The sequence below is a fragment of the Hesperophylax consimilis genome, chromosome 15 (assembly GCF_061612785.1).
Source record: "Hesperophylax consimilis isolate HC1 chromosome 15, BYU_Hcon_1.0, whole genome shotgun sequence".
Lineage (NCBI taxonomy): Eukaryota > Metazoa > Arthropoda > Insecta > Trichoptera > Limnephilidae > Hesperophylax > Hesperophylax consimilis.
In genome coordinates, this window is record NC_142850.1 from 1 (window position 1) to 72,089 (window position 72,089).

Sequence of the window (72,089 nt, forward strand, 5' to 3'; positions counted from 1 at the left end):
CAATCAATAAGTCATCGCTCACATCTTCCAATTTGTATCCTCTAAATTTAACAAAACAATCGCGAAGATTCTGATCAAGTTGTGATTGGTCAACGTGATTTCCTCTTGCTGCCATTACAATGTGTCTTAAAGATTCTATTAATTCATCGTTGCAAATCTCCGAGTGATGAGAGAGTATAAATCTCACCATTTCATTGGTAATATCTAAATTTATGACCGCCGACTCATCAATAGGCACCCCTTGGTTTTGACTCCCACTCAAATTTCTCCGTAGGCTCCTGTGATCATCGCTGGCGTCATAGGATTCAGATTCCACGGCCAATAAATAATGTGAGATTAATTCCTGTATAGATTGCAGAGCTCTTTGCCTCAATGTGTCTGAACTAATCTGTTGTAGATCTCTAAATAACTGTATGAGAAAATGTGGACGAGATTCATTAGCGCTTATTAGAGCAGTTACTTCAGAGTAAACATTCTCGCGAAGCAGATCAAATAATTTGGTTGTGGATTTTTCTTGTGTGTTGGAGGAGCTAGTGCAAGCGAGATTCGGGTTAAAGACTTCATTGCTGGCGGTAGTTTCCACGTTTCTATTGTGAGCATAGTCTAAAGAATAGTTTCCAGCATTTGAAGAATTCTTGGCGGGAAGTTTGGAAGATGATTTCTTTTTGTGAGCGCCATTAGATCTTGGCAGATTCAGATTGTTAGAGTGAGCTTGTATGATTTCTGGGATAGGATTGGTGCTCAGCCTGTTGACGTTAACGTTGACTGAGCCATGAAATCGGTTGTTGCCTGGCAGTGGTTCCTCGGAATTGGATAATAAATTAGTTAATAACTGGTTAGGCTCTGCATCGAGGTTTTGGTTAACGTTCAGAACATCAGGTGGGGCGGTGAAGTATTCAGTTTCTTGCGCCAAGTTTCTCCGTCCCCTGCGTTGGGTGCTGCTATCAAAGCTGAAGTCAGACTGGGAGTTATGTGGGGCACCGGAGGGGTAAACATTGTTGACGTTTCTCTTGGGGGTGTTGGTAGCCTGGGCAGTGCCTGGGGTAGCGGAAGGGGCCCCCGAGTGGAGGGTGTTGTGGGACCTCTCCACCAGGGGGTGAGGACTGTGGGTGGGGAAGGCCGGATCCGCATTGCTCTTGCTGCTTCCCGACAGTAGATTCTGTCTGGAGTAGCTAAAAATCAAATGATCATTTTGTAACTTTATTTATTGCTAATTGGACAGCATGGTGAATGTTATAAAGATTATAATATTTTGCTAATAAAACAAGTTTTAAAACATCTTGCGTATTTATTGTTTTACAAAAATATTTTTTTACATTTAGTTATGAGCTGGTAAACAATAAACAAACTGTATAAATTATCGAGTATATTGATAAATTTTCACTAGATTTTCATTGAGAATAGTGTATGGAAATTAAATATCCAAGAATATGAATATTGTCACCTACTTATAAAGGTATGTATTAACTAATTGAGAATAATTTTAATGTCAAAAGGAAAAAATTGGAGGGAGACGGAAAAGCTATAGTTCCGGATGGGTTGGTTGGTTTATGTAGCCAGGGTAAAATTTTTAAAGAAGGTCTTGGAAAGAAAAATATTTTATTAGTCAATTTGGCGAAACTGTAAAGCGTGGTCTCCTGTGACCGTTTCCACAAACAATACATCAAACATTTTTGTTTTCGTCCACATTACGACTCCTCCCTTTGTTGAAACATTGGGGCACGGTGGGAGTGGCCATAGACATTTTCTCATTATTTTGTAGATGTCTGATGAGGAAGACGCATGTACTCTCGGTTTTTCGCTGTCAACTGTCAAAATGAGTTTCTGACGAGGAAGACGTTATCGTAGAAATTATTACACCACGTAGGGAATACAGATTTCGAGTTGGAACCGTACCTTCGACCTCGAAAATATAATTTATATCCAAAATTGAAAATAGAAGACAGATTCGATATAGGTAATTTCTTCCGCCTCTCGGAAACTGATTTCGAAGAGTTAGTTTTATTTATTCGGCCAGATATTTAAATGTTATTTCGCCGGAAATGAGACTTGCTGCTACATTACGATTTCTTGTAACTGGGGATTCATATACAAGTCTGATGTCCACTTGAGAATCTCCAAACAGCAGCCGTCAAAAATTGTTCCGGAGCTTTGTTGGGCCGTCTACAATAGACTTCAAAGACAAAGATAGAAACAATCATCCATACGACATTATATATTTACAATTTATTATACTCGCTCAGTGCACACAACCTCAAAAACTCATACGATTTATGCTTCGTGACAGACCACACCGCGCAGTGGTTTTCAAAAAAATGAAATAATCCCCCCCCTCTGCCTTCCCGTTTTTAACATGCGTGGGGAGTTTTTTACATCGGCCACGGAAAAGACGAACATTGCAAAATGTGGATGGGAACGTCCCCTTTTCGAATGTTTGAGGCAATGTTCGTTGTAATTAATGTAGTGGAAACGATAGCTGGAGAAGCGGCTTAACAAAACATAGTGCATGAGGTGAACTGCACCAAAACCAAATTCAATTCATAAATAAAAGGTGGATGAAGAAATGACTAGTCCACAGAACTAAGAAAGGTTAAACTTGACCCTAATCTAAACATTTATCAATTATACAATGCGGCCGATATTGAAACTAACTTTATTATGAGGTTAAATTTTTACTTAGGAAATCCTGCCAGAAGTTCACACAATTATAAAAAAATAAAAGTCTTAGGACGGGTTGTTTCGGAGAATTTGAACAATTCATCAAATTTCAACGTTCATTTTCAAGTTCTGTGAAAGATTTTTTCAAGTTCTGTTTTTATTTCAGTTTTGTCAAGCAACTAGCCTACAATGATATAAAAACAGAACTTGAATAGGACTTTCACAAAACCCGAAAATGAACGTTGAAATTTGATGAATTGTTCAAATTCTCCGAAACAACCCGTCCTTAAACACCAGGGGAAAACGTGCTTCGAGATATCAGACCCCTTAATTCCCTGCCGCATTTTACTCCTAGTAAATTCTTTAGTCTGTGGACTATTTCAAATTTTTGACAGTTCAAGCATTTCTCTGTAAATGTATGTTTGCGAGCATTTAGTGTTTTAAGAATGAATGAGTAAATAAAATATGGTAAAATGAAATGAACAGTTAATGAGCACTACTTACCTCCTGAAATTGTCCCAGTAATTGTTGGCGCGGTTGCCGGGTGGCACCTGATTGTTTAGTGCGGTACTCTGTCCAGAGAGAGTTTGCGTCCCCATCAGGTGAGGATTATTCATAGCCACATGCGGTGTTAGGTTAAGCAGGCAATTGGGATTCCGGTTGTTCTGGATGGGCTGCGGGATGGACTGGCTGCTCAGCACATTAGGGTTAAGTTGTGCGGGAGGCGCGCTATTGTTAAACAGCGGCTGGTTACTCAGAGGCACGTTGCTGTGAGGTACACTCATCATGTCACTGGACTGATCACTTTGGTAAAGGTTGGAAGGCAAGGTAAAATTCGCCGGGAGCTGATTATTGAAGTGTTCGGCGGGGAAAGGTGGGATGTTCGGAGTCACTTCAGGAGCTCGCAATTGGTTTAAGTTTGAAGGGTAGACATTGGCCAGGCCGGGAGGGGGCGCTGGGTTGTATTGAGGAATGACAGCCGCGTTTGCGTTGCTAGTATCAGTGTTGGAGAGATTAGCCTGCAATTGTATGTTCCAGTACTGTGATTGGGAACCGGACTGGGCCGAATTGGCCCGAGCTCCGAGTTGACTCGGAGTGTTCTCCGGGAAGTTTACATGGGGCGGGGTGGAATGCGCTCGGGGCATGTTCAGGTTCAAAGTTTGCAGCCTTTCCTCCAACTGAAATAAATTATTATAAAAAAAATTAGTCAAATACATACATAAATCACAAAATGATTGTATTGCTTTTTTGTTTTATTTGAACTGAAAATTTGTACCTGTATTATCGCGGACGTAATGTAACTTGCCATGTCACAAAGTTTGTAACAAAAAATATCAATAATTAAAAGCAGATTTTTAAGATCCAAGAACCAAAAATATTGCAAAAGTAATGAAATGTGAATGTGCTCCCTTAAGACTTTCTTAGCTACTGATTATATTTTAAAATGATATTCCCAACTACTCTTAACCGTCTGGGGGCAGCGAGTCTATGGCATAAGGGGGCCAATTGGGGTAAGTTCTGAGGCTGAAAGGGTGGGGAGGAGAAGTACCTGACAATTCAGATATGGTCACCAAAGCCAGGTGGTCTTACATCAGGGCGACACTGAGAGTATCTTCCACTCTGGAATGTGCCGCAAATATACTATCTATATATTATTTTTAAATGAATAAGTAGTGAAATAACACAAAATAAACCTGCCACCTCAGAATTGCTAGTCGAGAGCCTTACCCCTCGACCAAGGAGGCCCTTAGTATTTACCTACACGTCTCGTATTATCACTAAATAAATAAATGCAATTTGAACTAACATTGCTGACAGTGGACCTCAGCGAGGATATCTCTCTCTGCTGAGACAGGAGGTGCTGTATGCAGTGAGCGCTGCCCCACGCTGCGGCCGCCACTTGCTGTTGCTGCAGGGCCCACAGCTGCCCCCCCGCTCCCATCATCATGTCCTGGCTGAAGTTGGGCATCATCATCCCTCCCATCCCCATATTGGGAGGGGGCATGAACATGGGATTGTTGGCGTAGTTCTGGAACATGACTGGGTTTGCCGCTGCATAATTGGGGTAGTTTGGATGGGTAGAGTGCGTGGGCAGACTCATAGTGCTGTTGTTCTGTTAGTTGGGTAGGAGGATCGAGTTGGGGACTTGCGTAGTTTGCGAGGAACTGTTAAGTGTGGAAGGAGTCATTTGGCCAGTCCTCTTGTCTTGCAGGAGAGACTGGCAGAGGTTGTTGGTCATCTCCAATTGCTGTTGCAGCTGTAATAGAAAGAAATCAAATTGAATTACTAAAGTTTTATAAAGATTAATAATAATAAGGAAATAAATTGTTTGGGGTTTACTTTAACCTGGTTAGCTTTGTTGTGCCACCACATAGTGACTTGAGATTCTGAATGAGGGTTATGCCACTGTGGAGGCACCATGTCAGGGTTAGAATGATCTGCAATCAAATAAAAACAAGCTTTTATAAATTACATACATAAAAACATTCACAATTTGTATTTTTGAATAATAAGTAGGTATACCAGTCCCAGGCAGAGATCGTATGCAAGTCATCGACAATCGTCCTAAAAGCCGTTTATAAAAATCTTCCTATTCACACGTCTTGATAGAATATGTAGGTAGATATTATAAATTATATGTAAAATGTGTATATATCTTACATAGCATAATAATGATATATATTATGTAAAATTGATTAATTTGCCCTTTTAACTGATAAAAAATGATTTGTTGGTTGGGAAATGCATCGGACAGTTGGAGCGCAGTGGTGTACAGGGCTATTCACATTCATGCATCATCTCGTACATAATCTTCTTAGAGTGTTTAGGGGCTTTGGAATTCCTTACAATTTGGAGTGCAGTGGTGTACAGGGCTATTCACATTCATGCATCATCTCGTACATAATCTTCTTAGAGTGTTTATGGGTTTTGGACTTCCTTGCAATTTTACTTGTAAATATGTGTTATAAATATCTAATTATACGCACTGGGAAGATACTTCTGTACATGTAACGAAGGATGTTGCTGCTGAAGAGCGTAATGCAGGAAGAACGTTTGGATTGAAATGGTGTTTTCGAATATATTTTATTTAGCTATAGAATTTAGTCCTATTAAATCTAGTATTTTACTTTTACAGCAGTGTATAATTACCTATTCCTACCAATATTACCTAACTAACCATCACGCCGTTTACCCGCAGGGGTAGGCAGAGAGGACGGACTGCCAAACAACTCGGTCTTAGCACACACTTCTTGCCTCGTTCACATTGATACATCGTCTCATTCATACTCTTCTATTATTCTGACTCTTAACATGGCCCGACTCGAGTATCTGATTCACTTGATCGTGCCATGTCTTCCTAGGGCGTCCCCGACTTTAGTATCGGATACGGGTAGGACGTATGAATAGGTCCTTGAAATATAAGTTACGCCCTGCAACGAGCGGGACGTATATTTCAAAGAAACACACGGAAATTGAGTTTTTAATTTTTACATATTTTAATTTTTGAAATTCAATGTTTCTCTTTTATCTGTGTGCTTTTATTTATTGTTATGTAATTATAACCTTTTTTATATTTTTTGTAATCTTTATAATTGTTTGTAAATATTTAATTTTTTTAATTTGATGTTTTCACTTTTTTTGATGCAGAAATAAAAAAATAAAAAAAATAAATATTTAATAAAATAAAATACTTTTTTGTTTTAAAACCACGATATTTATTAATTTAAGAACCGACCGGTTTCGCTTTACTTAAGCATCATCAGGGTACAAATTAATACTAAACAAGAAGTACATAATGTGTGCATATATATAACAAACAAAATATAGAGGGAGACAACATGATACAAATATATTATAGAGACAACATGATACAAATATTAGCAACTCAAAGACGGTCATAAAATACATTAACATAAGTGCACAAGTAATGGAAAAAACCGCCAGATAATTATGTAGACTAATGGGTTATACCAATAAATTGGGAGAAACAAAGCATCAACTGGCATGGTGGTAAGGAGGTAAGGAGAACTGAGAATTTTTTTATGGGTTTATTGGAAACAGACCTAATATTGGACTATTTGATATTTCTAATTGATTATTAAGTATCTGACTTTTGGTTTTTACAGCTTTTTTAATTTCTAGTGCCTCTAGATTGTTTAGTCTGTTACCATGCCCGTTTTTATGTAAGATGTTAGCACCGGTGCTATGACAGAATGTATGATCTTTATCGATCAAATGATTTGCGAATTCAGAAAAACCGTTATTATTGAGGCAACGAAGATGCTCCTTTATCCTAATATTAACATTACGTGATGTCTTACCGATATAGAAAGCCGAACAATTGTTACAATTTAATTTATATATCCCCGAATGACTTAATTTATCGTCCTTATCTTTAGAATTAATTACAAATTTACCTATATTGTTATTCGTATAAAAGGCCGGTTTGACTTCAGAAGGAAGGTTTTTTACACTTAAGGTAGAAAAGTGATTAATGAATAAAATTCGCCGCCATTGATAATTAATATTATTATCATTGATTTGAGGACAAGGACTAGCGAAGAGGAAGCGATTAATGGCTATTTGTTTTAGTTTTTTATTTAAGATTAAATCTATAAAATTTGATTCATAGCCATTATTTACTGCTATGTTTTTAATTAGTTTTAGTTCACTATCAAAATTACTATCGGACATTGGAATTGTGACTAAACGATGGACCATTGAATGGAATGCGGAGTGCTTATGTGAAATAGGATGATTGGAGGTGCTGTGTATGACAACGTCAGTATAGGAGGGTTTACGAAAAATGTTAAAATTAATTCTGTTATTAACGATCGATAAGGTAAGGTCTAAAAAATTTAAGGTTGAATTGATGCCTATTTCTAATGTGAATTTAATCTTATTATGAAAAGAGTTTATGTATAAGATTGAGGAAGGAATTCAATTGACGCTTAGTCCCTGTCCATATACACAAAACATCATCAACGTATCTTTTCCAGTACAAGACATTTTTAATAAGATGTGAGGTACTAGATAAAATTTTTTTCTCTAAGTTATCCATGAATATATCAGCAATCAGAGGACTGGTAGGGCTCCCCATAGCTAGGCCGTCACGTTGCTGATATATAACATTATTAAATTGAAAATAATTTTGATTCAGGCATATATTAAACAAGGAAGTTAAATCTTTTATAAAATCTATAGAGAGATCGGAACTATTTAATAAATTAGAAATTAAACATTTACTCTCTTCTATGGGAACATTGGGGAACAAATTTACAACGTCAAAAGTTCCTCAATCTTCCATGTATAAAGCTAAATTGGCGTGGTTGAAAGAGGATCTAAAATGTGAATACAAACGACGTAATAATATCAAACTTAATTTAAAACTATTACATACTGAACTAGTGTATGAGTTGCACCCAGTAGAATGGGACCTATTTGACGACAAAGTGAGATACCTAGTTTCAGTTAAATCTTTTAATAAACTTAATACAGTAAATAAAAAACTCAAAAACTTGTGCCGTTTAAATAATCCAGATATTAATATTATTAACCCGGAGTCGGTCCATACATTTTTTGACCGGGTACAGAACCTGTCTTCTGTACATTTTCTTCCTGAGGAGATATCCCTATTGGCAAAGGGATTAAAATATAACCTTAAATACTCGAATAATAATTTTAATGCTGCCATAGAAGAGGTAGCAGTGGATATAGACACAGCTCTATGTGGTAAACCGAAAAAATTCTGTTACAAAAGTGCTGAAACTTTACAAAAAATAATACCTAAATTTAAACCTAACCCAAATCCCGAGTTGACTATAGTGAAGAATATTCGTGCCAAACTAACAGATGAAGATTTGATCCTCACGAAAGCGGACAAGGGGAATACAGTGATCATACTCCCTCGAAATGAATATAATTCTAAAGTGGCGGACTTCATTGACAGTGACAATTTCGCAATACTTGCGAAAGACCCAACCAATAAGTTCCAAGAAAATGTGAAACAAACACTTCAAGCATGTAAAACTAAAATATTCAAAGACGAATCATATCACAAAGTTAAATTTTTAACTAAAAATCCCAAAACTCCTAAATTATATGGGTTCCTTAAAATACACAAGAATAATTGCCCCTTCAGGCCAGTAGTTTCATGTTGTAATGCCCCAAATTTTAAAATATCATCCGTTATTACTAATGTGTTTCAAAATACCAATGTTTTTTCACCTAAACATACCCTTAAAAACTCTTTTTCATTAGTAGAAGAATTGAAAGATATGATTCTCCCTAGTAATTCTACACTAATTTCTTTTGACGTTGTAAATTTGTTCCCCAATGTTCCCATAGAAGAGAGTAAATGTTTAATTTCTAATTTATTAAATAGTTCCGATCTCTCTATAGATTTTATAAAAGATTTAACTTCCTTGTTTAATATATGCCTGAATCAAAATTATTTTCAATTTAATAATGTTATATATCAGCAACGTGAGGGCCTAGCTATGGGGAGCCCTACCAGTCCTCTGATTGCTGATATATTCATGGATAACTTAGAGAAAAATTTTTTATCTAGTACCTCACATCTTATTAAAAATGTCTTGTACTGGAAAAGATACGTTGATGATGTTTTGTGTATATGGACAGGGACTAAGCGTCAACTGAATTCCTTCCTCAATCTTATAAACTCTTTTCATAATAAGATTAAATTCACATTAGAAATAGGCATCAATTCAACCTTAAATTTTTTAGACCTTATCGATCGTTAATAACAGAATTAATTTTAACATTTTTCGTAAACCCTCCTATACTGACGTTGTCATACACAGCACCTCCAATCATCCTATTTCACATAAGCACTCCGCATTCCATTCAATGGTCCATCGTTTAGTCACAATTCCAATGTCCGATAGTAATTTTGATAGTGAACTAAAACTAATTAAAAACATAGCAGTAAATAATGGCTATGAATCAAATTTTATAGATTTAATCTTAAATAAAAAACTAAAACAAATAGCCATTAATCGCTTCCTCTTCGCTAGTCCTTGTCCTCAAATCAATGATAATAATATTAATTATCAATGGCGGCGAATTTTATTCATTAATCACTTTTCTACCTTAAGTGTAAAAAACCTTCCTTCTGAAGTCAAACCGGCCTTTTATACGAATAACAATATAGGTAAATTTCTAATTAATTCTAAAGATAAGGACGATAAATTAAGTCATTCGGGGATATATAAATTAAATTGTAACAATTGTTCGGCTTTCTATATCGGTAAGACATCACGTAATGTTAATATTAGGATAAAGGAGCATCTTCGTTGCCTCAATAATAACGGTTTTTCTGAATTCGCAAATCATTTGATCGATAAAGATCATACATTCTGTCATAGCACCGGTGCTAACATCTTACATAAAAACGGGCATGGTAACAGACTAAACAATCTAGAGGCACTAGAAATTAAAAAAGCTGTAAAAACCAAAAGTCAGATACTTAATAATCAATTAGAAATATCAAATAGTCCAATATTAGGTCTGTTTCCAATAAACCCATAAAAAAATTCTCAGTTCTCCTTACCTCCTTACCACCATGCCAGTTGATGCTTTGTTTCTCCCAATTTATTGGTATAACCCATTAGTCTACATAATTATCTGGCGGTTTTTTCCATTACTTGTGCACTTATGTTAATGTATTTTATGACCGTCTTTGAGTTGCTAATATTTGTATCATGTTGTCTCTATAATATATTTGTATCATGTTGTCTCCCTCTATATTTTGTTTGTTATATATATGCACACATTATGTACTTCTTGTTTAGTATTAATTTGTACCCTGATGATGCTTAAGTAAAGCGAAACCGGTCGGTTCTTAAATTAATAAATATCGTGGTTTTAAAACAAAAAAGTATTTTATTTTATTAAATATGTCAAACCACAAAGTGATTGCTTTCTACAATAATAAGAAATATTTAATTTCTTTCACAACATCGCAAGGCTTTCAGCTTCCTTTAAAATAGTATCGTTCTAATGATGGTAATGATCAACGGTTTTTGGGGAATTATTCCATGTAAATAGACAGATTGCCATATTTAATTTCTTTCACAACATCGCAAGGCTTTCAGCTTCCTTTAAATTAGTATCATTCCAACGATGGTAATGATCAACGGTGTTTGGGGAATCATTCCATGTTAATAGACAGATTGCCATATTTAATGCACAGCCGAAATGTAGGAATGCTTGTTTGACAATCATTTTTTTGGAGCCTGCTCTAAGGAACTATCAGCATTGATCACCTGTGCACAGGTGAACATGCGCGAAAGTCGAAAGACGCGAGCGGAATACCCGTTCACAGTTGATCTAAGTTCGTGAGAACGGGTCGTTTCTTCGACTTGTTTTTGTGTAAGTAGGCTCGTATGTGGAACGGGCTACAGAAAACTGTTACACCTACTTAATTTATTCCAGAACTCTTCAAATTCCGGTAAGTTTTTAGATTCTCACGGCCAAAAGCATTTTTGTTGTTTGTTTTTGGGGTGTTATGCCGTGTTGCGCTAACTCTTTCTTTAGCCGACGTTTCGGACAGCGTTGCAGTGTCCATCATCAGGGCAGATCCGGTAGATCTTTCTCGGGAGTCTTCAGATCATCTTCAGATCTACCGGATCTGCCCTGATGATGGACACTGCAACGCTGTCCAAAACGTCGGCTAAAGAAGGAGTTAGTGCAACACGGCATAACACCCCAAAAACAAACAACAAAAATCTTCAAAATCCGTATTAATAAATCCTTTCCTACAGCCCCTTCCTTAACCCGTCCCACAACGCTGCGCGACCCGCAGCGATATAGCTCCACCGTTTTTATACTGTATAGACAGAGGCACTCTTATGAGGTGTCACAGAAAAATAAAATTACTTGTTAAATTTTAAAATTCATAACAGTTTCATAAAAAAACAGTTTTTTGTGATTTCTCTAAAATTTGATAAATGGAGGTTACACATTATGTGAATTAAGAGGTCGATGTATGAGTTTTACAGTGTATTTTGATAATCCAAAATTTTTATTTTATTATATTTATGTCATATTTTACCAGTGTGTGTTTTAGGGCGTAACTGCGAGTTGCAGGTTTGGCGCGGACTTCATGTCTCATCAAGTATTTTATAATACTTCATAAAACGCCGAGCCCCTTCCGATTTCGAAATAATTTATGACGTACATTACTTTAGAATGCTCCATGATGACGTCGATACGAGCTCTGCCTGGTTTAGTAGTGAAACGTGAGTAGATACCGTGATTGTTCTTGAGATGCCTGGAGGGGTGGCGCGGGGGAAGAGTGGCCATGGGGGGAGGGATTGGGTCCCCCTCGCTAGTGCTGCCGCTGCTGGCGTTCGACACATTACTCACGTCACATGGATCCTGAAAACAATCATTATGTTCAATTTTAAAAAACATACTACTGAATAACTTCAATAAGGATAATCAGATTGATCTTATATTGAGTTTGAAAAGACAGAACGGAAAAACCCTATCTTTTACTTCAATGCGTTTATGGAAAACTTTTAAATAGAAATTCAAAACATGTTGTTCTCTCTTTCTAATGTTTAATTTAACCTTTCCCTTACTGTCCTAAAAAAATACACCCGTTACGGTGCTGTGTAGTCAATACACATCTTAAAATAAGCGATTTTAAATCGGAAAAATATGAATATTCATAGCCAATCGCTTATGTTTATTATATTTTATGTCAAAAGTGATAATAATTGTAATTTAATAGCTGAAAACATGAAAAAACCATCGGCAGATGCTAAAAAAACGTGCGAGGAGTGCTTATCTAACGACGGTCCGTGACCGAATGGCGGCTGATTCCGCTGATGGGCGCTGGACTATACGCACACAGCTTTGCGTGTTTACGCTGCCAGTCTTGCAGGGGTTTCAAACTTAAATTTTTTTTTAAATGAAATAAACCAATGTGTAAAAAGAAATATTATATTGAGAAACTAAACATTAAAAATTCCACATGCATTATATTTAAATATAACAGCAAAATTATGTAAGAACAAAACAATACAGCGAAATTAAAAATAATAAAAATTTAAAACCAAATATATAAAATTGTTAATCTAAATTGCATCGCAATTGTGACAGGAAATATATTTTTTTTCTTTTCTGTGGCTTTTGCATACAGATTTTTGACAAATATGACAAACTATGGTGCTTCTTTTTTTTGTGTTGTATGGGCAAAATCTGCAAGTTTTCGACGGTGCTCGGGACACTAGTACATTTCTTGAATCACTCGTAATATCATTCGTAACAGCAGTTGCGGGTGGTGTTTCTTGATAATATGACAAAACTGTCTCGAAAGCATCTTGTTGTTGTTTGTGAAATTTGACCGTGCTGTTTTTTCTTTTCATTACATTGGGCTTAGCCAACTCTAAACCTATCTGTCTTATGAATAATTTCCTTTTACTTCTATTATTTTTTTTCCACTCCGGATACTTTTGAATCCATAATAAATATGTGTTCAGTGCAGCAATGTCTAACATTTCCATGAACAAGCGAAACGGCCATCTTCTTGTCGACCTTACACACGAATACTCGGAGGTCATTTTGTCCCCTGTGTCAACAGCACCTTTGGTTTTATTGTAATGTAAAATAATATCTGTTTTTTTTGTATCGGTTTGGCTTATTTCATTTCCAAGGAATTGAGTTGATAAGAGCAAAACTGCTTTATTTTGCTGAGGCACATATGATACAAGTGTTTTATTTGATATAAACCAAACTGGCTACTATACAATGGCCTTTCTGTTGATGGCAAAAACTCTTTAGGGATTTCCCTCTTATTTTTGCGAAGAGTGCCAGTTATGGTCAGATTTTTAGACAAAAGATTGTCCGCCAGTGGTACTGACGTAAAAAAATTATCTATGGTTATGCCTCTATTGGTGCCATATTGAGGTTCCACCAATTCCATAACGACACGATTGCCTTGATTTATTTCTCTTTTATTATTTATCATACCGCTGTATATTTGCATGTTACATATATATGCGGTTTTAGCATCTGCAGCGATCCATATTTTGATGCCATACCTGGCTGGCTTTGACTTCATATATACCCGAAATGGACATTTACCTCTAAACGCCGCCAAACGCTCATCCACGGTTATATCAAGCGATGGAGAGTAATTTGATTTACACGCATCTACCAATTTACTGAAAATCGACTTAATTGGCTCTAGCTTGTCTGAAGAAGCTTCAAATCTCTCTCGTCTTGTATCTCTATTATCAAAACGGATCTGACTATAAATATTTATGAACCTGTCTCGAGACATAGCTGCCGTGAAAAAGGGCTGACAAAATGGACTTTCACTTGTCCACAACTCATTCAAACTTAGTTTTCGGGTGCGATTTCTGCCGGAAGCAAGCATTATACCGATGAAAGCATATAATTCATCTTCGGATAATTGCTCAATCATATTCCCGGGTAAACGCCTCAATTGACAATTCGTTTCTTGGCATATTTCTGTCACCATATCTGCGCTTATAAATAAAGCAAACATTTCTCTTATTGTGTTAGATAATAAACTACCATTTTTCAGGCCGGAAGTTTCATTGACAATATTGCATTGCCGACGTCTCGATGATGATGGTGGTAATACACTCCATTCGAATCCGTGTTTTGAAACTAGTATTTCTCCCTCGTCTTCATTTTCACTAGTCGATTCCGAGTCTGATTCTTCTAAATGTTCAACCAAATCTTCAGTATCTGATATGTCATTGTTCATTTCAAACTCAATATCACTATCATAATCAAGTTCTTGCGCTATCTCTTCTTCTGTTGAATTTCTGTCAGTCATTATTCTTCCTGAAAATTGAAGGGTTTTTGTAAATAATGTAAAATGCAGTATTGCTTAACTGAATATTAAAACGAATAAGAAAAAAATGTGAAATAAATATTCAAAAATAAATCTTAGATCAATGATTAAATGACGAAAGCGCACAAATAAATAGTTACGTAATACACACTTTTCAATACTATAATATAAGGTAATAGTATAACACAGTATTCGGAAATAAATGAAAAAGTACTTACAAAAAATTATTAATTTAATTATCGAACGGAAATAATGATTCACTTTAGTACCCCTGCACAAGTTGGTCACGAGACGAAGCTACACAATGCGGCCGTAGGTATCGATGGTCTAAATAGAAAAATAGAACTGGGGACAAGTGGATTTCTCATGTGCACGCATAGCGAAGTAAAGCGGGACATCAATAGCGTGTCATTTCCTCGCGCACTCTTCGCGTAGCAATGGCACACGGTTGAATGTATTGGTATATTTGCTCCCGATTTCTTACAAAAAACTCTGATTTTTAATTGAATTTGAAAACTATGTTAAATATTATTTTTTAATTCAGTGCATAAATGTATAACGGAGGAATACCTAAAATCTGAACCCAGAATTTATTATATTTATAGAGTTATTAAAGATATTAGAAGCAATGTGTAGTAAATACACACCACAGATGAGGAAAGGTTAACCACATGTAAATCATATATCTCATCGTAAAACAAAATGAGATAGCATGAATTTTATAGAAATATCTCTCAAAAAGACTAAAAAGAGAAAAACTTCCGAAAATTATTAATTAATTATGTAGGTATTCCATATTAATCTCAAGGAATGATCAAATACCACCAGAATGTTGGTGGTATCTGTATTGGCTCCATGGAGGAGCCTTGTCCACCGTGGAATTTGAAGTGTTCGCAATCCTCGGCAATGAAGAAAGAAGAATTGGTCTCAAGCGTCACCTTGTTCCTCCCTGTGCCCCCGTTGTTACTGACGGGCAGCGTCAGGAAGCAGTCGGGCATGGGTTGGGGCGGCGGCTCCCCCTGCCCCTTGACCCGCTGCTCCTGCATCTCCTGGGACAGGTCCATCAGCGTGCGGGCCAGGGCCGGCTCCCGATTGTGCTGCTTGCTGCTGCCGGGCTTGATGTGCTTCATGCTCTGGGAAGTGAAGGATCCGTCCAATGACTGTGTGGAATCGCCGAAATAGCTGGTGTCCTGGATATAAGAAAAAAATTATATCAACTTTTCAAATGTGTAGGTTTAAACCATTATTATATGTCTTTATGTGGGATCCTAATCAGTGGCGGCTGGTCGCATAGTGCGTTCGTGTGCAGCACTATCTAAATTGTAATGGCTAAAATTAATTTATAATATCTTACTGAAGACTATAAAATCTATAAAAATCATTTAAAAATATTACTTACCAATACAATGCAATGAATATTATCAAGGAGAGCGATTTTAATCTCTCCAAGTATAAAGTATGGCCGCTGCGCGGCGCCAATCCGCCGCGCCGTGTACACAGATTTGCAAACGGATGAAAATACGTTTTTGTATGTATTTTTTAAAACACTGCGAGCGCCTCAATCTACCCATTTGTACCAGGAGTTAGCTAATTCCCGTGTGTCACACGGCGCCGAGATAACCCGATCATTTCCGAAGATTACCGATTTATGAGCCTTGACCCGAGGTTACACGGAGACATCCGAAGTTCGTCGAACTTCGAACTCGATATTGGACAATAGATCACAGATGACACATGTCACATGTCACAGATCATAATTTACCGTCGTTATCGCGAGCCGTGACGTAATTATTGTCATTGTTTTGGTATTGATTTATCGAGTAATTTGATCAAGCTAAATACAGAACTTAATCCTTTTAATTTGTAACTTTATAAGAAATAAAAATGAGTGTAATCAGTGTCGAATATATAAGAAATAATAACAGTTTGTTTGAAAATAAATTATTAATTAAAAATTCTGGTCCACCTCGTCCAGTGCTCGTGATTAAGCAAGATTGTAAATCCAAATCAAGAGCTTTTACTCGAGTGTTTGACAAAAAACTTTATGATAAAGCTTTTTGGTTGTGTGGTTGTGACAAAGTTAATCGCTTTTTTTGTTTTCCGTGTCTTGTGTTTGGTGGAGATTCAACTTGGACGTTGAGTGGGATTAATGATTTAACGCATCTATCAGAGAAGTTGAAAAAGCACAATTCATCTACTTTACATTTACAAAATGTTATGAGTTTAGCCGTTTTAGGTACAGTTGACATTCGTCAACAGTTGGATTCTGGATACCGTGAGCAAACTTAACAACATAATGCAATGGTTGACAAAAATAGATATATATTGTCTAAATTAATAGATTGTGTCATATTTTGTGGAGCATTCGAATTGGCATTGCGTGGTCACGACGAAACCCTTGATTCGATAAATCCTGGTGTATTTCGCGGCTTAATAGATTTCGTAGCAGAATTAGATGCAGTATTAAAACAACATTTAGATAGTGCCACTGTTTTTAAAGGGACATCAAAGACTATTTCAAAATGACATATTGGATTCTATAATGGAAGTATACAGCACAGAAGTGAAACGACAAATTACGGAATGTGAATTTATTGCGATTCAAGCAGATGAAACTACAGATGTCTCTACGACGACGCAAATGGTTTTGATCATCGGATATGAATGGAAGGGCCATATTTATGAACGCTTTTGGAAATATTTAATTCCAACCTCGCACTGCGCTGACGGTTTGTATAAAGCCATCTCTGAAGAACTTCAAGGTTTGAACATCAGTTCAAATAAATTGATAGCTCAATGCTTTGATGGAGCCTCAGTTATGAGTGGAAGGGTTGGAGGGGTTCAAGCAAAAATTAAGGCTGATTTTCCATTTGCTAATTATGTTCATTGCTATGCTCATCAGCTGAATTTGATAGTCGAAAAAAGTGTTTCACAAAGCAATGTAATAAAAACGTTTTTCGCACATCTTCACGCATTTCCAATTTTTTTCGAGGTCTCCTAAACGAATGAACGTGTTAAACGATGTAATGAAAAAGAAAATCCCTTCTGCCCCACCAACAAGATGGAATTTCAACATAAAAACTGTGAGAACTGTTTCGGCGTACTCAGAATTGTTGATACAATGTATGGAAACTATTTTAGACCAAAATAATAATGATTCGAATACTATAAACCAGGCCAGTATGTTATTGCATTATCTTAAGGATGAACAGTTTATATATTGGTTAGGTTTCTTCAACAAGATTTTACCCCATTGTGACATTTTGTTTCAACAATTACAATCACGCTCTTTGGATACCATCATGATTAAGAAATATATATATATCAATTTGAAAAATGCATTCAGACAGTTCGTGATTCCATAGACCAAACAGGTGAGCCCAAAGCAAAAAGAAATAAAACGGTGAACTATGCAACTTGCATCGAAGTATGTGATATTCTCTTACAACAGATCAAAGACAGATTCGAGTTTACTAACCATTTATTAGCATCAAAATTATTTGATTGTGAACGCTTTACTCAATATAAAGAAAACTTTCCTCAAAGTGATTTCAATGAAACAGTGAACACGTACCTACATCTTTTTAGATAAATTTAAATTGAAAAATGAACTATGTGCTATATACGGGAGAGATGATTTCTCTAACGCCGATGGTGCAGTGGCAATCTTGCAACTTTTTTATAAAAATAATTTAGTCGAGTCGTTTTCGGAGTGTGTGAAGCTTTTAAAAATAATATGTACAATACCTATGACATCTGTGGAAAGCGAAAGGTGTTTTTCTACCCTAAAACGAATTAAATCATTCTTGCGAAACACGATGAGTCAAGACCGTTTGAATGCTTTATCTGTACTTAGTATTGAAAAAAAAAATTTGCAAACAATCCCAAATTTCACTTCGAAAGTGATAGAAGTTTTTGCTCTTCACAAACAACGTAGAATAGACCTTATCTACAAATAAGGTAGGTGGAATAATTATTTTTACCCATAATCTTTTTGTCATATTGTTTTTATTTTGGATTGTCAGTGAACCACCACCCTTTTAGGGCAGCGGCCGCCACTGATCCTAATGATAGTTTTTTGACGGAACCGTGATTGGTAAATCGATATTGTCCGCTTATAAGTGAAGAGGTAAACCAATTAGAAAAGAAAGTAAGCTCAATTTTATCTTACTTTATGTTAAATTGTCCATACATTTTTATAGTGGACGGGTGCACCACCCAAGTACAGCAAGTACACAAACAAGCCATACACTATAATATATTACAATTCTAATATCGTTTTATAATATTCTTACAGCAGCCCTCTTATAACATTTGACCGATTCCAAACTGGTTACTTTAACCGATTTGACTTAAATTAAGTAATAAAAATTATTACGACTGGGTGTTTTAATCAATATGATAATTTCAATCAAGTATAAAAGGCAATATCTGTACCTTGAAGTTGTCAATAGATGAACCTCTGGATGGCAGCTTGTGAGAAGGTTCTCCGCTGAGCTGGTTGATGTTCAGCTGGTTCCGGGATGAAGACAAGTAGGCTTCATCGTCATCTTGGTCACTGCAAATGACGAACTTTTCAACAAACTAAATTTTTTAAACTTAATTTACTAGTTTATTTTATAAATTAAATCCAAAATTTACTCTGAAATGGGGTAAGATTTGTAAGTAGATACTTAAATACCTACCTACTTAATTGCAAACCATGGATATTTTATATATTTTTTAAATTTCAAATAAGGAATTATACAATTTTTCCAAAGAAATGTCACCAATTCTTTTTAGCAACTTTCTTCAGGCAGGTAAGTAGGTACCATAATCATAGAATGAACCACGATCATGCAGTATCCAGAAGGGTATAACTCCGATAGAAAATTTGAATCGAAGAAAAGATACAGTAATCTCCATGGCTTGTGACATCACATAATTTAACCACATCCACCAATGAACAACTCTGAAAATCTATGGAAAAACTGTTGGAGGCTGAGTGGTTTGATACAATTTGATTGATTGTCCTAAGTAAATGAGGTATAAAAAAAAGATAATTTAAAGCTCTTTTTCGCAGGACAGTACTTTGTCAGATAGAGTCTGGTTGTCGTGAGGGAACATTCTGAAATTCAAATATTTTTATTTTTAAAATAATATGTAAGGCTATTTATTGAATAGGATAGGCTTGGAATGAGAATTTTATTGTCTATGGCCGCACCTTTTTTTTCGAGTTTCCTCTATCCTCGCCGATGGTGTATGATATAGAACAGTTGCACGCATAAAGTGTGTCTAAATATTGGAATATCTATGGTTAAATAGAGGGCCAATTTGTTTCATGCATAAAGCATGGAGTTATCAATCTAATGGGTGGTTTTTTTATGGTAGTACTAGCATGGCAACCATCTTGAACCGGAATGTAACAAACAAATTTACAATTTTTTAAATGCCAAATGGTCGAGTTAAAAAAGGACTTCACTGCGCTCAGTCAATTAAACAACACATTTTTTTTTTGTAAGTCAGGAGAGAGTGAACTTTTCAACATTGGAACTGATGTGTTGAGGAAATCAACAAATTAAAAAAAAGAATCTTTTCAAAACCAGACAAGCAATTGTAAACCCAAAAATATAACATATTATAAGCAGACAATATCGTTTTTTTTCTACATTTGAAATGTGCATACATTATAATGACTTACTTTTACAGGGCATTTTTAAAAGTGGAACTTACAACTTGCAAATACTTGGTACATCACGTGAATTAAAAATATAAACTGAATAACCAATAAATACTAAAAATTTGAACTTTATAAGTTTTTAACTAAAGAAACCAGATTTAATAGATTAAAGTTCAGAAGGAGAAAGAACTTAAGATTTTAGTTAGTAAAAACACATTTCAAATAGAAGATGATTAAGACGGACAAGATGTACATTTATTCCACTAAACTGCACTTGCACATCTCATGATGGTGCATATTAATTATAATTAAAATATATCATACCAATGCTAAAGGATGACTAACAGATGACATAATATGTATTAATACCTCAACCTTCTTATATGTCATATTCTTCAGTGAAAAGGCACTTAACTCAACATTCCTATAATTATTATTGTTTAAGATTTCTTAAAATCACTCAATAATGCGATTTATATACTAATGGCCTGCAAACATAAGTAGCGTAAGAATATATTAATTTATGTAGTTTAAATGACAATACAATTAACCCCCCAGGCCTCTGGTATATTTTGGCAGAAGGTCAGAGTATTATCGCTTTGCTATAAAATCCAATTAAATGGAATATTTCTGAAACTAAATATTGTTTTTGAAAGGTGATTAAATACACTTACAAATGTTGTTATTAGAAACAAACATAATTTTTGAAATATTAAAATTTATAACGCAAAAGTAAAAAAGTTTTAAAAATGGCTCACCTTACGTTTTTTATAACTAAAATTACTGTTAACGATTAAAAATAAAAACACACATGAAAATGGTTCCATGATATTTCATCAAAATGACAATTAAACACACCTTTAAAAATTGATAAAACAAAAAGTAGGTTAAATATAGGGTTTTCCAATAAGAGGTGTTATTTTGAATAGCACGCTATTTCGGTAGATGTTACTTTTAAGCTGTTATTTTTTGACATTTGACAAGTAGAAATTACGCCATTAATAAAAATGGAACGATACACGCTTCAACAACGCATTGAAATTATTAAAATTCACTATTATTAATTATTAGATTTCCATCGAAAAATCATCTTGAGTGATGAGGCCCATTTCCACCTCGGTGGCTTCGTCAACAAGCAAAATTGTCGCATCTGGGGCTCGGAAAACCCAAGAGTTATTGTTGAAAAGCCTCTCTATCCTCAATGTGTGACTGTTTGGTGCGGTTTATGGTCCGGCGGAGTCATTGGATCTTACTTTTTCGAAAATGAGGCTGGAGCAACAGTTACGGTGAATGGATTGCGCTATCGAGAGATGATTAATGATTTTTTATGACCGGAATTGGATGGTATTGATCTGGACAACGTTTAATTTCAACAAGACGGCGCTACGTGCCACACAAGCAACGAAACCATTGATCTTTTACGGGAAAAGTTTCTTTGAATATCAAAATAACACATCTTATTGTAGTTACCTATCCTATGTAACCTAGTTTTTGTTTCATCACTTTTCATGACTTTATATCACTTTTTGTAGGTATGTTGACCTGTCATTTTGATGAGATACCCGGTCACCTAGGAAAATGTATTATATATGTTACAGTCACCTCACTTTTTTTTTCGTTCATATAAAAATAATGAATGAAAAATTCACAAAGTTTCATACATTTTTTCGAATTGCGATCGGAAACTTTGGTTCCATTGAGGTCCACATTTTAAGTTTTCTATGGTTAACTTCTAGATTTAAAAATAAAGCAAGGTGTTTTCTCTTTCTAACACTGTTTAGATCATATTTCTCACCATGACAGTAAGGGAGACAAAACGATTTATATGAGCTGTTTCCAAAAGCAAACAAATTAGCCTGAGGAGTTAATTTCTAAAATTTAAAAATTTACTGAGTTCCATAAAGCATGGTTCTCAACCGCTGATGAATATTAGTTGAAAGACACAACAAACAAAAGTTTAATGCTAAATTTGAAGTGATTTTAGACAATTATAGAAATGTGAGATACTAAACTTATGAAAGAACTTTTATCAATCCCAGGAAATTATTCAACAATTTTTCAAAACCTAAAAATTCTTATTTCTCCCCTATTCTGTTATGATGGGCAACTAGTGTTGTTGTATTTTGGATGAATGCATACATACTTACCAGATACTAGTTGAATGGTAGTCTTACATGCCCCATAAGAAATTCTGCAGAGATCATAAATTGCTAAAATTGCCGGTATTTAAACGCCACATACCTCGAGTACCTATTATCAATGTCGGTTCGCATGGTCAGCGCAGAGCAGGCGCAGTCATCCTCAGCAGCGGGGGGCCCCGGGAGCCCCGCCCCCCCAGGGAGCCCCATGGACGCTGCCTCCTCAGCCCCAGAAGGGGTCGGCTTGGACACAGCGGATTGATCCAAGGCGAGGGACTGCTGGTTGGTCCTGTGGTCCACCTGCCAATCAAATTAATATATATTAGTTTGGGATTAAAAATACCATCAACTCAATGCAAATCGGGCAATATTTTTAGCCACTGGAGTGTTTTTGGCCATATTTTGTCCAATTCGCAACACACGCGAGCGCACGCTAGCCTAAGGCCAATTTAAAGAGATATATTAAAACATTTATAGGAATTATTTAAAAAGTTCCCACGTGTTTGCAACTTGGATATTCACAAAGCTAACAGTATTACACAGCTAGTAGTTTCACAGATTATCAATAGATGTCTCGTTTCTCTAGTAAATACGGTTCCATGGATAACTCATCAAAATGACAATTCAACACACCGATAAAAAGTGTTATAAAGTTATGAAAAGTGATGAAACAAAAACTAGGTTAAATAGTTTACATATGTGTAACTATTTAACCTAGTTTTTGTTTCATCACTAATGACTTTAAAACACTTTTTATAGGTGTGTTGAATTGTCATTTTGATGAGTTATCTGGTCACCAGTAAATACATAAAGCTAAACAAATTATCTCAGTGAAGAGTTTTTTTTTTTGACGGTATGTTGTCGCGTTAAAAATTCCTGTGAATGTTTATTTTACACAAATTTTGTTATGTATCATGTATCAATGTATTTGTTATTAAATTCTCTGCTTATTTAAAGTTATTTAAAATTTTAAAAAATGTGAAAGCGAGTTTTAATTTGCACAAAAAATTTACTTTTTCGGTGCAGTATGTGCATTGTCCTTAAATAAAAGGTGTAATATTGTAAATTATATGATTATTAATCCAATTTAAAATTATAGAAATAGATAATAGAGAATTTTTATTATTCTAGGATAAACTTTGGTCTGATAAATTATGTTTGAAAAATAATATGTCAAGTGAAAAACAAATAATTTTTGAAGTTTTCGTAAGTACATTCTACATTTTATTTAAATAAAAATAATACTAAAAAAAAACTGTTAAAATATATATTTTTTTATTTAATAATAAAAAGGGAAACACTTTGTTTACAGTCACTTTATTGAAATTTTTAACGTCTACCGGTTTCGGTACCTCCGTACCATCATCAGGACAGTTATAAAAATACTAACAAATACAGAATAATACACATATATATAAACAAATAGTTGAGAGAGAAAGAGATAAAAAACAGAGAGAGACAGTATCAGTTGTGGGCGGGAAGTGGGGGAGGGGAGTTAGGGATAACAGGAAACATATTTATTATAGGGCTGAACGTTAAATTTAGTTGATTATTGATAATTTCAGCCTTTGAATTGACTGATTTTTTTATTTCCAACGCTTCCAAGTTGTTAAGTCGTAAACCTATCTCATTTTTGTGAAGGACTTTAATACCCGTGTCACGGTTGAAAGTATGATCTTTATTAATTAGATGTTCTGCAAATTCTGAAAATCCCGAACTGGTTAGACATCTTAGGTGTTCTTTTATTCTAGTTTCTATATTGCGTGATGTTTGCCCTATGTAGAATGCTGGGCAATCATTACAACTAATTTTATATACGCCTGAGTGGCTAAGAACATCTTCTTTATCTTTGGCATTAATTAAAAATTTTCCTAGATTATTATTAGTATAATACGCTGGTTTAATTTCTGGGGGGAATTTAACTGTACATGTAGAGGAAAGGTTATTAATATACAAAATTCTTCTCCACTGCTGGTTGGAGTTATTATTGTTGAGAGTTGGTGGACTACTGTAGACGTATTTATTTATGGCAATACATCTTAATTTTTTTGTAAGGATTCTATCAATAAGGCCTATTTCATATCCATTATTAAGTGCTATTAGTTTAATTGTACTTAACTCATTAGCGTAATTAACATTTGATAAAGGAGTAGTGACTAAACGGTGGATCATAGAGTGGAATGCCGAATGTTTGTGGGAAATAGGGTGGTTAGACGTATTATGGATTGTAGTGTCTGTGAAGGTAGGTTTTCTAAAAATATTAAACTGAATTTTATTATCAATAATCGATAATGTGAGATCTAAAAAGTTGAGTGTCGAATTTATACCTACTTCTAGTGTGAATTGGATCTGTTTATGTAAGGAGTTGAGGAGTAATAGGAAGGAATTAACTTAAAACTAAACGAAAACTAACTTACAACTTAAAACTAACTTACAACTTAAAACTAACCTACAACGAAATAACTTAAAACTAAATATTAAAATATTGCATACCGAATTAGTCCATGAACTCCACCCAGTAGAATGGGATCTTTTTGATGACAAAATTAGAAGTTTTGCGTCAGTGAAAGCTTATAAAAAGAGGATAACCCTGGAAAATAAACTCAAAAAATTGTGCCAATCAAATACCCACATCAATAACCCGGAGACATCATCATCTCAAAAATTCTACGAACGTGTACAGAATCTCTCCTCGGCACAGTTTACCCAACAAGAAATGGAATTACTCTCCAAAGGTTTAAAATATAACCTAAAATATACTAATAAAAATTACAATAGTGCTGTGGAAAACGTTGCAGTAGACATGGAAACAGCGTTATATAAATCTCCGAAACCTTACCTCTACAAAAGTGCCGAGGTCTTACAAAACCTTATCCCAAGATTCCAGCCGAAGCAGAATCAAGAAAACTTACACGCCAAAAATATCCGTGAAAAACTGAAGAAAGAAGATTTAATATTAACCAGAGCTGATAAAGGCAATACAGTTGTAATTATGAACAAGATAGAATATAATCATAAAATTAATGACTTCCTAGAATCTGATAACTTTGAAATTTTAAAAGTAGATCCGACTAATAAATACCAGAGAACCCTTAAAAGTACATTCAACGAGTGTAAAACCCCAATATTCAAAGATGATACTTATCACCAGGTTAAATTCTTAACTAAAAACCCGAAAATCCCCAGGTTATATGGGTTTGTCAAAATACATAAAGCTAATAGGCCAATTAGGCCGGTTGTGACTTGTTGTAATGCACCTAATTATAAAATTGCTTCTTTTCTTACTAAGGTAATTAAAGATTCCAATATATTTCAACCAAAATATACAATTAAAAATTCCCATGAATTAATCAACCACTTGAAAGATTTAACCCTCCCTAGCAACTGTAAACTCATTTCTTTTGATGTAGTGAATTTGTTTCCCAGTATTCCGGTAGTAGAATGTAAAAATATTATAAGCAATTTAGTCAATAGTTCTAACTTACATAAGGATTTTACAAAAGATATTAACCAACTTATCGATGTTTGCTTGAACCAAAACAGTTTTAAATATAATAATATAATGTACCGTCAACGAGATGGATTACCGATGGGGTCTCCCACAAGTCCACTTATTGCCGATATTTTTATGAATAATTTTGAAAACAATATTTTTGAACTTAAAACACCTTTGTTAAAAAATATTTTACTATGGAGACGCTATGTAGACGATATCATATGTATTTGGGCGGGTACAGAGCGTCAGCTAAATTCCTAGTTTTAAGTTGTAAGTTAGTTTTAAGTTGTAAGTTAGTTTTCGTTTAGTTTTAAGTTAATTCCTTCCTATTACTCCTCAACTCCTTACATAAACAGATCCAATTCACACTAGAAGTAGGCATAAATTCGACACTCAACTTTTTAGATCTCACATTATCGATTATTGATAATAAAATTCAGTTTAATATTTTTAGAAAACCTACCTTCACAGACACTACAATCCATAATACGTCTAACCACCCTATTTCCCACAAACATTCGGCATTCCACTCTATGATCCACCGTTTAGTCACTACTCCTTTATCAAATGTTAATTACGCTAATGAGTTAAGTACAATTAAACTAATAGCACTTAATAATGGATATGAAATAGGCCTTATTGATAGAATCCTTACAAAAAAATTAAGATGTATTGCCATAAATAAATACGTCTACAGTAGTCCACCAACTCTCAACAATAATAACTCCAACCAGCAGTGGAGAAGAATTTTGTATATTAATAACCTTTCCTCTACATGTACAGTTAAATTCCCCCCAGAAATTAAACCAGCGTATTATACTAATAATAATCTAGGAAAATTTTTAATTAATGCCAAAGATAAAGAAGATGTTCTTAGCCACTCAGGCGTATATAAAATTAGTTGTAATGATTGCCCAGCATTCTACATAGGGCAAACATCACGCAATATAGAAACTAGAATAAAAGAACACCTAAGATGTCTAACCAGTTCGGGATTTTCAGAATTTGCAGAACATCTAATTAATAAAGATCATACTTTCAACCGTGACACGGGTATTAAAGTCCTTCACAAAAATGAGATAGGTTTACGACTTAACAACTTGGAAGCGTTGGAAATAAAAAAATCAGTCAATTCAAAGGCTGAAATTATCAATAATCAACTAAATTTAACGTTCAGCCCTATAATAAATATGTTTCCTGTTATCCCTAACTCCCCTCCCCCACTTCCCGCCCACAACTGATACTGTCTCTCTCTGTTTTTTATCTCTTTCTCTCTCAACTATTTGTTTATATATATGTGTATTATTCTGTATTTGTTAGTATTTTTATAACTGTCCTGATGATGGTACGGAGGTACCGAAACCGGTAGACGTTAAAAATTTCAATAAAGTGACTGTAAACAAAGTGTTTCCCTTTTTATTATTTAAAATGTCAAGTCACAATGTGTTTGCTTCTTTTGAAAAATTATTTTTTTATTATTAAACTGTAAACATACATTTACAAACATGCTGTAAGAAGTACAGTTTTGAACCATTTTTGTTAACAATCAGACGAAATTCACGCGTTTATGAACTTGATGATTTTTTTTTAATGAAACCTACAAACTTAAGATAAATATAGAAATATAGGTAAATTCATTGGCTTTAAACGACAGTTAACAGATCAGTATTTGGAGATATGATTTTTTTGATGAACACAGGTAAATTCAAATCCACACATATGAAAATCTCCAGCGCTCAATGCATTTTATCGTAAACATCTTGGCGCTCCAGTTGCTAATAAAAACCCCTATGGGAGGAGGTGGATTGTTGTTGTATGGGGTCATTGCCCCAAGTAACATACATTGATAAAAGTGTTGACATTTGCCAAATGAGAATGGGTTGTTTTTATGAATCCTTATCAATAGCAAAGTTCCACAATAACCAGTTAGCTTTTGTTTTTATTTTATTTGAAACATCTTTTGGCACTCCTAGGGGAGGTAAAACTGACTATTGCGTAGCACAGTACGTTAAGACAGGACAACGCACTAGCATGGACCGACGCTTCATTCGGCTAGCCTCATGACTCGTCGGCTCTTTCCGCCCGACGGCCAAAACTCTGTGCGGTATATTTGCTTCTATTCTTACTAAAATTGGCAATGGATCTAAATCAATCTATCTAAATGAAGAAGTTGTAATATATATTCACCGGCCTCAAAACGCTGAGCAACCGGGTAGCGACATAGTTCCCCTGCCTTTACACTGTACAGAACAGACAGGGCCGCTCTTGTGAGGCGACATAATAAATTCCTTTGTGTATGTTTTAATAATAATTGTTAATAACTTGTGTCTCCTCAATACCCACAACCCATTCCTGAACAGAGTTAACTTTTCAAAATTATTACATATTTAAGAACCCTTGACATGAATTTCATGATGAAATTGTTACCACACAGATCATTTGAAACTAAAAAAGAATGAGTGATGTATGCTGGTCAATTAACATAAGGCAACAATTAATTTAATTATTTAACATTCAGTATAAAGTGTTCTCAACACTGTGACAGTCAACACTGTAGATAAAGACCAAATCTGTTGTTTTATAATCTGTGCGGGTGACTTACATCCTTGCTCATGAGGCGCTCCAGCTGTTTCTTTTTGGCCTCCAGCTCAGCCTTAAGCGCCAGCTGGCGACGCTCCACCGGGCCCCCATAGGGCGGGTAGCCCACCACCGTGTTGGAGGAGGTGTTGCCCCCGCTCAGACTATTGGTGCGCTTCTTGTCCTCCGACTTGATGGAGGAGCCACTGGACATACATGTGTCTGGAAATTATTTTTCATTCATTTAAAATACATTCGGTACATACTTAAAGAAATATCTCCATTCTGTCTTGAAAATGTTTTTTAACCCTTTGTACTACTAATATTTTTTATATGGTATACCAGCTACTCCATAGAGTGTAATGTAAAAATATGAGTAAAAATTACAATATCTTTAAAAAATTAGAAAGAAATGTTTTTTGGTAAGGCAGCAAATAAAATGATATAGTTATGTTAAGAAATATATATTTATTATCATATAAGATTGTTAATAAAAGAAAAATTTTCATATTCTAATCTTTATAATTTTTCAACATGTGGTATTTTAGAAATCAGTAGCCCAAATGCATACGTGGCTTGTTAGGACACGTGTCACAGTACTCACTGGTTTCCCGTCTGCCGCCTTTTACTTCCCTTTTCGAGCAGACCACACAGTCCCGCTTGGAACCTTTTCTTAAAATATGGAGGTTCCCATTGGCCTGGTCTCTGATGGAGTGAGAATATTTATTGCCCAGTAAAAATATTCAAATAAAATGAATGTGTTATGTTAAATTGTTATGTATGAAAAACAGAGCAAAAAGCACAACCAATCGTAAATGGGTAATGTATACAGCTGAATAGAATCATGTGTATACCTGTAAAAAGACCCTTTTATTTTTTGACAAGACATTAACTCTACCTATGTTTGTTGTTAGTTTAAGACGATTAGAAGAGTTTTTAATATGTTTTGTATAACAAGTCTGCAGTCTTGGCAAACCCTTCCCCTCATACTACTTCCCACTCCCATTTTATGACAAGACATTAACTCTACCTATATTTGTTGTTAGTTTAAGACGATTAGAAAAGTTTTTAATATGTTTTGTATAAACAAGTCTGCTGTCTTGACAAACTCTTCCCCTTGGTATATAAGTCTTATCTATGGTATTTAAGTCTCCTTCTCTATGGTATTTAAGTTAGAAGATCATTGATAAAAATAAATTAAAAGAGTGCAGTTCCCCATTACTGCACATGAAAAGTTTTAGCCCATCGTCCCACGAGTCAGTAAGCAATCAACATAAACCGAATGCTGCGAACCCTGCGCAGGATCGGATACAAATAATTTGTAAAATTTTGAGAACTGGTAATTGTTAATCTGAAAACAATACTTTCTGTGAGTGGGATTTTGAGCTGGAGCACGGCATATCAAAGGTTAATCCATTTTGTCCGAACCGCCACAATTAAGTTTTTAGATTTTCACGGCCAAAAGCATTTTTGTTGTTTGTTTTTGGGGTGTTATGCCGTGTTGCGCTAACTCCTTCTTTAGCCGACGTTTCGGACAGCGTTGCAGTGTCCATCATCAGGGCAGATCCGGTAGATCCGAAGATGATGATGGACACTGCAACGCTGTCCGAAACGTCGGCTAAAGAAGGAGTTAGCGCAACACGGCATAACACCCCAAAAACAAACAACAAAAATCTTAAGCATTTATTTTTATATTATAAAAATTTATAAAAAAAATTAATTTATATTAAATAAATACAAAAACAAAGAGTTATGTTATTTTTACTACATCAATAAATTCAGTAAAAGTTCTTACAACAATTAATTCAGTTGCTGTGGTCAGTTTCAGTGTAAATAATTTCAGATGGGATGGTTTAAAAGCAATGCAGGTTTCTGTGCTGATAGTAATGATTAGTACCTCTGTTGGTGGCGTGTTTCAGGCGCCTTCTCTCTTCGCTCAGTCCCTGGGCTGCCTGCTTCAGCTCGTGGGTCAACTGCTGGATGACTGCCAGACCAGAACCAACACTGTCACCAGTGCCTGTAGTTTGGTTTTGCTCACTGACATTGGTGCACTTATTGGATCCTGACGATATGCAATTCTGAAGTCTGGACAATCCCAGAGGAGTGTTCTGACTCTTGGAGTTGGCGCCACTGTTCTGGGCCCCCGACTGGCCGTCTTTCATTATTTTAGAAGATGAAGATGAGTCTGTTCTGCAGAGAGGAGCATTGTTCACGGATGATTCAGAAACTCTGGAAAAAAAAAACTCTTTTTAGATGCAGAAGCTGTGCGAGGAGAGACTGGGCCAGTGATGGACTGAGGCCGCCAAAGTAGAGCAAGATAGGGACACCTGAGGTTGTCTTGTCAAAACAATGGTTGCCTGTCTCCACTAGGAAATGTGTGTTTAAATTGTATTTTTATGAAAGAGGTAAACAAAATCTCGGCAGTCACGAGTAATGGATAAATATGTACCTATTTTGATTTCTATTATGGTTTTCTTGAGGAATATGAGGAGTATTGTGAAACACATGTTCTTCATCAAAAGTTGAATTGATTCCGAAATTGTTTTGGATAGAATCCACAGTCCTTAGCATATCTGAAAAAGAATTAAAATTAATTAACCATTAAAAATATAATTCTGTTTTTGAAGTGGAGCATTTAATAGTGAAGCTACGGGATTTTGCCATGTACACATAAAATAAATAAACCATTAATAATACAATTCTGTTTTTGAAGTGGAGCATATAGTAGTGAAGCTACGGCATTTTGCCATGTACACATAAAATTTTAAGAAAACACTTTTTTTTAATTACTTAAGGCTACCACAGATTAACCATAATCTCTATGGACTTCATGCCTTGAACAAGCATTTTTAAACACTAATAGGAATGATTCTACGTCGTGAATTACTTTAATTTACTCACTTTTCAGTCTTTCCAGTTCCACTTTCATCACATTGACGGCGGCCACCTTGTGTCTGATGGTGTTCTCAATTGTGCCCCCCTCCTCCTCGCTGGCTTCGGAGCCCCCCCACCCTCCGCGGCCACCCTCCTGGCTACCCCCCTCCCCACGTCCCCCCTGTCCACCCAGGGCCCCAACGTTGTCTATGGTCTGGGGCATAGAGACGGCGTCAGCCAGTGAAGAAGTCGCCGCGTGAAGATTCTGGATTTTTGCCACCTGCGAACTCTGAAACTAGTTAGAATCGTGTCAGGATAAGAATACAAAATATATCATTACATTTTCTAACAAAAAAGACAAAGATTCCCGAGTAACGAATAACTTGAAAATATTTAGAAAAACTCCTACTACCATCACTATAAGCGGATAATGTTGCTAATGTACTGATGGGGGTATAAACCAAATACAAATAAATATCAGTTATTTTCCAAAATTTAAAATATTGAATTACCAACGAAAGATATTAATTTATTTATAATGAGTCGTGATAACAATGGTCCTGCCGTTAAAAGGTTTGTAACCTTACTTTCCGATACATGCTTTTATTAGAAAAATGGAGGCGTTTCAACGGAAATATCAGCAGTATATGACTTAAATCATTAGTACTCATATGTGAAGAGTATTCTCAAGTGTGCATACCTGGCTCTCCAGATGCTGTCGCCTCATCTGCAGGTCCCGCAGCATGTCAATCTCCGCCTGGTCCGAGGACACCACCGCCACAGCCACCCCGCCTTTACTGCTGCGACCCTCCGAGGGTTCGCGCACAGTGGAGAGAGTTCGCTCATTCAGCTCACGCTCTCGAGAACTCGATGCTCGTTTGCGGGCTCCCTGGTTGTTCCAATTATACTGGGGAAATATATTATAGAATTATAGGGTACTTGTTATATGGACACATCATTCAAATTTAAATAAAAACCTATTTTCTTAACCTAACCTAACCTAACCTAACCTAACCTAACCCAACCCAACCCAACCCAACCCAACCCAACCCAACCCAACCCAACCCAACCCAACCCAACCCAACCCAACCCAACCCAACCCAACCCAACCCAACCCAACCCAACCCAACCCAATCTAACCTAACTGATCTAACTATCTGATTAATTCTTCAGTTTGAATTGAACACAATAATATGGTTCACTGAGCATTCATAAAGTGGTAACGTAGTAACTAATAATAATTTTTGTTAATTTATTTTTGTCCGTCATTCGAAAAAATTCGATTTTTGCGAAAATAAATCATAAAATTTCGTAAGTCTGAATTTGAAAGACAGCCGTGGCGGTAAAATGCCGAAAAATTTATTTTTAATCATCATCCTAATTAGTATTGTTATTTTGTAGATCTGAATCAATTTACACTGGAATGTCATATTTTTAGAAATTATTTAGATTATCTGAGTTTGAAGGGCCGAGAAAATTCGTTTTACGCGGAAAAATTTCGTATTTTTTACAATTTTACACCAAATATCAGAATTTAAAGGGTTTGGTTGCGAAATCTCTATTTACACGGAAATAGAGATTTCGCGATACATACTATAGTATTTTTATGAATTTAAAGGGTGTGAAAATTTGATTTATCAAAAATGTGTGGTATTTTTACGAATTTGCTTTAAATAACTGAGCCGCTGCTGTTTTCGGCTGCGAAAATTCGATTTACACGGAAATAATTCATATTAATACGAATTTACTCGAAAGATACTACCCGAATTTGAAGGGGAGGCTGAGGAAATCGATTTTTGGCGTCTTTTTTAATATGTTTTATAAAATTTCGAATTACATGGGAATTTGTTATTTCGAAATTTGATTTTCTTGTCCCGTGGATTTCGAATTAACGAGGTTCTACTGTAATAGAGAAGATCATTTCGTCTGTCTTTTTGCTGAGCGAAGACCTCAAATCACCCTTGTATTAAAATCAGGAATTTTTTAATAAGCTCCTTCCCACCAAAAGATCAAATTTGATCGTTTAAAAAAATTAATGTCATAATTAATGTAATGGTTCCCTGAATCCCATAACCGTATACCTGTTGATTCCTTGTTGCTTTTTACACAAGGAACATTACTATCCTGTTCAAAACCTTCTTCGGAATACTTTTGGATGTTTTGAATGCTCTTCATTATCATAATTAATGTTATTTTTTTTATATTATAGAAACAAACAGTACATGATTTACAGAGATGAAACAATATACAGGAATAAGATACTTCATGTTGAGTACCTATGATATGTTTCCTTGTAATGTTTGATAAGTGGTATGTTTATTCCTTAATTACCAGCTGACGTGTGTAGTATATAGGAGTGTGTGTAATGTATGTGTGAGTGTTTGTGTGTGTGTGTGTGTGTGTGTGTGTGTGTGTGTGTGTGTGTGTGTGTGTGTGTGTGTCTGTATGTATGCGCATTGAACAGTTTAAATTATCGACATGATGCCACATTTGAATTTGGGCAGTGAATCCGAAACAATGTCAATGTTAGAGTTTAGACAAATATTATTTAGAGTGTGAAGAGCTCGGTTAATTGGCGAATTAGATGCTGCATTTGTTTTATAATTAAGCGTGTGGAATAGCACTGTATGTCGTGTACGTCTCAAAGGTATGTTGAAGTTAATAAGGGACAGAAGTTCGGTACAGTCGATGTCATTGTTTATAAATTTGTGTATAAATTTTGAGTCGGCTACCACTCGTCTTTGCTGCAAAGTTTCAGATGTACACTCAAAGTTATTGTTGAATTTGTAGGTACATAATATATTTATACGACCTATTAACGATATAGTCAATGTGCTTATTATATATAAGTTTGCTATCAAGGTAAACGCCGAGGTCTTTACATTCCGTTTTAGAGATGACAGGTTCATTGTTGAGTGAATATGAGTACTTAATTACGTGTTTATTTCTGGTGAATGTCATAGTGTGATATTTAGAAACATTGATATCTAGACACTTTGTAACGCTTCGCAGTCCGAAAGAGATCGAATAACTTTGAATATTTTCATGTCATCGGCATATAGTTCAATGTAATTTATATAAATGTTGAACATTAGCGGACCTAGGTAGGACCCTTGGGGGACACCAGATTTTACCTCGATAGATTTTGAGAAGACACCGTTGATTAAGATTACCTGATTACGGTTACTAATGTAAGATTTAATCCATCTAAGCAGGTCACTGTGTATACCAAGTAGGACGAGCTTTTTTAAAAGAATTGAGTGTATTACGCGATCGAAAGCCTCAGAGAAGTCTGTATACATAGTATCAACTTGCTGTTGTTCGAGCGTTGTTTTGAGATGACTGGGACAAGTCAATCAAGACAAAAAAAACTCACTGTCAGAGAGTTTTGGAAAGATTACTTTCACATCGTTACTTGTCTCAAGATGATTGACAAGGCGTGGGAAGGGGTTACCAAGAGGACCCTCACTTCGGCTTGGATGAAACTTTGGCCAGGAGGTGGCAAATTTATTCAATTATAATGCTATGTCACATTTTCACCAAAGTTTGAAGCGTCGGCAAAAACAATGGTAAATTATTTATGTTGAATATTAATACGATTTTTTTAATTGTTTTTGCAAATCGACATTGAATTCCAGGTTGCTCCTTAACAATTTATAAGTATGTAGTTTTATTTGAATAAACATAAAAACAAAGAAAATTGAGTATTTTTTGCCGTGGAATGCATTATCGTATTTTACATAGATTTTTATGGGAAAAATTTCATATTAAATAGTAGGAAATTTGTGATCATCTAGCTTTAAAATGAAATAATGGTTACATTATTGTTGTGCTGATTTCCATCGGTCACGTGAGGCAGCGTGGTTGCCACTCCGATCTGGTTAGAGCCGTAAACCCTGGCAGCCTGACCTTGATGGGCTAGGGGCTGGTGATGGTAGTTGGAAGGTCCCGAGGAGCCCTGGTGCTGTTGATGCTCGTGCAGGTCACCCCCCGAGGACCCCGCGTGATGCTCCTGATGGCCGTTGCGGGAGAGATGCATCTCAGCAAGTTGCTCCTTAGCATCGGCCTGGAAGGATAAATTCATTGTAATTAAACGTAGAATAAAGAAGAACATAATAAATGCTGTGTAATTACAGGGGGGGGGTGGTACATAAAAAACAAAAAAAAATGCTCACAACCTGATTAGCTGTTGGGACAGAGAGCTGGATAAGTTGTAAGTTCAATATTGTTGATTTTTATGAGAAAAAAAAAGTGTTTTATGTATAGTGATATGCAATAAATAAATAAATACAGCGTATGAGCCAATAATTTCAAAATACGTTTTTTTTGGCATTTTTAGTTGAACAGCACAAGCCGCATTGATTGGTGCTTTCAATTTTTTAAATTGACCAATAGGCTGCTTGTACTCTTAAAGTCAAAACACAAATGAACCATCCCCAGTACATAAGCAAGCAAGAGCGCAAATATCCCAAGATAGTATTTTTCCTGCCTGAAAATTTTTTTACAGTATTATACTTACACGAAATATATAAGAACACATACCTGATACTTAAGCAGTCTCTTCTGCTCTTGTAAAGCAGCTGCCAGCCGCAGTTGCGATATCTCCATGTTCGCCTTTAGTTCGTTCTGCCACAGGTCATTGTCGCTGTACGCCGACACGCTGCTCTGAGCGGAGGGGGGGCGAGGGATAGCCTCCTATAAGGCATGCAACGTCAGGGTTACCACAAATATAATTATCACAATAAAGGGGTCAACACTGATTCCAGTTTGATAGGAAGAAAGGATAGGGTTTCACAACATTGAACATGTCCCAACACAAACAAAATACATCAACACCGTCTCTGAATTTCTTGCATCTCTCTGCGAATTATAAATCTGAACTAATTAAAGTACTATATATTTAAAACTGAGACTGTACATTGCATTGTTTGTCGAACATGGCACCAAACTTATATCAAAAATACATTCAATGTTTTATCTTGCGTGTTATTTGAGTATGTTAAAAAGATTTAATCCAATCCAATCATACAATCAGGTCATCACACAATTGGTGACACGAAAACACACATCTTGTGTAAAACCAACATTATTTGTATATACACTTTCAAAAAGAGGCCAAAACGTTAGGTTTGCAAGACATCAAGGTTAAGAAAACAATTATACACAAATATTTTAGAATAAAACAGCTGACAAGAACATCTTTGCTTTGTTGAACATGTCAGCCTGCATTGGTATAGCAATGAAATTATCAAACATTTCAGTAATGCAGAAGTGATATCTATTAAGCGTTGATAATGATAAGAAAATCAAATTACATTTGTTATTTCAAATAATATCAATTTGTTTTTAGTATCTATGACAATAATATAGCACATTATATACCAACTGTAAAAGGGCAGAAGGGAATATGTAACACTTTTTATAAAGAGAATAAGGATTATAATATGTTAATTAATCTGTTAAAATCGAATGGACTCTTAACTTAAGATATTCGGCTTGTTCTCTCTTCATTGCATTATAAATAAGTCATAAACAAATTGGTAGGTGTCCTTGCTCTTTTGTTGTTAAATGCACCTTGAAAATGATTTCTAGCATTTAAATGTCACCCGGCACATCCAGTTACATCTACCTTGATAAGATTTTAAAATTAAGGTGAAATTAAATATTTTTTTAATTTATCACTATCACTTATATAATGCGTATTTCCTTTTGTCAGAATACCAAGAAGGTGATTTACGTGAGGCTACTTTCCTTCTGACTTTTCAGTCAATATTGTTGGTCATTGAAGAACAATTATTTTTTGTGCTAACAACGGTTACGGTTAAAGATCAACATACCTCTAACTTGAATTAGTGAATCTAAAAACACCTACAAATGAAACCTTAACTATCCAAAAGTAATGTTTGCGCATTTATAAGGGTTATTGTATCATTGTATCATGCAAAAACACAGCAACCAAACAGCAAAACAAATCAAACATCGGTAGCGGGAATTGTCCAAGCTTTGAGTACAGCTCCATCAATAATTCACCTGGTCTTTCAAGCTAGATTCACTGGCTTCCGTTACATCGGTGATAGTCACACTATCGTTGGACCTCACAGGAGTCCAATCCTTCAGAATGGACACTTCAGAATCTTGATTTTGAGAAGACTCCGAAGTCTTTGCTGTTTCAGGTTCGTGGCATACAGCCTTAGTCTCCAGGATGCCTTCATCTTCATCGTCTGACCATTTATCACCATATGCTGTTAGTATGTCTTCCAGCTTTTTCTCGCTGTCTTTGAGGTGGCTCAGGGTTGCCATCAGGTCTGCGACGTCGCTGTCGACCTCTTCCCTTTCACCTCTTTCAGGCTCCTGGCAAACACTCCCAACCGTCCCCATTAGCAAATCGTTACAGCGCCTCAACGAGATCAGTCTTGTTCGTAACTGTACAACATCAAATTTATTTCACGACGTACATTATTCAACTGGTTGAAGTAAGGAAGTTGTTTAATTCTATAGATAACATTATAATAACATGATAATATTTCCTATTACAGTAGAACCCCGTTAATTCGAAATCCAGGAGACTTAATGAATTTTCATGTAATTTGAAATTTTAAGAAAACAAAAAAAGTGGCGAAAACCAAGTTTCGCGGCCGTCTCTTTAAATTCGGAATAGGTTCTTTGGTGTAAATTCGTAATAATACGACTTATTCCCGTGTAAATCGAATATTCGCAACTGATTTCCGTCGCGGTCGGCCCTTCAAGTTCAGTTATTCAAAGTAAATTCATACTAAAACGAAATATATCCAGTTTTTCGCAGATTCAAATTTTCAAAGTAAAATCGTAAAAATACAATATATTTGATCATAAATCGAAATTTAAAAAAAAGTCGTACTTCGAATTTAAAAAACATTATGTATTAAAATAATTTTCTGGCGAAAATTTCAATTACGCATTTTTTCGAATCACTGGGGTTCGAATTATCGGGGTTAGGTAGTGATAAGAATACAATAACTTGGGTCAGGTTAGTAATATAATATAATAACAATTTTGGTAGCCATAGCTCTAGTATTTCAGTAGTTGGCTTTTTATGCTTATTTTATATTTATATTGAGAAGTTGTGAATGATGAATACATGGAGCAGGCGAAAGGGTTTGTGTATTTGGAGAGAAGAAGTGGAAAGGCTGATAGTGATAATGAAAGAAGGGTAAGAGTAGGTACATAACTCCATTAATAGAGGACTGAACAACAATGGAGTGTGGGTACCTACCCTGATGTATGGCAGTGAGGCATGGAACTGGCAGAGGTGTATGTGTGGTAAAACCACGTATGATAGTGTGAGAAATGAGTAAGATTAAGAAAGGGACATTCAGATGGTTTGGGCTAGTGATGCAACAGAGCTCTGCTTCCGCTTCTGCAGAAGTTCCGCAAGTTTTTCACTTCCGCTTCCGCTTCCACTAAGATTTACTTTTGACATCTGTTTCCGTTTCTGCTTCCGTTCAGACACTTCCGTTGCATCACTAGTTTGGGCATGTAGAGGGAATAAACGAAGAAAGGAGTGTAAGGAGAATATATGACTCAAATGTGAATGGTAGAAGAAGTCAGGGACGCCCAGATACTTGAGTTGGGCCATGTCAAGAGTCAGAATAATAGAAGAGAAAGAATGTGAATGGGGCAAGGAGTGTGTGCCAAGACCGAGTTGTTTGGCGGTCCTTCCTCTCTGCCTCCCTTGCAGAGAAACAGTGTGATGGTTAGTTAGTTAGATAACCCAATCCGACTCATAACATTCTTGAGAATTCATGGCAAGATATGGCACTGGCGCATCTCTTCAAAGTAATACTTTAAGTTTGAATAAAGCCCCCCTGCACGCTACTATAAGTTTGTTGGGCAATCTGCACGGATGAGCTTCAGTAAATCTGATGGGGGAATGGCTCACCTCATCCTCCGAGTTCCTCATGCTGTCCACGAGGGTGGAGGTGACACGGATGTACTCTCGGATCTGTCCGAGACGCTGCTCCACACGAGCCGTGTCAGGGCAGGCGGCCACCATGCTGTCTCCGGTGGAACGCGCAGCCTCCGTCCGCGGGAGCTGATCATGGAAAACATCTCGTTGAAAATATCGATTCCATCAAAAAACAGAAAAGTTAGGAGAAGTGAAAAAAAAATACCTAACTAAACTAATTTAACCCCTAACCTATTTTTTTTTTTTTTTTAAAGAAAGACAAACATTCCCGGGTTACGAATAACCCAACAATGTTTGAAAATCTCCTACTACCACCACAGAAAGCCGAAAATGTTGCTTGTGTTGTGATGGAGGACTTAGCCAGCCGAGGAATCGAACACGCGACGCTCGGGTGAGACCCAAGCGCTATGCCCACTCAACCACTGACCGGTCATTTTATCTGTTCTGTTCATATTCTGTTTGTTCTGTTCTATTATTTTATCTGTTCTGTTTTGCCATCGTTCTGTTTTATCCGGTTCCCGAAAATATTGCAGAAAGAACTCATTATCATTGGAATTGTTGACAATTTGATTTTATTAGTTGTGGCAATCCAATTATTTTGGAAATCTGCCGACTTAAATTGGTATCATACAATTTTAATATTAATTCTATGCAAATAACATTAATAAATACACATCGTCACTATGGTTTGACAAGGTTCTAACTGACAATTTGGACCAAAATAACCTTTGAATGGGAAACCGTTTCTTTAGCTCATATCTATGTCCAAAAGTAATTCTGTTGAGTATTAACAAAGTTAGTAATGTGCCAGAGTTCTAATATCAGACTTTTATTTTTAATTTATTTTGACAAAGATCTGTTCTCCAACTTTCTGACATCATCTTTAAGAAATATAACGGGCAATATGTCAGATGCCTGAAGGGTTAATAATAATGAAAATAAAGACACAACAAAACTTTGAAACAAACCATTTTGTTTCTAACTGTGAGTTAGGAACAAAATGTCAGTTGAACAAGGATCAAAAAGGACGTTATAACCTTGTAAAATTATATACGAGGGTGATCTGAAAAGTTTCCGACCTCAACGCAAAGATGGCGGTACTCGTCAATAAAAGTTAGTGAATGTAGTTGTGCATCTTTTGACAGTTACTCACCAAAGTTTCGGCCATTTTGGACGTGCAGTTTTTAGTTTACAGTCGTTTGAGTGAGTCGATGTGTGTGTTTTCGTGAAAATGGAAAAAATTGAGTATAAAGCTGTTATTAAATTTTTGTTTTTGAAGGCAATACGCCTACGCAAATCAAAGATGAGTTGGACTCTGTGTATGGGGACATCATTTACCACAGTGAAATTTTAGTAAGCTGAATTTAAAAGTGGCCGTAAGAGCATGGGAGACGATGAACGTTCAGGACGTCCAAAAACTGCAACTACTAACGATAACATTGCTAAACTTCACCAAATAGTGTTAGACAACCGCCGAATTAAAGTGAGAGAGATAGCAGAGGTTATGAAAATGTCCAAAGAACATGTCTGTCACATATTAAATCAAGATTTAGACATGAGAAAGCTGTACAGAAAGCTGTTGGGTGCCGAGTTTGTTCACGTTAGACCAAAAACGTGTTCGAATGAACATTTCCAACGCTCTGTTGGCGCAGTTTAGGCGCAATAAATCCGAGTTTTGGTGCCGATTAATTACTGTAGATGAAACTTGGATACACCATTATACGCCAGATGAGGAGGCAATCACCTTTGTGAACAATTATTTTGCAGAGAAAAACGCCGACTACTATTTGGACGGGTTAGAGAGATAGGAGAATCGCTGGGAGAAGTGTGTAGAGTTACAAGGAGACCATGTAGAAAAATAAAGAAAAAAATTCTTGTTTCATTGTTAGGTCGGAAACTTTTCAGACCACCCTCGTATTGTGTCCTTGCTGGTCGAACTTGGTTCTAACTTCACAAGTAGGTATGTTCAAGAATAAAAATATACATCCAATTTGTACATTTATTTTCTTTGTTTGTAGTGAAGAACTAAAATACTATTAACACATTAGATCAAACCATAAATTTAGCAATTGTTATGAGAAATTGACATTGTAATGTTTGGAACCCCATAACTCAGAATAAGGTAATGTTCAGTTACAACCTTGTCAAATTAAAGTGATGATATACAGTAGAACCTCTCATAATGAGCTTCATTCGTTCGTTATGTGAAACACTCATTAAACCAAACAATTTTTCCCATATAAATCAACTAGCTGACATGTAGTCGGTGATGCTCGACTTTTCTCTACTTTCAATAAATAAAATATCCTTGTATTATATATATAAACCTTCCGGAAGAAATTCTCTAAAACTCTAAATGATACTAAAAACCCTATCACACTCCGTTGCATAGTTTAGAAGGACTAAGCTCACAAACAGAGAAGCGGATAGTGACTTTGTTTATACTATTTAGAGATGTAAAATACTATAATGCATTCCATGCCAAAAATACCCAATTTTTTTTACATTTATTTAAATAATTACGTTGCAACAGTTTCCCATGCTTTTAGCATTTCTCTTATTGCGCCAGAAAACTGTTGCTCTGCTACTTCCTCCTCCTCCACTAACAAACTCACCTCCATAACTTCTTGGTGTGAAACCAATGCAACTCCATAAGCTCTTCTGTGGTCAGCTCTTGAGTGTGCTCTTCCACAAGCTCATCAATATCATTGTTATCCACCACATTTGACAACGCTCTTTGTCTAAATTTTCACAAAAAGTTAAAATATTATACCATGTTATGTTCCTGTTGATTCTGCACCATATTCTCATTGCCGTGTGTCTGGCCGTTGCCGCCATTCTGGTAGACAGAATCATGGGGATCGTGGGCGGTGTTGGTGGGCTTTGGGCCGCCGCCGGCCGGGTGGGGACACACGGGGGCTGTGTTACTGTAGGAGCCCTCGCGGCTCGACGAGGAGCCCCGCACGTTGTTCCTCGCGCCCGAACCCGAACTATTCTGAATGACGAAATATACAATTTAGACTATAATTAATATAAGATAAAATATTTATTTGTAAATGTCTTGTAATTTAATAATTATCATCCATTTGTTGGCTATTTGATGGCCTCTGTGGTTGAGTGGATACGAAGTAAATTCATTCAAATTAACTTATTTAGGGTTATTTCATAATAATTTATTAATTTAAAAATAATACATAGTATGTTAGCGGCACGTTCCAAGGCGGTAGATACTTTCAGTATCTCCCTGGAATTAAGGTACTTCCCCACCTTCCTCTTCCCATCTCCTTCATCTTCCCACTACCTTCAGCATCACAACATAACTCAATTGGGGATACCATAGTCTCACTGGCTCCAGACGGTTGGGAGGAGTTTATTATTGTGACTTGTGAAAGTTGTTTCAGAGTTCAAAGCCTATATCAAACTGTATCAAAAAGGGCTAAATGTATTTTAGTTTCTTAAATCCTTTAACCCTTGGTGTACGCAAGCTAATTGCGGCGCTGTCTATAGTGCTTCAATAAAATAAGAATTTATGAATATTTATATTACGTACATAAAGAGAAATAGACATGGATAACCTAGTATTATTATACAGAGCTATTGTTTATGAAAGTTGTGTTTATTAAAAAGTACACAATCCAGGATTCAAATTCGAGTCTGCGCACACCAAGGATTAATATTTATTTATTTATTATTCATTGGCGCCCTATCAGGCTTTTACAAAGGAAATTGACAATTTATGTGTGTAAGTGTAACATAATACATGAATAATAGCTAACTATATACATAAGTTACTAACTCAGTCTAGTTTCTGCTGCCGTGCAGCTCGCACGGACAGAAATTTCGATAAACTCAGTAACCACAAACCACAGTGATACCCAGTTTAACATATTGTTGTTGCAAAAATAAAGCAGGCTGGCTGCGTTTAGTCACCAGACAGCCCGCAAAAAAATAACTCATTATGGACCGAAGTGTCCAATCATTAATTGACTCAATTAAAATTGAAATTGGAAAATGCTCATCTGTCAAAGAGGCAAAACAAAGAAGTAACATAGAACAAGATATACACCAGCTAGAGGAAATATGGTGCAAGGAAAAACTTCAACTACAAGAAAAAATAATTGAGCTACAAAATAAACTTATATTAAATGAAGAAAAACATTCAGAAAAAATTGAAAATTATTTAAGGAAAAAAAGGAATCAATTAATACAACGTACAACAAGTCAACCCTCTCAATACCTATACCAGAGGCCAAATACTCATTAATAATTGCAAGTGAAAATACTAATACAACTTCTGATGATATTCGAGACATGATAGTTAAAAAAATTAAAACATCGCATTTGGGGATTGCAGTAAATGGAGTACAAAAAGCATCAAATAAGAAACTAATCATCTCTTGCCCCAAAAATGATCACGCAAAAAAACTAACAGAAGAAATAAATATAGTCTTCAAAAATAATTTGATCGCGAAAGAATTAGAAAAAAAAAATCCTAAACTATTCATCAGAAACCTACCTATCGACCTATCAGAAGAAGAAATAATAGAATCATTAAAAACCCAAAATGATGGAATTAAAATCATCATGGATGAAAATCCGAAAAACTCAGTAAAATTAGTAAAAATGCTTAAACCAAAAGGACAAAACAATCTTACAAACTATATAGTCGAAACAAGTGGAAAACTTAGGAAATATCTCATTTCTAAAGAGAAAATTAATATTGGATACCACAGAGTGCGGGTGGAGGATGCTAATCCAATAATGCAATGCTTCCATTGCCTGAGATTTGGAAATTCAGCTGTCAACTGTTTTAATAAGGACAAGAATGCTTCGTGCCTGCACTGCGCCATGGACCATCCTTGGAAAGACTGTCCCAATAAAAACAAAGAAGAGAAATGCAAAAATTGTGATTTCCAAAACAACACTTTCAAGTCAACAAACGATACAAATCATAAAGCAAATAGCAAAAATTGTATGTATTTAAAAAAAATGATGACTATTGCCCAAGGGCGTATAAATTATGAATAGGTATGTACCTACTTTAACATTCTTAATAACTAACTTTAAAATTCTTAACGAGATTAAAAACTCAATACCAAAATTTATATTTTTGTTTCAAATACGCTTGTTTTCTGACTTTTCACACTTTTCTGACTTTTCGCACAATTTAGCTATTAATACTAAAACTTTAAAACAATTGAGAAACATTTCAATGTTATTAATCTACCATCGAAGAGATAACGATTTATCAGTAATATCCAAAAAATATTTAATTAACTATTTCTGTAAAATTTTAAGACAAAAACAAAGCATTAAAATATTAGCCTACTCTCAAAGTGTTAATGTTTGTAAAATATTATTTATACAAAACAAAATTAATATACTACATAGTATGTATCATCTTTATAATATCATCACTAGTAATATAATGCTAAGTTGTTCAATATTGTCACCAAATCTATTTCAAGTCAACCTTGATATTATCCGTGAACATATGCTGCTAATTTATAGTTTGTCATCAAAATCAAATTCATTTTTGACAATTAGTTATAACAATATTATTTCCTTATTTCTTTAAAAATGAATAATTTCTTCACTGAGGAATTAGATAAAACGCTTAATATTTCGGAATATATTTGTCATACTTTAAAAGATTGTAATAAAATCGTGGATAAAATAACAAATTCATTCTCTGTACTCCATTTAAATATCAGATCAATGAAACAAAATTTCAATGAATTTTTACTCTCAATTAATTTACTAAATCATAAACCGGACGTTATAGTTTTAACTGAAGCATTCACCAACGTATACAATAAATTTTGCATACCAGAATATACCTACTTCGCAACATCTTGTGCTATTAATAGAAATAGTGGTATTGTTGTATTTGTTAAATTTTGCCATTCAAACATCGCAGTGGAAGAAGTACCTATGCAGCGAGTTAATTGCTTAGATATTAATCTAAATGTAAATAAAATGTGTTTTAATATTATTGCAATTTACCGAACACACGGATCAAACGAGTACACATTTATGGATGAATTGAGAAGCATTATCTTATCAAAAAAAAATAAACAGAACATAACAATAATCGGCGATTTCAACATAGATGTTTCAAACGAAAATAGTAACAGAATAAAAACTGAATTTATCAATTATATGACGGAAATGAATTTCATATTGTGTATAAATTTTTTTTTTTTTTTTTTTTAATTTTAGCGACTATATAAGATAATTGTTACATACAAAATATAATGGTGAAATTAAGTATAAAATATTGTATTTCTTAGTCCTCCTCACTAGGGGGTCCTGTGCCGAGGCGGACTAAAGTTATTTAAATATGGTTTATTTGTCTTCTATGTCGTTTTTAGTGTCTTCTATGTCGTTTTTAGTGTCTTCTATATCGTTTTTAGTGTTTTCATTAGGGTTTCTTCATTGACCTCTTTCAGCCATATTTTTATTAATGATTTGTATTCATTAGGATTTTTTATTAGTTTTATGTCTTGGGGAAGGATGTTATGGAGTTTTGTTGCAAAGTATGTATAGTTTCTTTGTCCGAATGTGGTTTTATAACTTGGAATATTTTTTATATCATTTTTGTTCGATCTAGTGTTATGCATACACAGTCTAGTAGAGGATTTGTTATTTTTGAAGAGCTTCAATAATATATTTTTGGCATATATTTGCTGTACATTTGGTACGTCAAAGGAATTGAATATTTCAATTGAAGGCGTTCTAATTGGTACTTTCAATATGGTCTTTATGATTCCTTTTTGAATCGTATTCAGGTTGTGTAGGTACGTATGTGTAGCAGATCCCCATCCTATGATTCCATATTCAATTCGAGAATGACATAATAAATATACTAGAGAAATTACGGGTCAACGTCCATCTTGTATCGATCACATATGGAGTAACACTAAAGATACCGACAAATTACACACGATAATATTAAAAAATAATATTACTGATCATCACACTTGCATCTATATACAAAAACTTAATATTAATAATCATATTGATTTAAAATGCAATACTTTTACAAAAAATTCACTAAACCATCATAAATTAAACCTAAAAATAAAAACAGAAACATGGCGTTCCGTATTAGAATCAACATGTGCTGAAACATGCGCAAATATTTTTGATAATATACTATGCAATTATATTACAGCATCAACAGATATTAAAACCATAAAAATTAAATCAAAATTCAAAAAAATAAAACCATGGATTTCACATGGCTTAATCGTGTCTATTAGAAAAAAAGAAGAGTTATATCGCTTGACAAAGAAATTTCATTTAGATAAAAAAATATACACAGATTATAAAAAATTTAGGAACAAATTAACCTGTTTACTAAAAACAACTAAAGAGAACTTTTACAAAAATGAAATTTATGTGGCTAAACAAAATGTAAAACATATATGGAAAACAATAAATGAAATAAATAGTAGAAAAAACAAAAAAACTCAAATTAAAAAAATTAATATCGGAAAAAATTCTATTAATGCCCTAATGGAACCGACAAAATGTGCTAATGCCTTCAATAAATATTTCGCTAACGTCGGACAAAATTTAGCTACACGAATCGATGAAAATTATAAAATAGATAATTTCGAAAAGGACTGTCACAAACAAAATAATCTGTCAGTTTTCAAACCGGTAACAACAGATGACATAAAAAATATTATTAGTGAATTAAAAGGTGCATCTGCACCAGGGTTTGATGGAGTCACAGTAGAAATATTGAAAAATTATAATGAATTATTAAGCATTCCAATTACACACATTATAAATATTAGTTTAAATAGTGGAATATTCCCCTCCGTTTATAAAAAATCTATTGTAACACCCGTTTTTAAATCTGGCAGCCCTGAAGAAATATCAAATTATCGACCCATATCTGTTGTCTCAAACATTGCAAAAATTTTCGAAAAGATCGTAAAAAAGCAACTTTTATACTATATTGAAAACAATAAAATAATTAGTCCTAGCCAATTTGGATTTAGAGAGAAACTAGGCACTCATGATGCCATTGCAGAACTAACTTCAACTATATACCGTGCATTAGATAAAAAAAATAAATGCCTTGGCATTTTCATTGATTTACGTAAGGCTTTTGATAGTATCTCCCATACAAAACTAATTAATAAATTAAATGATATCGGTATTATTGGTAAGGTAAGGTATTGGCTGCAAAGCCATCTAAGAAAAAAAGTAAAAGAAACCAAAAAGTAAAATTAAATAACTCACTTAGCGTAGATGAAACTTTAGAATTTGGAATTCCCCAAGGGACTGTTATTGGACCAATTTTATTTATAATTTACGTTAACCATATGTTTAAATTATCACTTAATGGTAAACTTATATCCTTTGCTGACGACACTGCAATAATTATCGAAAAAAAGACATGGATCGAAATTACCAATGCAGCGAATCAGGATATGAAGGTTATAAAAAATTGGTTCGATGGCAATTTATTATCACTTAACACAGAAAAAACATATTGTATTCCTTTCACTCTACAAGAAGATGTGCCAAATAACCTAATTAACATAACAATTCATTCTAAAAATTGTGTAAATGACGGTACATGTAATACGGACTGCGCGAAACTAAATCATAAATCCAATATAAAATATCTTGGTATCTAGATAAAAATGTTAAATGGAAAGACCATATTAATCTCACTGTTGAAAGAATAAGAAAACTTATCTATATTTTCTATAATATACAAAATATTTTAAATAAGAAAACTATCAAAATTGTTTATTATGCATTAATTCAGTCCTTATTGCAGTACGGGATTATTGGGTGGGGAGGGGCTTTTAAGGCTTCTTTACAGCCAATAATTACAATTCAAAGAATAATTATAAAAATCATCCTTAGAAAACCATATGACTCCCTACTTTAGAGATATTTCAGGAATTCAATGTACCATCTATAACAGAATTGTATAAGAGAATCGCTTTATATCAAATTTATAAAGAATATTTTATTTATAAAATGCACCCCTCAGATAGCATAAGCAATAGATTCAAAACTAATGGCTTAATAGCCATTCCTATGCTTAGAACGACCACGGCTCAGCACCACTATTCATATTTAGGTGTGAGATGGTACAATATATTATTGTCCAAAAATAAAATTAGTGTAACCGAAACTGTGAATTATGAACAATTCAAAAAGTTAATTAAGTCCCTCAAATTGGATAATGATATATTGTACCCCTAATTTTCTTACACTTACTCAATCTGTAAAAAATATATATTAATTTGATTGTCTTTAAAAAAAAACTATTTTTCAAAAATTTTCTTGATATATTGTACCCTTAATTTCCTCACGCTTACTTAATCTGTAAAAAGATGTATTATTTTAATTATCTTTAAAAAAACAATTTTCTAATTTGTGTACCCATGTTAATATTATGTTTGTATTTATTTCAAAAGTTTTTGATTATTGTTTAAAAAATCATTAGAACTAAATGTAAAGACTCCTCCCATAAACACGAGCTCCTGGAGCTCAACTTATGGAGAAATAGAATAATAACGAAAAAATTATTTATAAGTCTGCATATTGTAATCATTTATAATGTTAAATAATAAATAAAAAAAATAAAAAAAATATAACAAACAATTGACCAGTTATAAGTAGCCGAGTAAAAAAATGGATCAGGTTCCCACGCAGGTGTGGTGGGTTCAATTCCGCCGCTACCTAAGTCCTCCATCATTGTACAAGCCACATCTTCCTCTTGTAATGATGGTAGTAGGAGTTTTTCAAATATTTTCAGGTTATTTGTGATCTGGGAATGTTGATCTTGCTCATACCATATTCTGATTAGAGTTTGGCGTGGTGGGGTTCACTATCATGATAGCCGTGTGACTGGTGTGGGGGCTGTGTCCCCCTAGGATGCTGCCGTAGGGGGCGCTTTCCTCGGCACTGTCCAGCAGGTCGCGCTGGCGGAGCACCAGAGTGCGGGGCTGCGGGCGGACTGGCACGAACCTGCTGCCGCCTTCGTGAGTCGTGGAAGAATCTAGGTGGATACATTGATTAGACCACAATAATAGGTGGAGACACGTCAACATAATGCATGCATCATTTTGTTATGTGAATACAGCACAACAGTCCACACTGCTCCCAACCATCTGGAGACAGTGGAATTACAGCATCCCAATGGATAGTGAGCAGAGGAAGGAGAAGGGTAGAGGAAGGTGGGAAAGTACTTGGATATTCAGATTTAGTCACCAAACAAGGCCAAAAGCCAGTTCAAGCAAAGTATCTATTCTGATTGGTGGTCTTTCTCCAGGGCAATACTGGGCATAGCATCCACTCTGCATAAATATTTAAAGTTTTTTTTTATGTGAATACTGCACATGAGTCATGTCTTCAAAAAATTTCATACCAATTTAAAGAAACATTTTGAAAACTTTTTTTAAAGCTTTTTCTTCCTCACTCCTTCCCCTCCCCAGTACTTTCAGCCCCACAACACACTACAACTGGGGATGCCATATTCTCACTGGTTACAGGCAGTTCAAAGAACCGGACCTCATGTCCAAATTATGTTTCTAGTCTTCTCTTATATAAATCGAAAGCAAAATTTCCTGTAAAATCATAATATTTGTAAGTAGGTACTTAAATACCTACCTACTTAATTAATAATCAATTCACAGTCTATCAATATTTTTTCCATGCAGTGTCAATTAACAATAAACAAATTTAAAGTAGACAAAGAGAACTGCAACGTTCAATACAAAATTAGGTAAGTTGCTGAATTCCGCCTCAACATGCAATTAAAAAAAAATAACACTAGATTTCAACTTACTTACTACTGGGAATAACTATTTAAGTCAGTGGAGATGTAAAACATAAACAAAATAGGTTTTTAGGTTGGTTAGTTTTTAGATTCTCACGGCCAAAAGCATTTTTGTTGTTTGTTTTTGGGGTGTTATGCTGTGTTGCGCTAACTCCTTCTTTAGCCGACGTTTCGGACAGCGTTGCAGTGTCCATCATCAGGGCAGATCCGGTAGATCCGAAGATGTGTCACATCACACATCTTCGGATCTACCGGATCTGCCCTGATGATGGACACTGCAACGCTGTCCGAAACGTCGGCTAAAGAAGGAGTTAGCGCAACACGGCATAACACCCCAAAAACAAACAACAAAAAAGGTTTTTAGGTTGTAAATTTTTTGGTTATTTTAATAATTTATGCGTATTTCCTAACCTTCAAACATAACTTCGATTGAGAAAAAATGGAATGCAATGCATCTTTTACCATCTCCCCAGACATAAACTAAGTTGAAACCAAGTGCTGTTATTAATTTTTTTGCATAATAAGCGTGAGGCGGAATTCGGAAACTTTATTCAAAATTATTCCAAGTACAATCTACTTGTAAATAATTCAGTTAACATAATATGGTTGTAATACAAAATGTAATACTAATACACTATTTTATACATGTGATAACATTAATTGAGTAATCATGGGAAATATTATATAGACTTGAATACCAACCTAATTCAGCGAAATCATTGTCTGTTGGTATGTTGGTCGGCTTGCGGGATTTGTTCTGTGATGATCTCGTATTATGTTCGGATACTGACAGCCAATCCACAGATGTCTGTTATTGGAAATACAATGTTATTAAACACCCAATTATAAACACAATGTTGCTGAGAGCAGAATGTGAATCATTCATGTGAATTTATGTAAATGTGTTATGGCGAGACACTTGATATACCTATTAATAACAACATTCACAAAATATTTTAACACGTAGGAAGACACGTAATTGTAATTTGTCAAACAAATTGCTAACACGAATAAGAACAGAACTTAACACTGAGAACATATCTCAGGGTGAGCAATTTTGTTAAAAATACAAGTTGGGAGTATTTATAAATTACTGTCATTGTGAAATCCACCATATCTAAGGCTTCTTTTTAACAACATTTTATCAAATACCGTACCTTCAAGAAGGTCCTTTTTATATCAAAATGGTAACTTCGAATTCTAGAACCTGGCCATAGTTACACTGTGTTCTATGCACTGCCTACTAATTTTGGAACATCGTAAGCAAACTTATCTAAATTTAGAAGTCTCGTGTGGCAAAAGCGTGTAAGAGAGTTTGGCATTAAGTCAGCAAAATTCAAACAGTTACCGCCTTTTCAATCTGATATACAAATTGCACCGGTGGAATATGAATTGCACACAATTATACGAAATGCCACCACTGCAAGTTCAGTATGCAATTTTGATGATTCTAAAGTGTCTACAAATATTTTGCTTACCGTCATAATATTTGTAGAGTGAATATCTCTACGGGTAGGTGTGACAACTTCTTGAGGAACATTGGAATTATTTCGAGCCTTTGTTTTAGGCACCGTGCCTGTTTGGCGATCGCTCCCTCCAGAGGCCATAATCGTTTTCAGAATGTAGCTGTAACATGTAACACCCAATTATACATTTTCCTTCATAAACGGATGAAAAAATGTTATTCCATATATGCCGCACTTCCGATTAGACAAAAATGCCACTTTAAACGGTGGTTATAGTTTCCGTAAATATTTTTTACACATGTCCAGCGCAAATTGAAAAGCCACACAAAATCATCATAGAATTCCAACTGTCAAGCTAAAATGAAAATGATCAAAATAAGATCAAAATAGTTGCCTTATATAGAAGTATTATAATTTACTCCGGTAAGCAGGTACCCCTTTCAGGTGAAAGTTTTTTTTTTTTTAGGTACTATTTTTGCAAAAAAATATATTGTCATACGAAAAAGGTATGGTACATGGTTAATAAGCACATTGAAAAAAATACTTTGTCTCAGTTAGATAATTATGAGAAGTAAGTATTTCAGTTTCCGGGAATGGAAAACAAGGCATTTTAATGTTTACGATTGTGCACTTGGCGGCCATTGTTATTGCTGGGAATGTTTTAAGGTTAGTATTATTTCTTCGCTTATTTAACCAAAAACATAAATCTTAGAATTAAAAATTGCTTTTTCATTTGTTTTTTTTTTTTTAATTAACAACCTCTATTTAAAATTGTTATGTCAAAACATGGCGCAGAGAAAAGACATCAGGTTATGCGTTTTTTTAACATAATAGCTATTGAAATTTATTATTTTCCATTTTCGGTTACTGAAAAACTTGTTTCTCATTGTTATCTAATAAATCGTTTTTTTTTAATAAAAATTAATCGTGCCTTATGATCGTTTTAGACCACACCTTTTTTCATCCAGTTTGTCTAATACCCCTTTCTCTCAGGGCGATTTTAGTTGATCAAGTCGGAGTTGAATGACACTTGAAAGCTAATCGACAAGTGTGAACAGCCTTTTATCAGAGTTGATCAAGTTTTTAGTTGCACGACAAAAATTGAAAGCCCGTCTACTTTTGTTGTTCAAGTATGAGTCATCGTTCGATTTTCCCGCCGAATCGAAACGTGTGAACATATGTTTCAAGTCGCTTGCGATTTTTATTTCCCTTCCGGTCATGAAAAAATGTATTAAGTGGTCGGATGACATGATGTTTAGATTTATCGATCTATATCAAAGCCATCCCTGTATTTGGGATCAATAGCAAGAATTTTACAAAAATAAGAATGCCCGTGACACTCCAATTAATAATATTATTTTTGTAATGTCACTGTAACTTAGTAGTTATTATTATTAAATAACAAATATCTGAATGTTTCAAAAAATTATATTTTTTTTACCTTCATAACAAATTTTAGGGCATCAACTACTGCAACGAACACTTCTTTTATAAACAATCATATCGTATTTTTTGGAACTCCGTGCATACATCAGACCTGAAGAAGAATCCCCCGTTGAATTTGTAACTTAGTTTTTGCTGGGACAGCCGCGCGCCTGTGTCCTGTTTTTGGATATTTTCTTGAATCTTAGACAACAGTACATCAAATTGTTCTTCCAAAGTTCGTAAATGATTGCGATAGCCTTCGGTATCTTCTAACGCCGTATAATTAAATCCTTATATTCCATTTTTTAGCCCACATAAGAAGGTTTTTGTGCTTTTTCATATTCTAAAGTTCGTTCCGTAAAAGGTCCGAAATCATAGGGACGCGCGCAGCAATAACTTCGCTTGACGCCATCTTGATTAACAAAATCGGTTCGAGCACTGCCATCTCTATAGAAGGCCGTGCTGTAGAAAACCAACTGACATTCAAAGAGTCCTGTTTTTGGGACTTCGTGGTAGCTTTTTTCTATGCGCCAGTATGGATTTTGTAGGCGTCTGGAAAGTGTGTGCAACTGGAACTGATTGAAGTAGTTATTTTACATTTTACATCACGTTTCTGCAATATTTATACTTCATTTTTGTAAAACAATACGTTGGTGGTTATATACGATCGTCAAGGTAAGACATTTTAAATATATTTACAATTTGAACGTAGTAAATGATGTTTTCAATAACTTTCATAATGGCGGATGACGCTTAGCTTTGGATCTGTACAGATTATCATTAGAAATGGTGTAATTTACTAGATAATATAATATAATCTACATAATAGTACTATGTAATAACATGTGTAGAGCTTTCTGAGAGAATAATAGGGCAATTCATAAGCCGCCACGTTTTTAGTAGGCACTTGGAAATGATACTTCGTTTCAACTCGATTGTTGATTTGTTTTCAAAGTGAAATTTGATTTGTTTTGAAAATACGTAATATATTTACTAATGGATATTATTTTCAGATGCCTCATAAGTGCTGTGTTCCCGGATGCAAAGCAAATTACACCAGTTCTCTGAAGAAGGAAGGAGCGGTTACCATCTTCAAATTTCCAGCAGAGGAAGAACGCAGACAGTCATGGATCAGGGCCATTCCTCGCAAACATTGGATTCCAGGTGCTTTCGCTGCCATTTGCATCAATCATTTTGACAAAAAGGATATTATATCGCACCCTAAAAAACCAAAATTGGCCATCGGATCTACACCAAGTATTTTTAAAGGTTTGCCAAGTTATTTAACAAAGAAAAAGGCACTGGATAGAGTGAATCCCGAAAATATGAAGTTAAAAATAAAACACCGACACGAGGAAGAAGTTGAACTTTTCTTTCAAAGTGACACAATAGTGAATTATAGTGATTTTGTTATAAATATGCAAATAAAAATTAAACTCGGTGAGTGGAATGTAAAAACTATAAATGACATAACATATTTATACGCCACAAACTTTGATAATGTAGATAAACATTTATATTTAAGTTCTCAAGTTGTAGTTGACCATAATCTGAATATCAAAGTATTTGTCGGAACAAATGAACTTTCTCATAGTGAATTGAAGTGATTATTCCCCAAAACTATGATATTGAGTTTATGGTCACAATTAGAAAATTTGTTGGTACGATATCATAATATTAATATAGATGACAATGTTAATTATGAAGACAAGAGTCAGAATACTGTAAATAATCATTTATTAAAAGCTCATATTTATTTAAAGTCCGCACTAGACGCTGCCAGTAGTCTTGAATATGAATTTAAAAACTCTTTAGAACTACTTTTAGATCAGGTTAGTTTATTAACATCAAAAAGGAGACGATATGGTACTACCACTTTAATCTTTGCTTTCATGATTTACTCGAGGTCTCCTACATGTTACAGATTAATTAAAAATGCAAAACAATCGTATCTCTTCAAATAAAAAAAGTAATACAAGAAAACTTATAACATATTGTAATTAGTTAATATTATAGTTAGGACGGGTTGTTTCGGAGAATTTGAACAATTCATCAAATTTCAACGTTCATTTTCGGGTTCTGTGAAAGTCCTATTCAAGTTCTGTTATTATATCTTTGTAGGCTAGTTGTTTGACAAAACTGAAATAAATACAGAACTTGAAAAAATCTTTCACAAAACTTGAAAATGAACGTTGAAATTTGATGAATTGTTCAAATTCTCCGAAACAACCCGTCCTTAGTGTTCATCTTTATTTTTTATCAATATTATTGTTGATTTGAAAGATATAGCAGTTGATCTATTTTGCTTACTTAATAATTTATATTCTATGTTACCTACTTTTGTAACATTTTATGTAACCTGTGTTTTGTTTCTTTATTTTTATGGACTCGGAATTTGTATGGTGGGTCCCCTCCAATGTTCCTATCCATATATTATAATACAAATATTGAAAATAATTGTATTGTGTATAATGTAATAAAATATATACTTGTACAAAAAATTCTTTTACTATTTATCCATGAAATTCTAAAATACGAAAATGGTCATCGTGTAAAGTGAGTAATTTATTTATGGTGTAAAGCGAAAATTTCCCGAATAGGTCCTGATTTGGGAATCGGTATGAAAAAAGTATCGTCTAAAGTCTTCGGATGTGAAGGCCAATTTTTTATCCAAACAATTAGGATAAAATTAAATAAAGAAAAAAATAATTTTTTTGAATAGAAATAAATTTATTATATAATAAATATAAATAAAAATTTTGGAACGATAAAAAATTCATTCCACTGTATTAAAAACGGCGAGCAGAGCAGCAACTTCTTCATGACCTGAAACGGTTTGAAAGGGAGATATGTAAATACGAATTTTATTGGGACCCCGCTAATATAAAAAAAATTAAAACAATTAAGCAAAAATGGTAAACATATGAAAGCACGACTCGTTGCCAAAATTTCTCGACAAATGCTTTAGTTTCAGTAAATTTTTTCAGGCCTAGAACATATTAAATAAGAAAACAAAATGTGTTTTTAATAGTTTTCAGAGCTTACTTTGCGATTTTTCTCTGTCGAGGGAATTTCATATAATTAACGTTTCAGTATAACAAATGTATAGATATTACATATATTAAAAAATAAGATATATTTAAATTATAACTTAAAGAGTTATAAATTGGAAACTTGTTATATATCGATAGAAAATGGGAATGCGGGCGCTTAACCCTTAAATGCATGATTTATTTATTTTTCTGGAAAAAATATATTTTGTAGATATTTACATGCATATAATCAAGAAATACAAATATAGGGCAGGACGACGCAAGAAGATGCAGGAAGAGATTAGGAGAGCCAAGAAGAGTCAATAAAAAGCACATATTAATTCCTATGTCTGTGGTTGATTTATTCTGTAAAATATTATTGAATAACACATTTATGTTCAGATGAAGTTTGTTAAGAGAACACCAATTAATTAACCTGTTCAAATTATTTTGTAGACAGATACAATCTTCAGCGCTTTTGATTATTTTAAATATTTTTAGATCATCTGCGAAAAGTAACGCAATAATATCTTCATCAAATATATTTACAATATCATTTATAAACAGTAAGAATAGTATATAATAATTAGTTAAGGTTTATTTTTTTTTATGCTTCCGATTTTGTTGACGGGGTTAAATCTTCCCCATAGGAAAAACTAAACCCTTCCACTCACTTTTCCACAAATGATCATCTAGTCAATCAACATTATGTAAGTGCATTATATAAGCAAAATAAATACAAAACAATACAAGAACAACACGTCAACTCACAAGAGATCAAATGGCAAAATAATTCACCGACTCCAGATATTTTCATATCGCTCGGTCTGTTAGTATAGTTTTATCATAATATATTTTATAAAATTCGTTTTCTAAAAATTTTATCATAATATATTTTATAAAATTCGTTTTCTAAAAATAAATAATAAAAATAATAATAATTCGTTTTCTAAATTTTTTTTTATTAAATATCAAAATAATATACAAAAATCAAAAAGTCCCAATAAACTACTTTAAAGTAGTTTGTCATTGGGTGCTTTTACATATATATTATATATAATAATATTATCATTTACAACTCAACACACCTTAAGTGATATAAAGTCAAGCGATGAAAAAAACTAACATAAACCTTAACTAATTTTTTTTCACTTTTCAATAAAGGTTTGTTAAATTGTCATTTTGACGAGTTATACGGTATAACCAAAAAATGTGTATTGCATTTTGTCTCCAGTGACATTTTACAGTGTAATATTCTTTAGCATTTGGAAAGATCAAATAAAAAACTTTTTTAATAATAATTATAATGCTCTGGCCAGGGCTTTTTAAGTCCATATTTAATCGCTTAAATATAGAAATAGAGAAGATGATAGATAACAACACGGCACATTAAATTTTAAGAAACTATGTTTTTACTTATAGAAAAAAAAAGTACTGCATTTTTACTTACCAACAGCGATGAATAAATGGAAGCGCAAAATTTTACATTAATTTTTTTTGTTTATAATAATTTTTGATAAGCCGAATTCAGAAAACATGGTATGAAAATTCATTCCAGTTGACCAGCATATGGGGGAGACGGGCAAGGAACTAAGGTTGGGTTAGGTTAGGTTAGGAGAGCTGATATGAAAATGAATGTTACCATTCCTTCTGGCCAGGATGTAGGGGGAGACAGAACAGGACCTGGGATTTGGGTCTGCCCCATGCTCTAGTAACCACTGCACCAGCCGGTGGTTGCCAGCGCGGGCGGCGAGGTGCAGAGTGGAGTAGTCTATGTTATGTTGCTCGTTTACTTTACAACCTTCAAAAGATAACAAACTAAAGGGTATGGAAAATAATTTGAATTACTACAAACATAAAACAATGGTTCCATGATAACTGAACACATTTAATAATAATAAGAATTTATTCCAGAATGTATGCAGGGGTAGTGCAATGCAATACATTCCATATTTGAAATAATATACAAAATAAGTAATAAAAATAATAATAAGGGAGGTAATAACATAGGTGATTCAGACAGGCACAAAATGCGGAATTTAAGTGAAAAAATATAAACACAAAAATGAGTGTGAACAGCCGTTTATGGGGGATATTTGCACATATCCCGTCTAAAGAGGGCCATCAGAGGGGACTCCATACAGGCAACCATGGCAGTGATGATTCTGTTACTTGATTGGCGTAGTCTGTGCCATAAGCTTCCCATTTGATGGCGGAGAAGCGCTCTGAAAGAGTGTACTCGTCCCTCCAGGAACATTTCCGTGGCGCTGCAGTATCTCGGTAGGCTGAATAGTTGGCGATAAGCATTATTGTAGGCGACTTTTAGCTTATGCCATTGGGATGCAGTGAAATCCACCCACAGTTCTGACGTGTACAACGAAGTGCAAAATGCGTTGAAAAGTATATTTTTCACGTTTGTACTGCAAAAGTGAAAACACCTTGACAGCATACCTGCTCTAACGGATATCGCTCTTCTTTGCCTTTCCATATCCTCGATGTCTTTCAGGTCGTCTGTGATAACATGTCCCAGGTATTTGACGCTACGACTAACATCCATTTTCCTTCCATCTAGCCATACTGAAGGTGTTAGCATGTTTTCGTTTTTGCATTTGAAAACCATAACTATTGATTTGGACGTATTATATACCAGGTTATGATTTTATGGAAAATCTTCGCACATTTGGAGTAGTTTCATCAGTGCCCTAAGTCAGTGTTCCGCAAAGTGTGCTCCGCGGCACACTGGTGTGCGGTGGCCATTTGTAAGTGTGCCGCGAGTCCCGCGTCACTTCTCACAAAGTGCTCTGTAAATCGGTCTATACTTTTCTGTGCGGCGCGGCGGCCGGAGGTGACGTGGGTGGGACTCGATCGCTGCGAAGTGGCCGTGTGCTACGCCGCTACGCTACATTATCACGTGTGCTACACTACATAAATGGGGTGCTATTGCTACATTATCACGTGATTGCGCACGAGCTATCGGGGTGCATGCGCGTGACAACATAACATTACGAATTACGACGGCAACGTTACGCCCGCTTGTTTAGTAGTCATTCGTTAATGCTAGTGTTTGGTTGTGTCGTCGCGAACTTTAATGAATTTTTTAATTGCAAAAAAATATCCCATATTACGTGTTTATAATGGATAAATTCGTTAAACGTACCGCAAGTTTGTCAAGTGAAACTAATGATTCCCAAGAAGAAGCAGAGTGAAAAAAGAAAAAACCTAAGCTTTTTGATCGGAAATACGATGAGAGCTATGTGCGTTATGGCTTTATATATTGCGGTGGCGAATCGTGCCCAATCCCAAAATGTCTTGTTTGTGGAGAAACTTTGGCTAATAATTCGATGGTGCCAAGTAAACTTTCACGACATTTAACAACTAAACACCCATCGGTGGCTCACAAAGATAAAGCCTTCTTTCAACGTATGAAAGACCAGTCTAAGAAACGGGTAACTCTCATGAGTTCGTCTTTCAATACATCAAGCAAAGCGCAAAAAGCAAGCTACGTGATCGCTAATATGCTGGTTAAATCGAAGAAACCTCATTCTCTCGCTGATACTTTAATTTTACCTGTCTGCAAAGAAATTGTCAAAATTATGATTAGCAAAGAAGCCGCTAACAAAATCGAAAAAATACCTGCGTCAGCAGATACGATCTCACGTCGCATTAATGAAATATCCACCGACATTCAATCAACGTTAATTGAAAAATTAAGGCTAAGTGGAGTTTTCGCGCTACAAGTCGACGAGTCTACTGATATCAGTGGTTACGCGCATCTCATCACAAATGTGAGGTACACGGATGGATATGAAATAAAAGAGGAGTTTTTTTTGTCTGCCACTACCTGGTTATACCACCGGAGAAGAAATATTCAGAGTAACAAACCAGTACTTCAGTGAACATAATTTGGAATGGCGCAACTGCTTAAGCATTTGCACAGACGGAGCAGCAGCTATACAGGAAAAAATAGGGGATTTATAACCAGGGCTTTTGAAAAAATCCTAATATTAAAAATTTACATTGCTTTTTACATAGAGAGGCACTGATGACGAAGTCTCTGCCTGATGAATTGTTGTCTGTCTTACAAGAAGTCATCAAAATTGTCAATTACATCAAGTCACGACCGCTTAACTCTCGTCTGTTTAATGCATTGTGTCAGGAAATGGGAGCAGATCATCAGTCACTTCTGTTTCATACAGAAGTACGATGGCTTACTCGCGGAAAAGTGCTTTCTCGGATTTACGAGCTGAAAAATGAGACCCAGACATTTCAAGAAACCCAGGGTTCAGACTTTGCTTCTCTATTTAAAAAAGAAGAATGGGTAGCAAAACTTGCATATCTGGCGGACATATTCGCTCAATTAAATGAGCTGAACAAAAAAATGCAAGGAAGAAATTGTAACATTTTAGCTGCTATGGATCAGCCACGCTACCAATGGTAGTAACGAAATGTTTCCAAATGTCATGGCTGCCGATTCAGAAAAAAAAGTGCAGGCTTTGATAGAGAGTGTGACCTGCAACCTATGGACTGGAAAAGAAATCCATTTTCGGAAAACATTTCCCTTGGACATTTACCAATAAACGAGCAGGAAGAATTCATGGAGCTTAAAACTGATCGGACACTAAAATTAAAATTTTCTGAAACAGAGTTAGCACATTTTTGGCTCCACGTAAAAAATGAGTATCCACTGCTGTCAAAGCGAGCTATTGCAATTCTATTACCATTTGCCACGACCTATTTATGCGAATTGGGGTTTTCAACTCTCACAACGATAAAGTAAAAAAAAAGAGAACGCCTGAGGACGATCGACGAAGAGATGCGAGCAGCTTTATCAACGATTGTTCCAAATTTTGATCGTCTGTGTTCAGTTAAACAGGCTCACATTTCGCATTAAACATCTTTTCATGTTATATTGATTTTAATAATAAATATTAATAAAATATTTTTTTTGGTAAATTTTGGTTCGGAGTGGCCACGTTAATTACGAATAATTTTTAGAAAAAAAAATTAGATATGCCGTAATTACTATAAAAGGAAACTTTTTGGCTTGGTGGCGGCGGAAAAAGATGCATTTTAATTATCAATTGCGTAAAATTAAAATTCACTTCTCGAACCGATTCGGTGACAGTTCGCGGTCATTCTGTCACTGTTATGTGATAAACATCAATCATAATTACACAAACCCGGCTAGACAAACCCTGCTTTGCCAAACAAACCATTCAAAACCTGGGATGTTTTTTTAAATTATGATGACATGCAGCTTTCGTAGTTTAACCTCAAAGTTCGCCGTAATTCGTAATAAGCCTAGCCAATCCTATCCAAAATTAACCTTGTTTTTTTTTCTTTGGTGTACCGTTAAAATTTCTTGATTAGTTAGGTGTACCGTGAACATAAAAAGTTTGCGGAACACTGCCCTAAGTGACGGTGCTAGAATAACCATATCATCTGCGTAATTAATATTGTTTACACATACTCCTTGAACATGGCAACCTATCTTACTGTCTTTGAATTAATTCATCAGTATATATATTAAACAGTGTTGGAGACATGCTTCCTCCTTGCATTACGCCACTTTTCAAATAAAATGGGTTGGATAATTCGCCAGACCATTTCACCACATTTTCTTGCTGCGTGTGACAAATTGAAAGAATCGCTATTATATCTTCCGAAACTGCTCGTTTCCTGAGTTTTTCCCAGAGTTTATTGTGACAAACACGACCAAACGCTTTGCTTAGATCTAGAAAGCAGGTATAGATTGGCTTTTTCCTTTGTTTATAATAGCTGATGGTTTCTTGGAATATATTGCCATAGATGTTGACAGTGCAGATTTAAATCCGAACTGGTTATCCTCTGTCTTTAGATGGTCTGTTACGACCGTCGATAAAATTTTTTCAAATATTCTTGCCAGTGCGGTCGAGAGTGAAATCGGTCGGTAGTTATTGATAACGGATGGATCAAGTTTATTAGATTTAATTATGGGTATAATTACCGTTTTTGTCATTTCGTTCGGGATGTACCTATAACGCATAATATTTGAAAATAGTTTTGCTAGGATAATATGTATCGCTGGCCCAGCATACTTAATGTGCTCAAGAGCTATTGAGTCATGTCCTGTGGCTTTTCCTGCAGCCATTTCTCTTACAGCTCTTTCTACCATATGTGGAGTAATGCTGTTAGTGGTAATATTACCTTCGGTTTTCAAACTAAAATTTACATTCAGAGATTTTTCTGCTACTTCTTCACCTGCCATGGAGGGGAAGTTACGAAATTCATTGATTCGAAGAGGTTTTTTGCCAAAATTTATAGAAATCTTTATTTATTAGTGAGGTGGCAATACCATCCATTCGCTGTTAAATTTCTCTTTGTTGGCATTTTTTCAGAGCTACTTTGAAAATCGATCGGTACTTCTTCCTGCCTTCGGCAGCCGGCCCTGAGAGTGGGTTTTCCGGCCTCGAGCCATGAAAGAAAGTCGCGTCTCGATGCTGCAAATTTGGCTGCAACCATATGATTCCATCCTGCGTGCAGTTAAATAGATCTGCCACATCTGCGTATCTATTACTAACTTCATGCAACCTAGGTACAAGCGAGTGTTTGGAATACTCAGTCCTGATATTGTTGCATTTAAACAAAATTTTAGAACGAGTAGCTCTCGTGGGTATATGAAATTCAATGAGGTTAATTAAATCAGGACTGTCTATACTACCATTTACAATTTTGAACATAAATATTAAGTCGGATATAATTCTTCGATCTGAGAGTTTTAATAAATTTAGATTTTTCATCAATTTTTCAATGAGAATACCGAGTTTAAAATTAATGTGTCTTAGGAATTTATGTTGATTTTTTTCGATTGAATCTGAATGTAATTTGTAGTGGGGGGACCAGATCGAGGAGTTATATTCGACTTGACTACGAACCAGGGATGTATACAAAATTTTTAATGTTGAAATATTCTTGAAACCTCTGGAATTTCGAAGAATGAAGCCTAGCATTTTCATTCCTTTATTATTAATATTATTTATATGCGATATTAAGTTTAATTTAGAGTCGAAAGTTATCCCCAGGTCGTTAATTTGTTCGACAGAGTTAAGGATTGAGTTATTGAGTTTATATGAATGAATAATTGGTTGATTTCATAGACATATGAATATTAGTAGACCTGCCCTAAGTGATTAAAAGCGTATTATCCCCACTCCCCATACCGGTTCCATTGGAGCCGGCTGTGCTCGCGTATGGCCTCAAGTGAAATTTGAAAACGTGACGTCATCATTCTTGTGCGAACTATGGTCGAGGCATCATCGGTTCATTTTACGAAATAACACGGCAAAATGTTGACTTGTGATATGAAAACTTGTAAAAATAGATGTGAAAAAGAGAATAAACCCAATTGTCGTATTACATTCCATATATAAGCATTATTTTACTTTATTTTAAGCATATTCACATCGTATAATATGGATCAGTTGTAGAAACATATACTATCACATCGAGAAACGTCTGGACGCGAAACACAAAGCTGGTTGGTTGCTGAGAAGTAAATTATGAACATTTATAAAAGTGTCTTAACTAAATACTTAAACGAAATATTCGACTCTGAAAATAGAAGAAATTTTTTGCCGAATTTGGACTTCGCAAATTTGTTCATAACGTGGCGAGTAATTTGCGCTCCCATGTAAAAATGTCTATTCATTCAAAAGCAGATTTTAATTTTAAGAACTAAATGGTGATATTATAATGCGAGATGCCTATTTACTGTCAGATTGATTTATTGACGAATCACAGTCAGCTTTACCCCCTTCGTTCTTCAACAGTTGATTTTACCCCTCGCCATTATCTTCTCGTCTATTAATTCCTATGTCTGTGGTTGATTTATTCTGTAAAATATTATTGAATAACACTTATTTATGTTCAGATGAAGTTTGTTAAGAGAACACCAATTAATTAACCTGTTCAAATTATTTTGTAGACAGATACAATCTTCAGCGCTTTTGATTATTTTAAATATTTTTAGATCATCTGCGAAAAGTAACGCAATAATATCTTCATCAAATATATTTACAATATCATTTATAAACAGGAACGGTATATAATAATTAGTTAAGGTTTATTTTTTTTATGCTTCCGATTTTGTTGTCCGGGTTAAATCTTCCCCATAGGAAAAACTAAACCCTTCCACTCACTTTTCCACAAATGATCATCTAGTCCAGGGGTGTCCAAACTAGATGGGACCCAGGGCCAATAAAAAAGACTAAATACATTGGTGGGCCGCAAAATATTTATAAAAATAAAATACTGGTAATAATACGTAATATCGTTATTTTATTATCTACTTTTTCATTAATTTGTCTTTTACAATTCTGTCAACATCAACCTCAATACTAGTGGTAGCTAGGCGCAGTGCATGTACCTCGTATGCCGGGACCGCATATGCGCGGCCCATACAACTTAAAAAAAAAAAAAAAAAAAAATTATATGCGATTTTAACCCTTATGTACAAAGAATTTGTATGGAAAACAAGGTCTCAATCGCTTGGGCTATTCTCGTTCTTTAAGCATCATATTCTGGAAACACTTGTAGCTCCTTCGACATCTACATTTTAAATTTTCTATGGGATGCCACTCAACAAATAATAACTGTCGCAGGCAGGGGCATTTAACTAAGCTTTGGCCTCGAAACTCATTTGAAACCGCCACGCCCACCTCAAAATTCTTATAGAAAACGAATAATATGGCTAAAAGCTCAGATCTCATTGGTGAGAACAGAAGGATTGGTTTGATCTCTCGCTCTCTACCATAATGACTCGTGTAACAGAAAGAGATGACGGAATTTTGACGTTTGACAGTTCATTCAAACAAAATGACAGTGGTTTATTTATACACGCGGGTTGTCATTTTCTGCCGAAATACTATCATTTCCGTCGAAAATATTGCGTGTTAAAGTTGTTCGTGATAAAAATACAATATAAGCCAGTATAGTGTTAGCGAGTTACAAACATATTATATTCAACCTACCTACGTAAGTTCAAGTTTAAAGTGAATTAACAGTTTTAGGTTATTCGTTCGGTTTTTTGAACAATGCTTCATACTTGACATTATGTCTTCCTCCACAACGTATAAATGTTATTTATTATATCGATAAACTTATTCATGTTATTGATTAGTGTTATCCTGTATTATCTTATTGTTTTGGTGAAATTAAAGATTTTTAAACATATGTAACCATGAGTTCATGAGGCTGAAAAATGTCGGAATTTTTCGTCGTACTGTCGGACAATCATATTTTGGAAATTTTCTTCAGTGTTTTTGCAAATTTCTTGTCATTTTGGGTTTCTTCTTCTCAGATTAACAAGTTTCATCTTAAGGAAATGCATTGTAAAAGTTTATTTTCTTAGTCAGATGAACCTTGCCCTTGGAAAACATTTCGACATTTTTCTGCTTCAAGGACATTTTTATTTTTATAATAGTTTTTTTGGGCTAGTGAATGAATAGAGTAGGCTGAGAGCAATTATGTTGTCTATGGTCGCATCTTTTTTTAAATGGCCTTGAGTTTCCTCTACCTTGTCTACTGTTTTGCTCCGCACGGTAGGTACTGCTTGTATATCTGTGGTTAAGTACTGTATAATTCTGTTGGATACAAAAAGCCGGAAGATATCGATCTAGAGAGTGGTATATTTATGGTCGCAGGTGTCGCATCGCGGTTCTATTTTAAAGTGCCAAAACGAAGTAATTGATCAATAAAACGTAAGTAATGTTTTTTTTATACATAGTTTATTGTTCACGGCATGTGTTTCGGTAAATTTAAAATACGAAAACTCAAAATAACCGACAAAATATTACGTCAAAGTATAAGCCATGTTTTCGTGATAAAAATGTTCGTTTTATTTCTAGCTATGTTGGATCATATATTGTGTGATTTGCTTTGTTTCGTATCTCATTTTGCAGATAAATCAATTGAGAACATATAACACAGCCTTCGATTTGTCCATATTTAGTAAATATTTTACTAAAAATGATATTCCGATGTCTCCGACCGCTAAAAATCTGCCAACAAATATTTTTATGTTTCTCTATCGATATTTACGTAAATATTGCATAATCTAATAAGGATTGTACATTATTATGTAACGAAAACTATTGAGATTGTGTATAAAAGCCCTAGTTTCGTCAATATTTAGTTAATATTTTTTAATTAAATAAATACGAGACATCGGAAACCTGCACAAATACACGTGAACTGTTTATATGTATGTGTGAGAGGCCATCTTGAAATGACATTTGCGCGTGCGCCTAGCTGCGCGCGCAGATATCAACGTTTTTTACAAATTCAAATTTTGTATGGGACGTACAGGGTTCTTAAAAAATACATGATTTATTAGAAATATTTATTTCGAATAATTTTTATTAGAAATATTATTTTTTATTTATAAAAATAGTGATAAATATCACAAAATTAGATCAGTTATATAGGGTGTGCAAAAAAGTACTAACAAACTTTTTTTTGTTTAGGTATAAAATATTTATAAATACAGGCGTATTGATGATTATATTATATAATGATATACATGATTGTTTCTATTGTTATAGAATGGAGATTCCAAGCGTGTCAACGGAGGAAGACACTACAGAAGAAAGATTTGCAGTCATTGCGACGGTATGTTGTGTATTAGTAGTAGTTCTATAGTGGTTGTACGCTTCATCCTTTCCAAAATTGAAAGACATTCGTGTAACAATTAATGTTTACAGTTTCAGATTCCGGGATGGCAGGCTGACCCGAGACCATCAACCTCCTCTACGCATCGGGCTCCAAATACTCAGGTAATTATAATAACACTTGGCTAACTTTTACAGCGCCATTTTTGTCTTGTATTACCTCAAGGACGCTTTACATAGCTGTATATATATTTTTTTTTCTTTTCTTTCTGTCTATAGGAAACCGACCACATCGTTGCGGAGTTCTACGGATTCACTGATAGCGAGGATGAATCCCTCGCCGGTGATGTAGAACTTCCGTCAATGGTGGATATGGATGTTCCTGAGGATGAGTTGGAGCCTTTGGAGGAGGGGGAGGAGGAGAATCCAGAGGAGCAGACCTTCACCTGGTCCGAGGATTTCTCCACCTTCACGGGTCAGCGTGAGCATTTTGCCGTCCTTCAACCTGGCCCATCACCCGACGTGTTCCCTCCGACAGTCGCTACATCTCCATATGACATCTTCTCCAAAATATGGGACTTGGAAACAATGTCCTATATCGTGGAGGAGACCAATAGGCAAGCATGGAGCGCACTGGACGAGGTGAACACTGAGGATGGACTGTTGGATTTAACAACTTATTCCAGGCTGAAGGACTGGCAAGATGTTACAGTCGCTGAACTGTATGTATTCTTCGCGATGCTTATATACATGTCCATTTGTTACAGAGCTCAGTTATCAGAATACTGGACAACAGACATTTTAGAGATGCCTAAATTTAGGACTCTAATGTCGCGTAATAGGTTTCTTCTGATAATTCGGTTCCTACACTTTGTTGACAATAACACAATTTCTAAAGTCGGTTACCAAAACAAGCTTGCAAAAGTTAAACCACTATTGGATATAATGAATGAAAAGTTTTCCAGTCTGTATACTCCCTACGAAGATATTAGCATAGACGAGTCCCTGTTGCTCTGGAAGGGTCGCCTAGGTTTCAAGCAGTGCATTCGCACTAAGGCGGCTCGGTTCGGCATTAAAACCTATGAGCTGTGCGAATCGTCAACAGGGTACTTGTACCGCTTTATTATGTATGCGGGGAAGAATACAGAAGTCGAAGAGAACCATCTTGGGTTTTCGGGTAAAACTTCAAAAGTTGTACTCAAACTCATGGAGGGGCTCTTTGACAAAGGGTACTGCCTCTACATGGACAATTTTTATAATAGCATGCCATTGACTAGGTACCTGAAACAAAGGAATACCGATCTTATCGGTACCCTCAATCGCCGCCGAAAGATGGTACCTCAAATCATTAAAAGCATGAAGAAGAGTGTGCCACGGCTTACTATCATTGGTAGACACTATGGTGACATGTCAGTCGTTGCCTGGAATGACATTAAAATTGTCACCATGGTGTCTACCTACCACAACAGCGACACGGTTGAGGGTAAAAGAGGGTTAGAGAAATACCAAATGCCTCTATCTGTGGTCCAGTACAATCGCTTCATGGGGGGAGTGGATACCAAAGATTCGCTGTTATCCACTTACCGCATGGAGAGAACGCGGGGTTACAAATGGTACATTAAGGTATTTCGTCGCCTGCTCAATGTCAGCATCCTGAATAGCATGGTGATATTTAGGCAGCTTCACCAAGAAGACCCAGGGAAGCCAATATTGCACCGCGCATTCAGGATGAAATTGGCATCTGAGCTTGTAGAGCGACACTATCCCTCTTTGATTAAACCCGCACCGAGCGCTTCCATCGTCGGAGCCACTCTTAGATTAAATCGTTCTCTTGACCATTTTCCAGATGAAACCCCAAAGATGGACAGTAAGAATCGACGCATTCGCAGAAGGTGCTTACTATGTTCACATCGTAAAATACGCAAGGATGTTTCTACGATTTGCGTAGCGTGCGATGTTTTCCTTTGCATTGGGGGGTGTTTTAAACAATACCACACTCTAGAACATTTATAATTTATTTTTTCAAATCGTTTTTTTCCATTTAGATTCTTTTTTTTATACAAAATTTTAAAAATTGCCATGAAGAGGAAATTCATCATACCTAATAGTGGCAGTCCCATAATTACAGTTCAGGAATTGTATCGCTATTTCTTGCATTAGTGTTGTTGTTTGTTATAATGTTATTGTTTGTTATAATGTTATTGTTTGTTATAATGTTATTGTTTGTCATAATGTTATTGTTTGTTATAATGTTATTGTTCTTTGAATGTTGGTTGCGGTTGTTATTTGTTGAATGTGTGTTATCATTTGTTACTTGGATTTTGTTATCTGTGATTGTAATTTGGTACTGGTTGTTGTTATTTATGGTTTTAAATATTTATTGAATGGGTGTATTTGTGCATTATTTGAATAAAAATGTTTACTGAAACAAGTGCATTGTGCATCTTTGCATTGTTTGAATTTTCGTTTCCATTCATTGTATCTTCCACTTTTGAGGAGGACAGAAACAGTGTCTAAAAATTTGAATATTATAATAATAAATTTATGTATGTGAAAAATGATTTTTTTCGCAGTCTCTCGACCAAAGATTAAAAAAACGTGTTTCATGTACCTGTTCTAAAACTGAAATAAATATGATGATTTTTTTTTCTTATTTATTTTGAACCACACAGTATCTGAATTTAAAAAAAAACGTATTTAAATAAATAAATAAATATTAATAAAAAAATATTAGCAAATTTTATTTTTATTCCTCGAGTCATGATTTTTTTGTCACCCTGTTCTTTCGAACACATCTGTACACGGATGCCGGCGGCCATTTATAGCGGGCGAATTGACAACAATGCAGAAACGTCGCGAATTTTTATAAGGTAACCTCTTACTTCTTTCATTATTTTTTATATAAATTGATTGTGGAAATAATAGATTTGAGGTATCATCAGAAAGATAGTTTTATCTACATTATTTTGATGTAATTTTTATAATATTTCACCCAAGAAAAGTGATGAAAATTTACTTCGTAAGAAATGTCAAAATTTTTACGTCCTAATGAATAATTTTATTATTAGCATTATTTATTTACAGGTTTCTTGTACAAAATAATATTATTAGTAACAACAGTTGTATAAACTACCGAAATCTGGAAGAATTGTTATCATATACTTATAAAATACGACACAAAAAATTTTTAAGTGGACACTTGACGTTTGATTTTTTTTTTGAATAAATGAAAATATTTTACATTTTCAAAGAAGTGTCAATGGCATTACTTCTTCGAAAAAACCTTTGGATTATTTTTTTTCACGAGGGGTTTATTCAGGTTTGTGTAGAAATAAAAAAATCAGTTAATTTTCTTATGAATATATTTTTTTTACATTTGTTTGCCGAATGGGAAAATTTTTACACTTTTTTTTTGTTAAAGTTAGCTATTCTGGGAAAACTTGTAAAAATATTATCATGTAATATATATGAATAATAAGATACATTATCTGATAAACAGAAAACAATCGCAAAATAAACAATTTCTTTGTTTTTAAACGGATGTTTGACCAAAAGGCAGGAGAGTAATTTGCGCGCGGCTTTTTTCAAAAAAGCTTGGAATTTCCGGGCATTCAACAGGTTGTGAAGTATCTGTCAATGAAGACCTGTATTTCGATTTAATAAACTTCATTGTTGAATATGCACTTTCACAAAGGTAGGTACTGCCCATCATCGAGCCCATTTTTTGCCCGAAATTCGTCAGTTTCGGGAAACGTTCAGCGAGGAGCTTAAAAAAATCAATTCCTGTTTCTGTTCTGCCCTTGTAAAAGGGGTCTGATTGCAGATCACACAGTTCCAATTGATAATCAATCTTCACACTCGCAACTGCGATCGTTAATGGATGAGTAAAGAGAGCTATATCACTCTCAATTTTTTTAAAATCTGCAAAACGCCGCTCAAATTCGACGATTATTTCGTCCATGTATTTGAGGTGGTCCAAAAAATTACATTCTTCAAAATTTTTCATCTCTAAATAATGTTCTTTACAACTTGAAAAAAAAGAAAAATCATTTTTTTTTTTTTTTTTTTTTTTTTTTTTTTTATATTTACTCCACACAGGAGGCCCTGAAGAAAATAATTTCCCTCAGGGCCTATGTCATCTTTGGGGATGCTGTGTGGAGGGTCTTTTTGTGGAGAGGAAGGAGTGAACATGGGTCTTGAAGAGTCCCATGTTGTAGGAGGGAGGAAACACAGAGGCCGGCAGTTCGTTCCACAGCCGAGCTGTTGAACTTAAGAACGAATCGTAGAAGCGACCCGTTCTCATGTGACAAGTGTCAACTGTGTACAAATGTTGGGCGCGCGTTTGGCGTGTATCCCGGCTACGCACCGGTGCCGAAGGGATCAATGACGCTAGTTCCTCAGAGCATCTTCCATTGTAATACCGATAGAACAAGGACAGCATACCTACCTGACGCCTGTGCTCTAAAGAGTCCGTTTGTTAAGATTGGGGAATCTATCAAACGGACCGCCCGTTTCTGCACAGAGTCAAGGGTTTTTTTCAGGTATTTTGGGGCTCCAGACCAGAGATGGCTGCCAAATTCGACAGTAGGGCGCACTTGCGATTTGTACAGGGTGAGCAGTTGTGTACTATTAAAGTATCTGCGGGCCCTGTACAGTACGCCCAGCTTCTGAGAGGCCAACTTTACTCTGGCTTCGATGGAGCCCCCGTACCTGAGCTGGTCACTTATAGTTACACCAAGCATATCAATGGAAGGCCTGTTCGGAAGATTGCTTCCGTTGAAGGAGACTAGATTATCATTTGGATCCCTTTTAGACGTAATCAGACAGGATTGGGTCTTTGAAACATTAAATTCGACGAGATTATTTTTACCCCAGGAGGAAATACTCTCGAGATAACCGTCCATTCTCTGCTTCAAAGCCCTCCGAGCCGTTGGAGTTTGTGTGCCCTTTGGGGGCTTGTCAAACAAAAAGCTATCATGAACTGTACTGTCATCCGCGTAACAATGAATCGGTGCACATGTCAAAAGGTCATTGATGTGCAACAAAAACAAAGTCGGAGACAGAACCGATCCCTGTGGGACGCCAGCATTTATGGAGTGCGAGGAAGAGGTGAAACCGTCAGCAACCGCCTGAATCGACCTATCCCTTAAAAAGTCAGCAATCCACGTACACAGGGATGCGGGAAGTCCGTAAGAATGCAATTTGTTGACAAGTCCTCGGTGCCAGACCCGGTCAAAGGCCTTGGATATGTCTAGTGCGACCGTTTGGGTCTCACCGTGACGTTCCAGGCACCGCCCCCAAACATGCGTCACATACGCGAGAAGATCACCGCACGAGCGGTTCCGCCGGAATCCGTATTGACGGTCGTTGATAATTTTGTTCTTCTCGAGGTATGTGAGCAGTTTGTCGTTGATCACACGTTCCATCACTTTGGACAGAACTGATGTGATCGCTATGGGGCGGTAGTTGGCCGGCTGTTGTAGAGACGTTTTGAACA

The 72,089-nt window shown here is 35.1% G+C and overlaps 1 protein-coding gene across 1 annotated transcript; it reads right to left on the reverse strand.

The window, feature by feature from the left end:
* Positions 1–7: 7 nt before the first annotated feature.
* On the reverse strand, positions 8–51,823 carry LOC149417141 (uncharacterized; the record flags this gene model as incomplete). Its single annotated transcript, XM_089640547.1, is given in 22 exon segments — positions 8–1,172; positions 3,163–3,836; positions 4,466–4,915; positions 5,005–5,096; positions 11,934–12,060; positions 14,300–14,505; positions 15,390–15,705; positions 18,953–19,073; positions 22,416–22,612; positions 28,411–28,607; positions 30,283–30,614; positions 30,835–30,958; positions 31,287–31,539; positions 31,960–32,166; positions 35,080–35,325; positions 35,802–35,954; positions 37,290–37,682; positions 39,178–39,330; positions 41,978–42,199; positions 49,038–49,243; positions 50,726–50,831; positions 51,502–51,823. Coding segments are annotated over 22 exon segments (6,069 nt in total), but the record flags the coding sequence as incomplete, so codon positions are not given.
* Between the last annotated feature and the right edge of the window lie 20,266 nt (positions 51,824–72,089).